The sequence below is a fragment of the Salmo salar genome, chromosome 12 (genome assembly GCF_965601325.2).
Source record: "Salmo salar chromosome 12, fSalSal1, whole genome shotgun sequence".
NCBI lineage: Eukaryota > Metazoa > Chordata > Actinopteri > Salmoniformes > Salmonidae > Salmo > Salmo salar.
The window spans coordinates 41,716,990-41,789,078 of NC_138302.1; the positions used below are offsets into that span (position 1 = coordinate 41,716,990).

General features: G+C 42.0%; 2 protein-coding genes and 1 long non-coding RNA gene across 3 annotated transcripts; 1 reads left to right on the plus strand and 2 right to left on the minus strand.

The window, feature by feature from the left end:
• Positions 1-4,360: 4,360 nt before the first annotated feature.
• LOC106565030 (RNA-binding protein 12) lies at positions 4,361-17,766 on the minus strand. Its single transcript, XM_014131608.3, has 2 exons — positions 16,981-17,766; positions 4,361-8,624 (listed from the first exon to the last, which is right to left on the minus strand). Exon 2 carries the CDS (start codon positions 8,597-8,599, stop codon positions 5,255-5,257), a length of 3,345 nt encoding a protein of 1,114 aa, XP_013987083.3. The 5' UTR covers positions 8,600-8,624; positions 16,981-17,766; the 3' UTR covers positions 4,361-5,254.
• A 2,599-nt stretch (positions 17,767-20,365) lies between these two features.
• LOC145859501 (uncharacterized) lies at positions 20,366-22,092 on the plus strand. The gene is made up of 2 exons (XR_014379699.1): positions 20,366-21,111; positions 21,189-22,092. It is a non-coding gene; the product is annotated as an uncharacterized LOC145859501 (long non-coding RNA).
• Positions 22,093-24,048: 1,956 nt separating this feature from the next.
• LOC106565031 (RNA-binding protein 12) lies at positions 24,049-56,236 on the minus strand. Its single transcript, XM_014131609.3, has 2 exons — positions 56,068-56,236; positions 24,049-27,529 (listed from the first exon to the last, which is right to left on the minus strand). The coding sequence occupies exon 2, from the start codon at positions 27,502-27,504 to the stop codon at positions 24,949-24,951; it is 2,556 nt and encodes an 851-aa protein (XP_013987084.3). The 5' UTR covers positions 27,505-27,529; positions 56,068-56,236; the 3' UTR covers positions 24,049-24,948.
• Between the last annotated feature and the right edge of the window lie 15,853 nt (positions 56,237-72,089).

Here is a 72,089-nt window from a genome sequence, read left to right on the forward strand (position 1 = left end):
ATAAGGCGATGGTAAATTGACGAAGGTGTATCTTTTATTAGTTTGAAACGTAGCCCAGATCTCTCGTGCCTTGCGAATTTGCAAATTAATAGGTTACTATGTCCTGATCAAAAATATTCTTACAGAGAGCAGAGCTTGTGAAACGGGTGCATTTTTGCCAAGCACCTAATTTAAAATATGGACGTCTGCAGTAAAATTCAACACCAAAATATACATGTTTTCATTCAAATCAGTTTTTTTTTTTTTTTTTTTTTAAATAATCCACTTATGCTTTGTACTGGTTTAAAAGGTGTGCAACTTATTTCTGCACAACTACTCATCTAAATGTAAACAATTAAGTAAAATTAACACCACTAACTGAAGTTATTTGTATATTAGGCTACCACACACAGAGAGCACACAACCCTTTCTGTATACAGCAAATACCAAGGCTCTATTTCCTATGTAGGCTATCTAATATTTTCACTTTGAGCTGTAATTTTTGTTCTCAAATTCTGGCTATCCATTTCTCCACACCTATACATTTTATAGCTATACATGCATTTCTACCCATATCCTTGGACAGAACGCCTATTCAGCTCATTTTTTTTACATTTACATTTTAGTCATTTAGCAGACGCTCTTATCCAGAGCGACTTACAGTAGTGAATGCATACATTTCATACATTTATTTATTTTTATTTTTTTTTCCTTTGTACTGGTCCCCCGTGGGAATCGAACCCACAACCCTGGTGTTGCAAACACCATGCTCTACCAACTGAGCCACACAATTAACATCCCATCATGCTTAGGGTCATGGAAAAAATGCTAGGCAGGCCATTATTTTGGCTACCAAAGCTATGGCCCCATTGGATGACAATGCTCCCATCCACAGGGCAGGAGTGGTCACTAAAAGGTTTGATGAGCATGACAACGAGGTAAACCATATGCCATGGCCTCTCAGTCACCAGATCTCAACCCAATTGAACACTTATGGGAGATTCTGGAGCGCCGCCTGGGACAGTGTTTTCCACCACCATCAACAAAACACAAAATGATGGAATTTGTTGTGTAAGAATGTTGTCCCATCCCTCCAATAGAGTTCCAGACACTTGTAGAATCTATGCCAAGGTGCATTGAAGCTGTTCTGGCTCGTGGTGGCCCAACGCCCTATTCAGACAATTTATGTTGGTATTTTCTTTATTTTGTCAGTCACCTGGAAGTCTGGAGTTATATAACTTTTAGCATACTCTAAATCCGGGGTATTCAACTCTTACCCTACAAGGTTCAGAGCCTGCTGGTTTTCTGTTCTACCGCATAGTTAATTGCACATACCTGGTGTTCCAGGTCTAAATCAGTCCCTGAATAAAGAGGAACAATGAAAAAAATGCAGTGGAAATGGCTTTGAGGTCCAGCATTGAGTTTGAGGGCTCTAAACGGCCATCGTCATCTTTTTAATGTCTTTGTTTCATTCAACATGCACCATGAGGTGTCTTCCCTTTGTTCTCTCCCTCCTTCCCCCCTTGCTGACCGGTGACTCCCCCCAGCCCCTTTCACAATCTCCAGTGCTGTTTTCCCTCCTGTGTGTGTGTGTTTTGCCCTCCTGTACGACTATATGCTGAGGAATTGGCTTTGGGGGTGACCAGTGAGATATACCTGCTGGAGCGCATGCTACGAGTGGGTGCTGCTATGTTATATTCTTCCAAGAATCAATGGTATAAACAGTATCATTATTTAAACTTCTAAAAAATGTTGCCCTCCTGTACGACTATATGCTGCTGATTCAGTCTCTTCTCACTCCATTAACTCGACAATCAGTAACTACACTTCCCCTCAGCTCAAATGATAATACAATCCTGTAGAACAGACACTTCAGCTCACTCTGAAGTTCAGCACATCAATTAATACAAAAATAAGTAAAGCAATTAAGTTAGTTAATAGCCAGCAACACTGAAGTCTTAGCTGTTCACTGCATCACTGAATGATTTTTCTGTATGATAATGTAGCCATTTACAACCCAATACATTCGATCTTCCAGTGTTGTTGGCCTATCAACTGCGCTCAATAAATAGCCATTTGTAGAGTTGAGACTAATTGGGAACGACACAAATTAGGCAAATCAATCGGAAACACTTTTTACTGAACAAAATATCCATCACAATGTTGTCCCCATTTGAAATCCAGTGTCAATTGGAAGTGATGAAACTGTGGCTTATTCTGCACAAGGCTGTGCTTGCGTCCCATGTCAGATTCACTCCGGATTTGGGATTGTGTCTATTATATCAACAAAGACCAGCTATATGGCAATTTCTGATATAGCCTACTGCTTTAGATTACAATCCGGTTAACGGCTTGATTTCAAAAGTGTGAGATCAGATGGGAAAAGAAGGAATATCGTGAAGTCCAACCATAATAAATCATGTCCAGCAAAACTTTGCCTTGATATTGGAAGCACAATTCCACAAATACTTAATCTACTATACACCATGTCACCTCGCACAATTCATAAACATAACTAGTACTTACCTTTGCATGCAAATCCAACAGTAAACCAATTGGCTCTGCAAGTGACTCTCATTGCCTTATACCTGACAGTTTGGTACCCAAAAAGTAGTGTAATGCATAATATAAAGTAAAATCCAGAAGCACACTCAGTGACTTTTAAAGGAAGCAAACCAAAATAGACATGTATGAATACTGAATGAAAGGTAAGTCCGAACTTGCTTTGCATTGCAACTTAGCAGCTTTTTCCATGGGCTCTAACAGTGAAAAAGGCATCTTCCAGGCCATATCAGTTTCTAAATATGCTTTACGTTCATCAGCATGTTCAAAGCAAGCCCTAGGTTGTCATGTATGTCCACAAAACAACCTACCATTTCACCACAGTGCCGTATACTAGGCCTTTCACAATCTGTGGGCTCATTAGGACAAAGTGAGAAATGCAGATATCCCAAATATCAAAGAACACCCAGCATTTCACTCTTTAAAACATTTTGAAATAAACAACTTAATTGATGAGTGCCAAAAAAAGGCTGTATACGTTTTACACCACTTCAAAATAAAATTCATGTTCAGAGAACTCATATGAATCAGTCAAAAATGTTCCATTAAACCGCATGATAAAAACAAGGTACATTTAGGTTTAGCACCAGGCTAGCTTGTAAGACACAAGAAACAGATGTTATCTTAGACTTCTAGTAGGCATGTTTGCCACTAGCATCTATAGTGGAATTGAAAGTGGGCCTTGTGACAGTGGAATAAATGTGTACTCTATTAAAACCCACACACACACAATTTATGAACATAATTATATACAGTGCTCCATCTGTAAACTGTTTGTGCTGAAATAAAAAATGTGAGACCATATCAACAGTGGACTACTGAACAAAATACAAAAACATTGAGTAAAGTGAACCTTAAAGGGAAATTAAAAAAAAGTCAACTTCATATTCATCTCCAGCACCACACCAATATCAACATGTGAAAATGGCACATTTCTATGTTTTGTAGTAAAAAAGATAAAAAAATAAGCGTTTTGCAAAGACAACCAATTAGTAGGGAATTAGTAGGCAACGCCTACACATAACTGGTTAAAATTACACAAAGAACTCCAATGATGTAATTTGAAACACTTATCCTCTATCTTTTTTACTGGTGCTGGAGATGATGAATATGAAGTTGAAAAAAGTTTTACATTTCCATTTTAAAAGGCAGGGGTTTGCAATTAAGATCTAGACAACCAAGTAAGGGGGAGTTTTAGCTAATCAATTACCTTAATTGATCAATCAAGTACAAGGGAGGAGTGAAAACCCACAGAACTTGGCCCTCAAGGACTGGCGTTTGAGTTGCTTTAAAGGCTGGTTTCCTAGACACAGATTAAGCCTGGTCCTGTTCTAAAAATAATTCTTAACAGAGAATTGCCATTGAAAGGGCATTTTAGTCCAGGACTAGGCTAAATCTGGGTCTGGAAAACCAGCCTACTGTATGGGTTTCTTGGCAAACCCTATCAAATTTCCCATTCAATGATAATTTCCCTGAAAATGATAATGCCCTTTTCCCCGTAAGAGCGGTTTGAAAAGGCTGCCAGAAATTTCAACCTGTTTTGGTGGGATGGGGTTTTGGCCTGCCGTTTTGCCCCCCCAAGACAGAGAAGTTGCTCTTCGCAGCTATTTTGTTTATTTTTCACCATTTCAATTGAAAACAATCACAGTAAGGTACTTAATTGTTACCCAGAAATTATTTGAAAACTGCTACATTGGGCCTTAAAAATGATTTCATACCTGGAACGTTTGGTAAAATCTGGGTGCCTTCCCAAAACCATTTTATTGTTCATATAGAAAATCAGCAAGCAAGTGAAAAATGATGAGAAAAATAGAATGGCTTGTAAATCTGTCAGAAATGTCATTTTATTGACAAAAGTGTACGCTAAACAGTATACACACACTTGTGAAATAAGCTGGAACGTCCCCAAAAATATAAAACTTAAGTGTCTCTTGTTAGACAACACTACAAAACTAAAACATTCCAAATAGTATTTACATCTTTGCAAAACAGCTCAAATTCAAAAAGAGTATATCGCAGGGGGACGTTGGCAGATACAAAAAGTTCTAAAGAGCTCTGCAGACCATTAAACCAAATGCAATGTTCAACATCTTTTTCTCAGAAACAAGCAGTACAATTTATCATATAACATAGCTAGCAACAACATTGAGATTTGCATTTACTAACAGTGAAAAACAGCATAGAGCAAATAAGCAAATGCTTTAACCATGACACAATGAGTGTTCTCTGTACTAACACCATGCATGGCAGCATTTGGCAAGTACCCCCTTTAGAAAATCATCACAAAGAGAATGTTAAATCTATGGAAGAAATACAAGAACACAAAACGTGTCGGGAATTTGAAAATAATACATGCTTCCAAGTGAAAGTGACATCGCAGCACAGCAATAAGACTATCCTCTTAATCCAACCATATCATTCAAGGCTCTTACTCTAAATATGATTGGACTCAAGCTACATCAACATGGCAACAGTTGGCTTTTTGCCATTTGGAAAATCCAAACATCCCACTTTAGTTATCATATTATACATCAAATCAATATAGCAGCGTGCCATTTTATTCTTACGCTACTAACAACTTGATAACTTTGGTAAAGGAGCTAAAGATAGTTGGGAGCTTAAATGCTAAATCCTAAATGCAAGTTCTTACTTTTGCATTAATGAAACCTGATGTGTCACTTAATCATTATTGGTAGAGGGGAACATTGGAGTCTTATCCTATGGTTATCTTCAATTTACTAGCCCCAATAGGCCTATCATTTAAATCCATGACAGCAGATGATGCCTCCTCGTGTGACTCAAAGGCAACCATTGCTTCACCAGTGGGCAGGCCCTTTTCACTGAACTGCTGACAGACTGAACCAGGCAGCACTTGATACCCATGAAAGAAATCTAGGATCTCATCGACTGTTACGGTGAAAGGCATGTTTTGGATCTTTACAATGGTTGGTCCACGAGGGTTACCAGGGCCTCCGGTTGACTGCTCTCTCAGAGGGTCAGAGCCAGGGCCACTGACCAAGGCAGACTGAGGGCGCACTTCTGAACGCCCTTGGCCACTTCCTCGGTTATGGCCTCTGCTCTTTCTAGAGCCGTTGTCAAAAGGTGGCCTGCCCCTCAAGCCCTCTGGTCCAAAGCCAGGTGGGCCATTGTTGATACCTGGTCGGAAGCTTGGGGGTGCCAGAACTGCTCCAGGCAAGTGACCGGCAACCATGGGTGGAGGAATGCTAAGGGAAACATTCTCTAGACTTGCTGCAAATGGGGGTGGAGGAGGGCCCACTAGTCCATTACCTGGGACAGTAAATTGAGGTCGGAAGCTTGGGGGTGCCAGAACTGCTCCAGGCAAGTGACCGGCAACCATGGGTGGGGGAATGCTAAGGGCAACATTCTCTAGACTTGCTGAAAATGGGGGTGGAGGAGGGCCCACTAGTCCATTACCTGGGACAGTAAATTGAGGTCGGAAGCTTGGGGGTGCCAGAACTGCTCCAGGCAAGTGACCGGCAACCATGGGTGGGGGAATGCTAAGGGCTACATTCTCTAGACTTGCTGCAAATGGGGGTGGAGGAGGGCCCACTAATCCATTACCTGGGACAGTAAATTGAGGAAAAGGACCATTGCCTAAATTGCCAACAGTGTTTCTGAGGAAGTTGAACTCTTCTCCTGTTATACCGGCAAAGGGGTGAGCTTGGGCTTGAATAGGATTCTGTGCCTGAGCATGGCCGTGTGCCTGGCCTTGAGAGTTCCCTTCAAATTTCTGGCATCTCTCAATTCTCTTATCCTGTGGTGGTGGGTTTCTCTCGATTTCCTTCATCTCCTCAAAGGTGACCAAATGCACAAAGGCATCTCTGCCATTTAACTTCTGCCTGTGTAGTTTCTCAGCATTTAGCGCATCCTCCTCTACCTTGAACTGCACAACAGCCTGACCTAGACCGTTACCACTGCTGTCAACCAGAACTTTAAGACTTTCTTCAACTACCGCAATGCCTTCCAGAAACAGATGGACATCTTCCTTTGACACATTATATGGAATATTTGAGATGTGTGCACAGTTTCTAGGGCTCTTGCCTGATTCAGAGTTTTTCTTATCAACACCCTGCATCCTTTGACGAACGGAATCAATCTTTTCAAACATAGCTTTCTTACTGATGGTTTGAACTTGTATGAATTGGCTTCCCATATACTGTGCCTGGCCTTGAGAGTTCCCTTCAAATTTCTGGCTTCTCTTAACTCTCTTAACCTGTGGTGGTGGGTTTCTCTCAATTTCCTTCATCTCCTCAAAGGTGACCAAATGCACAAAGGCATTTCTGCCATTTAACTTCTGCCTGTGTAGTCTCTCAGCATTTAGCACATCCTCCTCTACCCTGAGCTGCACAACAGCCTGACCTAGACCTTTACCACTGCTGTCAACCAGAACTTTAAGACTTTCTTCAACTATCGCAATGCCTTTCAGAAACAGATGAACATCTTCCTTTGACACATTATATGGCATATTTGAGATGTGTGCACAGTTTCTAGGGCTCTTGTCTGATTCAGAGTTTTTCTTATCAACACCCTGCATCCTTTGACGAATGGAATCAATCTTTTCAAACATAGCTTTCTTACTGATGGTTTGAACTTGTATGAATCGGTTTCCCATATACATCCTGTGATAGCTGAGGGCAGCCTTGTAATCAATTTCATTTCTCAACTGGACAAAGCCCTCACCTGTAGCTTGGCCAGTGGGTCCATAAGCAATGTAAATGCGGTCTTCCATAACGTCCAGGTTTTTGAAGAACTCACAGATCTGTTTATTTACTACTCCGTAGGGCAGGCCTTTTAGGTAGAGATAGAACTCCTTCTTGTGAGGGGAGCGAGACCTTGCATGATCTCTGGTTGAAGGAGACGCTGAACTCATGTTGCTGCGGCAGTGCTGGTCTTGGGGCATATTACTGGATTTTGAGTGGGCTTGCACTCCTACCCCATTGCCATCACTGCTGACACTCATCCACTGGCTCTCTGTGGCCGGAGAGATGTCCACGTACCTCTGCCTTAACATTCCGCTGCTTCTTTTGAGCGCCTCAAAAGTGTCCTGAGGGGAAAAGAACTTGGCCAGGGCCCTTCCGCAACTCCGGCCAAAGTTGTCCCTGACCAGTCGGATGGAGTCCACCCCTAACCCACAGAAAATCTCCCTAATATCCCTTTCACTAGCTGAGAAGGGCAGGCCTTGAAGGTGGACATATAACTCGTCTGAATTACCTATTGCTGCCTTCATCTGTGCCTGGAGATTTAACAGAGGGTTCATATGGCCAACAAACATGTGACTTGGGGCCAGTACACTAGGGGGTGGGACACATGGGTTGAATGGTGGCATTGAGCCCATGTGGGACAGACTCATGGGAAGGACAGGGGGGCCTTGGGTTAAAGGTGACACAGTGGGAACAGGAGGCACAGAGGACACTGGTGGTGGAAGTGGTATGGAAGGCATGGGTGGCATGGTTGTCAAAGGGTGGATAGGTGGTGGCACAGAGTTGAGGGAGGACATGGCTGTTCTCATACTGGATTCCATGGTGAGGTTTGGGCTGCTGAAGTTGTTGCTGAAACTGGGGGGCATGTTTCCCATGCTAGTGGTGGCAAACGTGGACACATTTCTGTTGCTTATGGTTTCATGTGCAGAGGCAGCTGTGGTGATGGTGGCTGGTCTGGTGTTGCTGAACCTTTGTAAAGTGTTGGGTAAACTGCCCCTCCCACATGTGTTGACGGTGGGACCTGGCCTGCTACCATTTTCTGCTGCTCCCCCTACTTTGCCAGTTTTAAAACGCCTGCGCCTGAGCTCAAGTATATTCTGCATCTCGGTCTTGCTGCTCAGCAAAAGTGACACTTTTGAACCTTTGATTGCTCCCCTTGTACGCATCATGCCAAGCCTGGCATCTTCATCTGTGGCGAAAACAATAAAAGCCTCACCACGTTTACCCCCTACAATATGCACCTCACCATCCGGGATGGTCAATCCAGAGAAGAAATGGCGTATGTCCATGGTCCCCGCCACTATCGGGAGACCCTGCAAGCGGATGACCACAGCCATGCTGCTGAGGCGAAACAACACACACCTGCAGGTAAAAAAAAGGCAACCACCGTAAGACTAGAGGAAAGAGCAATGAACACACAAGAAACAAAGAGCAGGAGAGAAACCATGATTTACAAGACAGCTTACGTTTGTGTGTGTGTGATATATATATATATATATATATATATTCGATGAGAGCCCAATGCATCAGAGAAATTCAAAATAAATGTGCAAGTATTAGGCGGTTTGTCCACTCATCACCACTCTTACACAGCCATCCACACATTGCTTCATTCAGCACATACATCAGCCTTGGCTCAAGGACATTATGTAGACCCTAGGTCTAACAAGCAAATCTTGAATGTAGAAATGTTACTCGTAGGCCTAAATCTTGCTCATAATTATAGTACCACACATTTCAATGAAATTTAGGCTTGGACGGTATACTGAACAGCGGGGTGTTTGGAAATAGCCGTCAAAACAATTTCTTTGACTTTTTTTTAAATGAATTGGAATATTTGTAGCTAGTTTACCTGCAGTCAACTTGTGTAATACGTTAGGAGATGAAGATTGCGAACCCTCATTTCACCCGTCACATAATCTTTTATTATGAAGCTTGTTGGTAGTCCCAAGTCACGTGTTTGTTTACAAGCACAACGATGAGAGACCAGAGCCTTGAGTCACTCACTGTTGCTAAGCACGCACCAGGTGATCTAGTTACTGTATGGAATTCACATCTAAATGTTTGCAAGCTAGATATCGTATAAATATTAAGTTAACTGTCTAAAATGTTGTAAATGCTCTGCAGTTGTGCATTTGGTGTGCTAATTTAGTAGCTAGTTAGCCATCTCACTAAGTGGTTAGCTTCTTCCAAAATCAAGCTTTGCTTGTTAACAGCAGACAATTCCCTACTGGATCAAAAGCCTTGCTGTCTAATATTTGTTTTGTGTGTGCAGCAAACTCTGTAGCATTTTTTTGTTACTTGAATAACTGAGTTGGGATGTCTGTCTTGCAAATACTTTAGGTCAGAGACTTTATAAAATGTTAGCATTTAGATGCGATTTTACTATTACTTGTTAGCATTGCTAACTGTCGGATTACAAAGGCTCAGTGGGGTATGAAAATAGCGCCCCTTGTGTTCAGTATGACCTTGTACCACACTGGGATATTAAGTAAATCTGGATACAGCCCAAGCCTAATGCAATAAATTGTATAACCCTACAGTGCATTCAAAAACTATTCAGACTCGTTCCCTTTTCACACATTTTGTTACATTACAGCCTTATAAATGATAAATGTAATAAATTGGATTAAATAAATGTTTCCCCTCATCAATTTGCAGACCCTTTGTGATGCGACTCAAATGATGAGCTCAGGTACATCCTGTTTCAATTGATCATCCTTGATGTTTCTACTACTTGGAGTCCACCTGTGGTAAATTCAATTGATTGGACATTATTTGGAAAGGCACACCTTTCTAGATACAGTTGCAGTCGGAAGTTTACATACACCTTATCCAAATGCATTTAAACTCAGTTTTTCACAATTCCTGACATTTAATCCTAGTAAAAATTCCCTGTCTTGGGTCAGTTAGGATCACCACTTTATTTTAAGAATGTGAAATGTTAGAATAATAGTAGAGAGAATGATTTATTTCTCATCACATTCCCAGTGGGTCAGAAGTTTACATACTCAATTAGTATTTGATAGCATTGCCTTTAAATTGTTTAACTTGGGTCAAACGTTTTGGGTAGCCTTCCACAAGCTTCCCACAATAAGTTGGGTGAATTCTGGTCCATTCCTCCTTATAGAGCTGGTGTAACAGTTAGGTTTGGAGGCATCCTTGCTCGTACACACTTTTTCAGTTCTGCCCACAAATTTTCTATGGGATCAAGGTCAGGGCTTTGTGATGGCCACTCCAATACCTTGACTATGTTGTCCTGAAGCCATTTTGCCACAACTTTGGAAGTAGGTTTGGGGTTATTGTCCATTTGGAAGACCCATTTGTGATGAAGCTTTAACTTCCTGACTGATGTCTTGAGATGTTGCTAAAATATATCCACATAATTCTCCTCCCTCATGATGCCATCTATTTTGTGAAGTGCACCAGTCGCTCCTGCAGCAAACACCCCCACAACATGATGCTGCCACCCTCGTGCTTCACGGTTGGGATGGTGTTCTTCGGCTTGCAAGCCTCCCCCTTTTCCCTCCAAACATAACGATGGTCATTATGGCCAAACGGTTGTATTTTTGTTTCATCGGACCAGAGGACATTTCTCCAAAATGTACAATCTTTGTCCCCATGTGCAGTTGCAAACCGTAGTCTGGCATTTTTATGGCGGTTTTGGAGCAGTGGCTTCTTCCTTGCTGAGTGGCATTTCAGGTAATGTCGATATAGGACACGTTTTACTGTGGATATAGATACTTTTGTACCCATTTCCTCCAGCAACTTCACAAGGTCCTTTGCTGTTGTTCTGGGATTGATTTACACTTTTCCCACCAAAGTAGGTTCATCTCTAAGACAGAACACGTCTCCTTCCTGAGCGGTATGACTGCTGCGTGGTCCCATGGTGTCTATACTTGCGTACTATTGTTTGTACAGATGAACGTGGTACCTTCAGGCATTTGGAAATTGCTCCCAAGGATGTACCAGATTTGTGGAGGTCTAAAACATTTTTTTTTTTTTTCCTGAGGTCTTGCCTGATTTCTTTTGATTTTCCCATGATGTCAAGCAAAGAGGCACGGCGTTTGAAGGTGGGCCTTGAAATACAGCCACAGGTACACCTCCAATTAACTCAAATGATGTCAATTAGCCTATCAGAAGCTTCTAAAGCCATGACATAATTTTCTGGAATTCTCCAAGCTGTTTAAAGGCACAGTCAACTTAGTGTACACTGCGTGCACAATTAGTAGGCAAGTGAGTATTCTGATCTTATCATTGTTTCTATTCACATTTTTGAACTCCAAACCATGTAAACTTGAATGCTTATTGGATTTAATCATTTTCAGGTGATATGTATTTTTCTAATGAGGGAGGGTGTGGCGAAAGTGAATAACACCTTATATCAAGGTGTGTATAATTATTAGGCAGCCTCATTACCTCAGGTAAAATGGGCCAAAAAATTAATTTAACTGACACTGAAAAGCCAAAAAATGTAAAATGCCTTTCAGACGGATGCGACACTCTTTAAATAGCTAAACTATTGAGGCGTGACGCCCGGACATTCAAACGTTTTGTTGCGAATAGTCAACTGGGGTGCAAAAAACGCATGGGGGAAGAAAAGGCACAAATTAACTGCAAAAGACTTGAGAAGAATTAAACGTCAAACTACCAGGAACCCATTATCCTCCAGTGTCACCATATTCCAGAACTGCAACCTACCTGGAGTGTTCAGAAGTACAAGGTGTCAAGTGCTCAGAGACATGGCCAAGGTCAAGAAGACTGAAACAAGACCACCACTGAATAAGATTCACAAGTTGAAACGTCAATATTGGGCAAAGAAATACCTGAAGACAGATTTTTCAAAGGTTTTATGGACAGATGAAATGAAAGTGACTCTTGATGGACCAAATGGATGGGCCCGTGGCTGGATCAGTAATGGACACAGGGCACCACTTTGAGTCAGGTGACAGCAAGGTGAAGGAGGGGTACTGGTATGGGCTGCTATCATTGAGGATGAGGTAGTTGGACCTTTTCGGGTTGAAGATGGACTGAAACTCAACTCCCAAACCTACTGCCAGTTTCTGGAAGATTCTTTCATCAAACAGTGGTACAGGAAGAAGTCCTCAGCATTCTAGAAGGCCATGATCTTTATGCAGGACAATGCTCCATCACATGCATCCAAGTACTCCACTGCTTGGCTAGCCAGCAAGGGCCTCAAAGATGCCTGAATAACGACCTGGCCCCCTTCCTCACCTGACTTAAATCCTATTGAGAACTTGTGGGCCCTTCTCAAATGTGAGATTTACAGTGATGGAAGACAACAGATCTTTTTGAACAGCATTTGGGAGGCTGTGGTTGCTGCTTCAGTGAAAATTGATCGTGAACAGATCAAGAAACTGACAGACTCCATGGATGGAAGGCTCATAGCAGTTCTTGAAAATAAGGGTGGCTATATTGGTCACTGAATATTTTTGAAAGGCCAAAAATATTATAGAATTGTCATTTTGTGTTACTTATCTGTTACACTTACTCAAAAAATTGATAACAAACAAGTGAGTTGAGAGAAATTATTTTTGTAATTTAGTTGCCTAATAATTGTGCACACATATATTTCCCTGAGAAAGACAACTAACTTTTCCTTTGTTAAACATTCAGGTTTGAGGTTCAATAACATTTTGGATTGACTGAGAGCATTGTGTTTGATCAACAATATACTGAATGCCGAAGAATACAAGTTTGCCTAATAATTGTGCACGCAGTGTATGTAAACTTCTGACCCTTGGCATTAGAAGCTTCTGATAGGCTAATTGACATCATTTGAGTTAATTGGCGGTGTACCTGTGAATGTATTTCAAGGCCCACCTTCAAACTCCGTGCCTCTTTGCTTGACATCATGGAAAAATCAAAAGAAATCAGCCATAACTTCAGAAAACAAAGAATCTAGACCTCCACAAGTCTGGTTCTTCCTTGGGAGTAATTTCCAAATGCCTGAAGGTACCACGTTCATCTGTACAAACAACAGTACGCAAGTATAAACACCATGGGACCACGCAGACGGCATACCGCTCAGGAAGGAGACACTTTCTGTCTCCTAGAGACGGACGTACTTCGCTGTTGTTCTGGGATTGATTTACACTTTTCGCACCAAAGGACCTTGTGAAAATGCTGGCGGAAATGGGTACAAAAGTATCTATATCCTCAGTAAAACTAATCTTATATCGACATAACCTGAAAGGCCGCTCAGTAAGGAAGAAGCCACTGCTCCAAAACCGCCATCAAAAATCCAGACTACCGCACATGGAGAAAAGTCCTCTGGTCTGATGAAACAAAAATAGAACTGTTTGGCCATAATGACCATCGTTATGTTTGGAGGGAAAAGGGGGAAGCTTGCAAGCCGAAGAACACCATCCCAAACGTGAAGTATGGGGGTGGCAGCATCATGTTGTGGGGGTGCTTTGCTTCAGAAGGGACTCGTGCACTTCACAAAATAGATGGCTTCATGAGGAAGGAAAATTTGGTGGATATATTGAAGCAACATCTCAAGACATCATCAGGAAGTTAAAGATATCCCTCTAGTGGTGTGGGGGCTGTGCTTTGGCAAAGTGGGTGGGGTTATATCCTGCCTGTTTGGCCCTGTCTGGGGGTATCATCGGATGGGGCCACAGTGTCTCCTGACCCCTCCGTTCTCAGCCTCCAGTATTTATGCTGCAATAGTTTGACCCTAGCCCCTTGACACAGTCTCTTATATCTGGAGTATTTCTCCTGTCTTATCCGGTGTCCTGTGTGAATTTAAGAATGCTCTCTCTAATTCTCTTTCTTTCGGAGGAGGAGAACCTGAGCCCTAGGACCATGCCTCAGGACTACCTGGCATGATGACCACTTGCTGTCCCCAGTCCACCTGGCTGTGCTGCTGCTCCAGTTTCAACTGTTCTGCCTGCGGCTATGGAACCCTGACCTGTTCACCGGACGTGCTACCTGTCCCAGACCTGCTGTTTTCAACTCTCTAGAGACAGCAGTAGCGGTAGAGATACTCAATGATCGGCTATGAAAAGCCAACTGACATTTACCCCGGAGGTGCTGCCCTGTTGCACCCTCGACAACTACTGTGATTATTATTATTTGACCATGCTGGTAATTTATGAACATTTGTACATCTTTGACATGTTCAGTTATAATCTCCACCCGTCACAGCCAGAAGAGGACTGGCCACCCCTCATAGCCTGGTTCCTCTCTAGATTTCTTCCGAGGTTTTGGCCTTTCTAGGGAGTTTTTCCTAGTCACCGTGCTTCTACACCAGCATTGCTTGCTGTTTGGGGTTTTAGGCTGGGTTTCTGTACAGTACTTTGAGATATCAGCTGATCTAAGAAGGGCTATATAAATGAATTTGATTTGAAAGCTTGGTCGCAAATGGGTCTTCCAAATGGACAATGACCCCAAGCATACTTCCAAAGTTGTGGCAAAAAGGCTTAAGGACAACAAAGCCAAGGTATTAGAGTGGCCATCACAAAGCTCTGACCTCAATCCCATAGAACATTTGTGGGCAGAACTGAAAAAGTGTGTGCGAGCAAGGAGGCCTAAAAACCCGACTCAGTTACACCAAGTCTGTCAGGAGGAATGGGCCAAAATTCACCCAACTTATTGTGGGAAGCTTGTGGAAGGCTACCTGAAACGTTTGACCGAAGTTAATACTTTTGACCGAAGCAATACTGCCAAATACTAATTGTGTATGCAAACTTCTGAGCCACTGGGAATGTGAAGAAAGAAATAAAAGCTGAAATAAAATCACTCTACTATTATTCTGACATTTCACATTCTTAAAATAAAGTGCTGATCCTAACTGACCTAAGACAGGGCATTTTTACTAGGATTTAATGTCAGGAATTGTGAAAGTGAGTTTAAATGTATTTGGCTGAGGTGTATGTAAACTTCCGACTTCAACTGTAAGGTCCCACAGTTGACAGTGCATGTCGGAGCAGTGGCCTCCATCGTTCTTAAATGGAAGAAGTTTGGAGCAACCAAGACTCTTCCTACAGCTGGCCATCCGGCCAAACTGCGCAAATCGGGGGAGAAGGCCTTGGTCAGGGAGGTGACCAAGAACCCGATGGTCACTCTGACAGATCTCCAGAGTTCCTCTTTGGAGATGGGAGAACCTTCCAGAAAAACAACCATCTCTGCAGCACTCCACCAATCAGACCTTTGTGGTAGAATGGCCAGACGGAAACCACTCCTTAGTAAATGCCACCCCGCTTGGAGTTTTCCAAAAGGCACCTAAAGGACTCAGATCATGGGAAACAAGATACTCTGGTCTGATGAAACCAAGATTGAACTCTTTGGCCTAAATGCCAAGCGTCAAGTCTGGAGGAAACCTGGCACCATCCTTATGGTGAAGCGTGGTGGCAGCATCATACTGTGGGGATGTTTTTCAGTGACAGGGACTGGGAGACTAGTCAGGATTGAGGGAAAGATGAACGGAGCAAAGTACAGAGAGTCTTGATGAAAACCTGCTCCAGAGCGCTCAGGACCTCAGACTGGGTTGAAGATTCACCTTCCAACAGGACAACGACCATAAGCACACAGCCAAGACAAAGCAGGAGTGGCTTTGGGACAATGCGCTGAATATCCTTGGGTGGCCCAGCCAGAGCCCGGACTTGAACCCGATCGCTACCTTCTTGGGTAGCGTCATACGCAAGAAGACTCGAGGCTGTAATCGCTACCAAAGGTGCTTCAACAAAGTACAGAGTTAAGGATCTGAATACTTATGTATATGTGATAAGTATTTTATGTATTATACTTTTGCTAAAATTGCTAAAAAAACTGTTTTTGCTTCGTTATGAGGTTGCAGAGGCAGTTGCAGGGCATTCGGTGTGTTGCATTGTTATCGAACGTATGCGTCAAACTGTATGCGCACGGCTTGACAGAAACGGTAACAGAAGGTGAATGTTTTACTTTTGTTGCATACATCAGCATACATACATACATATCCAGATGATGCTGCACACTATTTTGCGCAACCATATTATCGGTGTTCTTGAAGCGTTAGCTGAGGTGTATTGGCAACATACCACACCCACTTGTGCCTTTTTGCATAATCATAAGTCAAACGAGTTAATTTTCCATCAATGGATGTGGATTTATCTTGGGAGTTTAATACTAGCGAATTATCTTCTCTTGTGACATATTCAAATTCCTTTATAGCTCGCAATAATTATTATTTAGAGTTAAACCGAATTTTGCATCTAATTTTGTTACAAATTACTATGATATTTATTCTTAATTCCCTCAAACGTTATGGTGGGGGAAAAAAGGGTTTATTGTATAAATATGTTAACTCTCTTACTGTGAAAAAAAATGTTGGGCTAGTTTTCAGGCCTTTTGGGCAGGTTGTGAGTAGTCCTGCTAAAAACCCTGGCTCACGCTAATGTTGTTCACAACACACTGGTACTGTATATTTACAATAAACTACATACTTCCTAGTTAACAGCAAAAGTTCAGCTGTGAATCAGACACCCTGAAAACTACCAGACGCTTATTTTATAGTAGAGACTCGACATGGAGAGAGAACTTTCTATGAAGTTAACTCAACAATTATTTAAAAAATAAAATAAAATAAAAAAATAAAAGACTGACAAGAACCCCAAGGCCCATTACGCCCACAAAATAACAATACACGGATTTGCCTCGATCTCTAAACTAACAGAGGCTTACCTTATAAAATTAAGTAGCCTACAAATATTACCTTGTCGCACGAAACGGAATATCAGGTCTCTTATGAAACAATTGTACTTGTCTTACAACTGAACAGCACCATGCCGTAACACGAAATGAATATGGAGTCGAGGAAATGTTTCCTAAAAAAGGTGTGGCAGATGATCAAGTGAGCTCAACATTGGATGATCAGCCACCATAAAAAACGTTCCTATTGGACAAGAGGGAATGTCACTCACCCGGTGCCCGCAGAGCAGGGGGAAGAGTCCGTGCTATCCGGAATACTTGGGACGTCCCTACCCCATGCAAGTCGTTGAAGTTTAACATGGTTAAGGCAAATATTTGTATATTTGTGGTTAAGGTAAGGGTTAAGGTTAGGTAGGGGACGTCCTAAGAATCCCGGATAGTACTGACCGTGCAGGAAGTGACTACACACATATCCCGGTTGTCACTAGTTACCACAGCCACAAATTGCCTGTATAGTAAAAATGTATGAAAACCAAAATGTGCTTTTTGGTCTTAATCTTAAATTAAGGTTAGTCATAATGTTACAGTGTGCCTAGGGTTAAGTTTAGGGTTAGGTTTAGAAATGGTAGAAATAGGCGTGGTTTAGCCATTTGTGGCTGTGGTAATTAGTGACGACTGCATATCCTTGTTGAAACTACACCCAGTGCGACAGGGTGAATTTTTTTCTTCTTCTATAGATATAAAAGATGTAGCCATTTACGATTAGCCTATCCATCCGATGTACAATGTTAACGTATAAACTCCGTTCAATAAACAGCCATTAACCACTTCTGATAACGTTTCATGACGTCTGACGAGTATACACTTGCGGGGCGAGGAAGGAAGGAACGATTTTTAAAGGGACCGCCCTTGCCCGGAAATTCGTCACACGTTCATCCCGCGATGACTGTGTTTTCATCCACCGGAAGCTTGTTGGTGGTTTATATGCGCTAGTCAATTATGATTGCATGTCTACTTACATGAACTATGTAAGTAGACAATTATGATTGCATGACATTATTAACGCCTACTGTATAATAGCTAATTAATTAGCTAACTAACGTTAGCCTGCCTAGCTGTAACTTCTGAAGAAGGAAAATGTTTTATTTCTACAATTTCCAAAAACAAAAACATCATTACTTTTACTAGACGTGTTTGTGAATTTAATTTATAACTTATGTACATTTGTTTTTACTTACACTTGTATGTTGACATCTCCATATTGATGTTGAGGTTTTAAGTTTTGGCAGACTTTTCTTAGCAGATGTACAATCATCGCGAATTGAATTATGGGGCGTTTCACGCCCGACGTGAACATAAAATTGTACATTCGCAAACGCCATTAAAAACGAGGGCTGAGGGTCTTACGTTGCTAACTTCCCTTGCGTCGTCATTTGAACCAACGACAAGATTGGGGGCGGCAATTCCCCTAAGGGCATAAGGCGATGGTAAATTGACGAAGGTGTATCTTTTATTAGTTTGAAACGTAGCCCAGATCTCTCGTACCTTGCGAATTTGCAAATTAATAGGTTACTATGTCCTGATCAAAAATATTCTTACAGAGAGCAGAGCTTGTGAAACTGGTGCATTTTTGCCAAGCACCTAATTTAAAATATGGACGTCTGCAGTAAAATTCAACACCAAAATATACATGTTTTCATTCAAATCAGTTTTTTTTTTTATAATCCACTTATGCTTTGTACTGGTTTAAAAGGTGTGCAACTTATTTCTGCACTACTACTCATCTAAATGTAAACAATTAAGTAAAATTAACACCACTAACTGAAGTTATTTGTATATTAGGCTACCACACACAGAGAGCACACAACCCTTTCTGTATACAGCAAATACCAAGGCTCTATTTCCTATGTAGGCTATCTAATATTTTCACTTTGAGCTGTAATTTTTGTTCTCAAATTCTGGCTATCCATTTCTCCACACCTATACATTTTATAGCTATACATGCATTTCTACCCATATCCTTGGACAGAACGCCTATTCAGCTCAAATGATAATACAATCCTGTAGAACAGACACTTCAGCTCACTCTGAAGTTCAGCACATCAATTAATACAAAAATAAGTAAAGCAATTAAGTTAGTTAATAGCCAGCAACACTGTAGTCTTAGCTGTTCACTGCATCACTGAATGATTTTTCTGTATAATAATGTAGCCATTTACAACCCAATACATTCGATCTTCTAGTGTTGTTGGCCTATCAACTGCGCTCAATAAATAGCCATTTGTAGAGTTGAGACTAATTGGGAACGACACAAATTAGGCAAATCAATTGGAAACACTTTTTACTGAACAAAAATATCCATCACAATGTTGTCCCCATTTGAAATCCAGTGTCAATTGGAAGTGATGAAACTGTGGCTTATTCTGCACAAGGCTGTGCTTGCGTCCCATGTCAGATTCACTCCGGATTTGGGATTGTGTCTATTATATCAACAAAGACCAGCTATATGGCAATTTCTGATATAGCCTACTGCTTTAGATTACAATCCGGTTAACGGCTTGATTTCAAAAGTGTGAGATCAGATGGGAAAAGAAGGAATATCGTGAAGTCCAACCATAATAAATCATGTCCAGCAAAACTTTGCCTTGATATTGGAAGCACAATTCCACAAATACTTAATCTACTATACACCATGTCACCTCGCACAATTCATAAATATAATCCAACAGTAAACCAATTGGCTCTGCAAGTGGCTCTCATTGCCTTATACCTGACAGTTTGGTACCCAAAAAGTAGTGTAATGCATAATATAAAGTAAAATCCAGAAGCACACTCAGTGACTTTTAAAAGGAAGCAAACCAAAATAGGCATGTATGAATACTGAATGAAAGGTAAGTCCGAACTTGCTTTGCATTGCAACTTAGCAGCTTTTTCCATCGGCTCTAACAGTGAAAAAGGCATCTTCCAGGCCATATCAGTTTCTAAATATGCTTTACGTTCATCAGCATGTTCAAAGCAAGCCCTAGGTTGTCATGTATGTCCACAAAACAACCTACCATTTCACCACAGTGCCGTATACTAGGCCTTTCACAATCTGTGGGCTCATTAGGACAAAGTGAGAAATGCAGATATCCCAAATATCAAAGAACACCCAGCATTTTACTCTTTAAAACAGGGGTCACCAACACGGTGCCCACGGGCACCAGGTCGCCCCCAGGGACCACATGAGTCGCCTGCAGGCCTGGTCTAAAAATAGCACAACTCACTAGTGAGCCGCGTCTGAAATTTAATTATATTCTTTTGCCATTCTTTTTAATCACATTTGCATTTATATATATGTAAAAATGACAATATCTTAAAAATATTTTCATTATACATGAGTTTAGATTAGGTCAGAGTTCACCTAAACTTCTCTAGTTCATAGGTCAGTATTGTGCGCTCGAAAAAACCAGTGCTCGTGGAGAGTAAGCTAGCGGGCACTGCGAAGATGTTAGCTGAATGCAGTTTCTGGCAAAGTGCAGCTGGTTTAGCATCCAGTGCGACGAGTCCGTGGACAGCGGCAGTATAGCTCAGCTGTTAGTTTTTATCCGGATGGTGTTTGAAGATTTCTCCACAAGAGAAGAACTCCTGGCACTACTGCCCTTAAAGACAACTACGAGGGGAGTTGACATTTATAACACGGTGAAGGAGTTTTTCGTGCAGAAAAAGGTACCATTGGAAAAGCTGGTAGCGGTGACTACAGACGGGGCTCCTGCTATGATCGGCCGACATACAGGTTTCATCACTCACTGTAAAAGTGACCCAGAATTCCCAAAATTTCTGCATTACCACTGCATCATTCACCAGCAGGCGTTATGTGCAAAAGTGATCGGCTTTGAGCACGTGATGACTCCCGTTGTAAAAATCATAAACAACATCCGCTCCAAAGCAAAACAGCACAGGATTTTCAAGGTGCTATTGGAGGAGATGTCAGCTGAATATGGTGACCTGCTGCTACACACAGAAATCCGATGGCTCAGCAGAGGACGAGTTTTACTTCGTTTTTTGTCACTTTTGGGTGAAATCAAAGAGTTCAAGCAGTCCAAAGGCGAAGACGTCTCACTGCTAGAGGTCACAGAGTGGACACTTGACCTTGCATTTTTGACGGACATTACTGGGAAACTAAACGACTTGAACTGCAAGCTGCAAGGCAAAGGTAAGACTGTTGTTGATCTGATAAGTGCTTCAAATGCATTTAAAGCCAAGATTAACATTTTCTCTGTGGATTTACAGAAAAAAAAGTTGCTGCACTTTCCCTCTGTGCAGTCGGTGCTGAAAGACAATGCTTCTGCATCTGAGACATTTGACAAAGTTGCAGAAAAGTACTGTGAAGTCATAAACAGACTTGGGCAAGAGTTTGAGAATAGGTTTTGTAACCTTCATCAGCTTGAGCCATGTGTGTCGTTCATTTCCAATCCTTTCATGAATATGGACACAACATTCTTTGCTGAGCAACTAAGTGCAACGTTCAACTTCGATGCTGGACAGGTGGAGATTGAAATCATAACATTGCAAAATGACCTCCACCTACCTCAAAGCCTACACCAAACTTTTGGTGCCTTGTTGACACAGAGAAGTACAGTGGAGTATGCACAGCAGCTATGAAGGTTACTAGCCTGTTTGGTTCAACCTATCTCTGTGAATCAGCGTTTTCTGACATGAACTTCATCAAGAACAAACACAGAACACGCCTCACTGATGTACATCTGAAAGACTCACTCACAATTGCAGTGTCAAGTTACACACCAGATTACAATGCACTGGTGAACAGCATGCAATGCCAGTCTTCCCACTAACAAAGAAACAGATACCAGATGTTGTCAGTGGCAACATGGCAGTGCCATGGCGAAGTTGAATTAAAATATTGAAGAATTGTGTTCAATTTAAAAGTGTGTTAAAAAATGCAGCAGATTTGGTCATTAGTTCAAAATGTGACAAGATTTATTTAAAAATAAGTTGATTTTTCTAACATTACATAATTGATAACTTTTTGAAACATAGTGCAACATAGCTCATGATTTGTTAAAAGGGTTTGTCAGTGGCTAGTGAAAATGGGACATTTTTCCTATGAAATGTAGTGATGTAAGTGATCATCTGAAAATGTAACAATTACTGAGATTAAAGTGCTGAATATTGATATCTGTTTCCCACCTTATTGTCATTGTTGATAATTATTGTGAGAAATTATTAACGTGATCAGTGTCTTCACATAGATGAGTATCATTAATCATTATTAATAACGTATAACTAAAGGCAAACTGAGCAAATTTGTTATTTCAGAAGAGCGTATCAAACTGGTAGCCCTTCGTATAACTCAGTACCCATGAAGTAGCTCTGTTTCAAAAAGGTTGGTGACCCCTGCTTTAAAAAATTGAAATAAACAACTTAATTGATGAGTAGCCTATATAAAAAAGGCTGCATACGTTTTACACCACTTCAAAATAAAATTCATGTTCAGAGAACTCATATGAATCAGTCAAAAATGTTCCATTAAACTGCATGATAAAAACAAGGTACATTTAGGTTTAGCGCTAGGCTAGCTTGTAAGACACAAGAAACAGATGTTATCTTAGCCTTATAGTAGGCATGTTTGCCACTAGCATCTATAGTGGAATTGAAAGTGGGCCTTGTGACAGTGGAATAAATGTGTACTCTCTTAACACACACACACACACACACACACACTATATGAACATAATTATATACAGTGCTCCATCTGTAAACTGCTGAAATAAAAAATGTGAGACCATATCAACAGTGGACTACTGAACAAAATACAAAAACATTGAGTAAAAGTTCTATTTACGTTCATTCAAACATGTCAAACGTTGTATAGCATCAATCTTTAGGGCCTTTTTAACTTACAACATCAATAATATTCCAACCGGACGATTCCAATGTCTTGAAAAACATTTTGGAACACAGCTACCTCTCAAGTGAATGCGCGCCTATGAACTCATGTGCATTCCTGAGTCAACAACTTCCAACTTCCTTTATTCGCTCTCTGTTCACCATAGACGCCTCAACAACTTTCTAAAGACTGTTGACATCTAGTGGAAGCCTTAGGAAGTGCAAAATGAACCCTAAGTCACTGTGTTAGATTGGCAATGACTTGAAAAGACTACAAGAACCAGATTTCCCACTTCCTGGTTTGATTTTTCTCAGGTTTTTGCCTGCCATATGAGTTCTGTTACACTCACAGACATCATTCAAACAGTTTTAGACATTTCATAGTGTTTTCTATCCAAATCTACTAATAATATGCATATTCTAGTTCCTGGGCCCGAGAGTAGTAGGCTGTGTAATTTGGGTACGTTTTTCATCCGGCCGTGAAAATACTGCCCCCTACCCAAGAGGTACACCCCTGCCTTTTAACAACTCAGTTCCTGGAGGGCCATGTGTCTGCTTGGTTTTGTCTTTTCCTTTCAATTTGTTTGCAATTAAGATCTAGACAACCAGGTAAGGGGGAGTTTTAGCTAATCAATTACCTTAATTGATCAATCAAGTACAAGGGAGGAGTGAAAACCCACAGAACTTGGCCCTCAAGGACTGGCGTTTGAGTTGCTTTAAAGGCTGGTTTCCTAGACCCAGATTAAACCTGGTCCTGTTCTAAAAATAATTCTTAACAGAGAATTGCCATTGAAAGGGCATTTTAGTCCAGGACTAGGCTAAATCTGGGTCTGGAAAACCAGCCTACTGTATGGGTTTCTTGGCAAACCCTATCAAATTTCCCATTCAATGATAATTTCCCTGAAAATGATAATGCCCTTTTCCCCGTAAGAGCGGTTTGAAAAGGCTGCCAGAAATTTCAACCTGTTTTGGTGGGATGGGGTTTTGGCCTGCCGTTTTGACCCCCCAAGACAGAGAAGTTGCTCTTCGCAGCTATTTTGTTTATTTTTCACCATTTCAATTGAAAACAATCACAGTAAGGTACTTAATTGTTACCCAGAAATTATTTGAAAACTGCTACATTGGGCCTTAAAAATGATTTCATACCTGGAACGTTTGGTAAAATCTGGGTGCCTTCCCAAAACCATTTTATTGTTCATATAGAAAATCAGCAAGCAAGTGAAAAATAATGAGAAAAATAGAATGGCTTGTAAATCTGTCAGGAATGTCATTTTATTGACAAAAGTGTACGCTAAACAGTATATACACACTTGTGAAATAAGCTGGAACGTCCCCAAAAATATAAAACTTAAGTGTCTCTTGTTAGACAACACTACAAAACTAAAACATTCCAAATAGTATTTACATCTTTGCAAAACAGCTCAAATTCAAAAAGAGTATATCGCAGGGGGACGTTGGCAGATACAAAAAGTTCTAAAGAGCTCTGCAGACCATTAAACCAAATGCAATGTTCAACATCTTTTTTCTCAGGAACAAGCAGTACAATTTATCATATAACATAGCTAGCAACAACATTGAGATTTGCATTTACTAACAGTGAAAAACAGCAAAGAGCAAATAAGCAAATGCTTTAACCATGACACAATGAGTGTTCTCTGTACTAACACCATGCATTGCAGCATTTGGCAAGTACCCCCTTTAGAAAATCATCACAAAGAGAATGTTAAATCTATGGAAGAAATACAAGAACACAAAACGTGTCAGGGAATTTGAAAATAATACATGCTTCCAAGTGAAAGTGACATCTCAGCACAGCAATAAGACTATCCTCTTAATCCAACCATATCATTCAAGGCTCTTACTCTAAATATGATTGGACTCAAGCTACATCAACATGGCAACAGTTGGCTTTTTGCCATTTTGAAAATCCAAACATCCCACTTTAGTTATCATATTATACATCAAATCAATATAGCAGCGTGCCATTTTATTCTTACGCTACTAACAACTTGATAACTTTGGTAAAGGAGCTAAAGATAGTTGGGAGCTTAAATGCTAAATCCTAAATGCAAGTTCTTACTTTTGCATTAATGAAACCAGATGTGTCACTTAATCATTATTGGTAGAGGGGAACATTGGAGTCTTATCCTAGGGTTATTTTCACTTTCCTAGCCTCAATAGGCCTATCATTTAAATCCATGACAGCAGATGATGCCTCCTCGTGTGACTCAAAGGCAACCATTGCCTCACCAGTGGACAGGCCCTTTTCACTGAACTGCTGACAGACTGAACCAGGCAGCACTTGATACCCATGAAAGAAATCTAGGATCTCATCGACTGTTACGGTGAAAGGCATGTTTTGGATCTTTACAATGGTTGGTCCACGATGGTTACCAGGGCCTCTGGTTGACTGAGGGCGCACTTCTGAACGCCCTTGGCCACTTCCTCGGTTGTTATGGCCTCCGCTCTTTCGAGAGCCGTTGTCAAAAGGTGGCCTGCCCCTCAAGCCCTCTGGTCCAAAGCCAGGTGGGCCATTGTTGCTACCTGGTCGGAAGCTTGGGGGTGTCGGAACTGCTCCAGGCAAGTGACCGGCAACCATGGGTGGGGGAATGCTAAGGGCTACATTCTCTGGACTTGCTGCAAATGGGGGTGGAGGAGGGCCCACTAGTCCATTACCTGGGACAGTAAATTGAGGAAAAGGACCATTGCCTAAATTGCCAACAGTGTTTCTGATGAAGTTCAACTCTTCTCCTGTTATACCGGCAAAGGGGTGAGCTTGGGCTTGAATAGGATTCTGTGCCTGAGCATGGCCGTGTGCCTGGCCTTGAGAGTTCCCTTCAAATTTCTGGCCTCTCTTAACCTGTGGTGGGTTTCTCTCGATTTCCTTCATCTGCTCAAAGGTGACCAAATGCACAAAGGCATTTCTGCCATTTAACTTCTGCCTGTGTAGTCTCTCAGCATTTAGCGCATCCTCCTCTACCCTGAGCTGCACAACAGCCTGACCTAGACCTTTACCACTGCTGTCAACCAGAACTTTAAGACTTTCTTCAACTATCGCAATGCCTTCCAGAAACAGATGGACATCTTCCTTTGACACATTATATGGAATATTTGAGATGTGTGCACAGTTTCTAGGGCTCTTGCCTGATTCAGAGTTTTTCTTATCAACACCCTGCATCCTTTGACGAATGGAATCAATCTTTTCAAACATAGCTTTCTTACTGATGGGGTGAACTTGTATGAATCGGCTTCCCATATACTGCATGTGACAGCTGAGGGCAACCTTGTAATCAATTTCATTTTTTAACTGGACAAAGCCCTCACCTATAGCTCGGCCAGTGGGTCCATAAGCAATGTAAATGCGGTCTTCCTTAATGTCCAGGTTTTTGAAGAACTCACAGATCTGTTTATTTACTGCTTCGTAGGGCAGGCCTTTTAGGTAAACACAGAACTCCTTGTTGTGAGGGGAGCGAGACCTTGCATGATCTCTGGTTGAAGGAGACGCTGAACTCATGTTGCTGCGGCGGTGGTGGTCTTGGGGAACATTACTGGATTTTGAGTGGGCTTGCCCTCCAACCCCGTTGCCATCACTGCTGACGCTCATCCACTGGCTCTCTGTGGCCGGAGAGATGTCCACGTACCTCTGCCTTAACATTCCGCTGCTTCTTTTGAGCGCGTCAAAAGTGTCCTGAGGGGAAAAGAACTTGGCCAGTGCCCTGCCGCAACTCCGGCCAAAGTTGTCCCTGACCAGTCGGATGGAGTCCACCCCTAACCCACAGAAAAACTCCCTAATATCCATTTCACTAGCTGAGAAGGGCAGCCCTTGAAGGTGGACATATAACTCATCTGAATTACCTATTGCTGCCTTCATCTGTGCCTGGAGATTTAACAGAGGGTTCATATGGTCAACAAACATGTGATTTGGGGCCAGTCCACTAGGGGGTGGGACACCTGGGTTGAATGGTGGCATTGAGCCCATGTGGGACAGACTCATGGGAAGGACAGGGGGGCCTTGGGTTAAAGGTGAAACAGTGGGAACAGGAGGCACAGAGGACACTGGTGGTGGAAGTGGCATGGGGGGTATGGAAGGCATGGGTGGCAGGGATGGCATGGTTTTCAAAGGGTGGATAGGTGGTGGTACAGAGTTGAGGGAGGACATGGCTGTTCTCATACTGGATTCCATGGTGAGATTTGGGCTGCTGAAGTTGTTGCTGAAACTGGGGGGCATGTTTCCCATGCTAGTGGTGGCAAACGTGGACACATTTTTGTTGCTTATGGTTTCATGTGCAGAGGCAGCTGTGGTGACGGTGGCTGGTCTGGTGTTGCTGAACCCTTTTAAAGTGTTGGGTAAACTGCCCCTCCCACATGTGTTGACGGGGGGACCTGGCCTGCTACCATTTCCTGCTCCTCCCCCTACATTGCCAGTTTCAAAACGCCTGCGGCTAAGCTCAATCATATTCTGCATCTCGGTCTTGCTGCTCAGCAAAAGTGACACTTTTGAACCTTTGATTGCTCCCCCTGTACGCATCATGCCAAGCCTGGCATCTTCATCTGTGGCGGAAACAATAAAAGCCTCACCATGTTCACCCCCTACAATATGCACCCCACCATCCGGGATGGTCAATCCAGAGAAGAAATGGCGTATGTCCATGGTCCCCGCCACTATCGGGAGACCCTGCAAGCGGATGACCACAGCCATGCTGCTGAGGCGAAACAACACACACCTGCAGGTAAAAAAAGGCAACCACCGTAAGACTAGAGGAAAGAGCAATGAACACACAAGAAACAAAGAGCAGGAGAGAAACCATGATTTACAAGACGGCTTACGTTTGTATATATTCGATGAGAGCCCACTGCATCAGAGAAATTCAAAATAAATGTGCAAGTATTAGGCGGTTTGTCCACTCATCACCACTCTTACACAGCCATCCACACATTGCTTCATTCAGCACATACATCAGCCTTGGCTCAAGGACATTATGTAGACCCTAGGTCTAACAAGCAAATCTTGAATGTAGAAATGTTACTTGTAGGCCTAAATCTTGCTCATAATTATAGTACCACACATTTCAATGAAATTTAGGCTTGGACGGTACACTGAACAGCGGGGTGTTTGGAAATAGCCACAGGATGGTTTTTCATTACCGTCAAAACAATTTCTTTCACTTTTTTTAATGAATTGGAATATTTGTAGCTAGTTTACCTGCAGTCAACTTGTGTAATACGTTAGGAGATGAAGATTGTGAAACCTCATTTCACCCGTCACATAATCTTTCATTATGAAGCTTGTTGGTAGTCCCAAGTCACGTGTTTGTTTACAAGCACAACGATGAGAGACCAGAGCCTTGAGTCACTCACTGTTGCTAAGCACGCACCAGGTGATCTAGTTACTGTATGGAATTCACATCTAAATGTTTGCAAGCTAGATATCGTATAAATATTAAGTTAACTGTCTAAAATGTTGTAAATGCTCTGCAGTTGTGCATTTGGTTTGCTAATTTAGTAGCTAGTTAGCCATCTCACTAAGTGGTTAGCTTCTTCCAAAATCAAGCTTTGCTTGTTAACCTGTTGGGGATAGGGGGCAGTATTTGCACGGCCGGATAAAAAAACATACCCGATTTAATCTGGTTCCTACTCCTGCCCAGTAACTAGAATATGCATATAATTAGTAGATTTGGATAGAAAACACTCTAAAGTTTCTAAAACTGTTTGAATGGTGTCTGTGAGTATAACAGAACTCATTTGGCAGGCAAAACCCTGAGACATTTTCTGACAGGAAGTGGATACCTGATGTGTTGTATTGACTTTAAACCTATCCCATTGAAAAACACAGGGGCTGAGGAATATTTTGGCACTTCCTATTGCTTCCACTAGATGTCACCAGCCTTTACAAAGTGTTTTGAGTCTTCTGGAGGGAGATCTGACCGAACAAGAGCCATGGAACGATGATGTCCCATTAGACACCTGGCGCGCGAGTTCATGTTGGGTACCCTCGTTCCAATACGTTATAAAAGAGTATGCATTCGTCCACCTTGAATATTATTCATGTTCTGGTTAAAAAAGGCCCTAATGATTTATGCTATACAACGTTTGACATGTTTGAACGAACGTAAATATATTTTTTCCCCTCGTTCATGACGAGAAGTCCGGCTGGCTTAGATCATGTGCTAACAAGACGGAGATTTTTGGACATAAATGATGAGCTTTTTTGAACAAAACTACATTCGTTATGGACCTGTGATACCTGGAAGTGACATCTGATGAAGAGAATCAAAGGTAATGGATTATTTACATAGTATTTTCGATTTTAGATCTCCCCAACATGACGTCTAGTCTGTATCGCAACGCGTATTTTTCTGGGCGCAGTGCTCAGATTATTGCAAAGTGTGATTTCCCAGTAAGGTTATTTTTAAATCTGGCAAGTTGATTGCGTTCAAGAGATGTAAATCTATAATTCTTTAAATGACAATATAATATTTTACCAATGTTTTCTAATTTTAATTATTTAATTTGTGACGCTGACTTGACTGCCGGTTATTGGAGGGAAACGATTTCCTCAACATCAATGCCATAGTAAAACGCTGTTTTTGGATATAAATATGAACTTGATAGAACTAAAAATGCATGCATTGTCTAACATAATGTCCTAGGAGTGTCATCTGATGGAGATTGTAAAAGGTTAGTGCATCATTTTAGCTGGTTTTATGGTTTTGGTGACCCTGTCTTTGGCTTGACAAAACATTACACACAACTCTTGTAAATGTACTGTCCTAACATACTCTAAATTTATGCTTTCGCCGTAAAACCTTTTTGAAATCGTAAAACGTGGTTAGATTAAGGAGATGTTTATCTTTCAAAGGGTGTAAAATAGTTGTATGTTTGAAAAATTTGAATTTTGACATTTATTTGGATTCAAATTTGCCGCTCTTGAAATGCACCTGCTGTTGATGGAGTGCACCACGGGTGGCACGCTAGCGTCCCACCTAGCCCATAGAGGTTAATCATTTAGCACTTCCTAAGGCTTCCACTAGATGTCAACAGTCTTTACAAAGTGGTTTGAGTCTTCTATGGTAGAAACTGACCCAAAGAGAGGCTTGGGAAGTTGGTCACAGTGGGAGGGCCATTACTACTATGACGCGGGCGCCCATGGGAACCCTTTTGTTCCGAAACGTTTGTAAGACAATGCAATCATCCGCCTTGAATATTATTGAAGCTCTGGTTCAAAAAGGCCCTAAAGATTTATGTTATACAACGTTTGACATGTTTGAACGAACGTAAATATATATTTTTTGCACATTCGTGACGACAAGTCCAGCGCGCTTCAGTACATTATCAGTAGCCTTCGGAACGCGCTAACAAGAAGGAACTATTGGGACATAAATTATTAACTTTTTCGAACAAAACTACATTTGTTGTGGACCTGGGATCCCTGAAAGTGCCTTCTGATGAAGATAATCAAAGGTAAGGGAATATTTACAATAGTATATTTGATTTTAGATGGTTCCAAGATGGCGCTAACATGTATCGCCTAGCCTATTTTTCTGAGCATACCACGTCGTTTATTGCAAAGTGTGATTTCACAGTAAAGTTATTTTTAAATCTGGCAATGCGGTTGCATTCACGAGATGTTAATCTATAATTCTTTGAATGACAATATTACATTTTAACAATGTTTTTGACTAGTAATTTTGTAAATTGTAGCGCTGATTCACCGGAAGCATTTGAGGGAAAATATTTTCTGAACGTCACGCGCCGATGTAAAATGCTGTTTTTATATATAAATATGAACTTTATCGAACAAAAAGGAGTCCTAGGAGTGTCATCTGATGCAGATTGTCAAAAGGTTAGTGCTGCATTTAGCTGTGTTTTGGGTATTTGTGATGCATGCTAGTTGCTTTGAAAATGGCAGTGTGATTTGTTTTGGCAGGGTACTCTCCTAACATAATCTAATGTTTTGCTTTTGCTGTAAAGCCTTTTTGAAATCGGACAACGTGGTTCGATTCAGGAGAGGTGTATCTATAAAATGGTGTAAAATAGTCATATGTTTGAGAAATTGAAGTTATAGCATATATTTGTATTTCGCGCGACGCGATTCCACTGGCTGTTGACTAGGGTGCAAGCGTCCCATGTTCCCAGACAGGTTAACAGCAGACAATTCCCTACTGGATCAAAAGCCTTGCTGTCTAATATTTGTTTTGTGTGTGCAGCAAACTCTGTAGCATTTTTTTGTTACTTGAATAACTGAGTTGGGATGTCTGTCTTGCAAATACTTTAGGTCAGAGACTTTATAAAATGTTAGCATTTAGATGCGATTTTACTATTACTTGTTAGCATTGCTAACTGTCGGATTACAAAGGCTCAGTGGGGTATGAAAATAGCGCCCCTTGTGTTCAGTATGACCTTGTACCACACTGGGATATTAAGTAAATCTGGATACAGCCCAAGCCTAATGCAATAAATTGTATAAACCTACAGTGCATTCAGAAACTATTCAGACTCGTTCCCTTTTTACACATTTTGTTACAGTAAAGCCTTATGAATGCTAAATTACGTAAATGTAAATATAATAAATTGCATTAAATAAATGTTTCCCCTCATCAATTTGCAGACCCTTTGTGATGCGACTCAAATGATGAGCTCAGGTACATCCTGTTTCAATTGACCATCCTTGATGTTTCTACTACTTGGAGTCCACCTGTGGTAAATTCAATTGATTGGACATGATTTGGAAAGGCACACCTTTCTAGATACAGTTGCAGTCGGAAGTTTACATACACCTTATCCAAATGCATTTAAACTCAGTTTTTCACAATTCCTGACATTTAATCCTAGTAAAAATTCCCTGTCTTGGGTCAGTTAGGATCACCACTTTATTTTAAGAATGTAAAATGTTAGAATAATAGTAGAGAGAATGATTTATTTCTTTCATCACATTCCCAGTGGTTCAGAAGTTTACATACTCAATTAGTATTTGATAGCATTGCCTTTAAATTGTTTAACTTGGGTCAAACGTTTTGGGTAGCCTTCCACAAGCTTCCCACAATAAGTTGGGTGAATTTTGGTCCATTCCTCCTTACAGAGCTGGTGTAACTGAGTTAGGTTTGTAGGCATCCTTGCTCGTTAGTTTTAATGACTCCAACCTAAGTGTATGTAAACTTCCGACTTCAACTGTACACTTAGGTTGGAGCCATTAAAACTAGTTTTTCAACCACTCCACAAATTTCTTGTTAACAAACTATAGTTTTGGCAAGTCGGTTAGGACTACTTTGTGCATGACAAGTAATTCTTGCAACAATTGTTTACAGACGGATTATTTCACTTATAATTCACTGCATCACAATTCCAGTGGGCCAGAAGTTTACATACACTAAGTTGACTGTGCCTTTAACCTGTTATGGATAGGGGGCAGTATTTTCACGGCCGGATAAAAATCGTACCCGATTTAATCTGGTTATTACTCCTGCCCAGAAACTAGAATATGCATATAATTAGTAGCTTTGGATAGAAAACACTCCAAAGTTTCTAAAACTGTTTGAATGGTGTCTGTGAGTATAACAGAACTCAAATGGCAGGCCAAAACCTGAGAAGATTCTGTACAGGAAGTACGCTGTCTGACCATTTCTTGGCCTTCTTTGTCATCTCTATCCCAAACAGAGGATCTCTGCTGTAACGTGACACTTTCTAAGGCTCCCATAGGCTCTCAGAAGGCGCCAGAACGTTGAATGATGACTCTGCAGTCTCTGGCTGAAAAACAGTAGCGCATTTGGTAAGTGGTCGATCTGAGAACAATGAGACGGGCGCGCGCTTGGACGTGAAAAGGCCATTTTACATTTTCAGTCTTTGAACGAAAACAACGACTCCCGGTCGGAGTATTATCGCTATTTTACGAGGAAAATCGCATAAAAATTGATTGTAAACAGCGTTTGACATGCTTCGAAGTACGGTAATGGAATATTTTGAATTTTCTTGTCACGATATGCGTCCGCGCGTCACCCTTCGGATAGTGTCTTGAACGCACGAACAAAACACCGCTATTTGGATATAACTATGGATTATTTGGAACCAAACCAACATTTGTTGTTGAAGTAGAAGTCCTGGGAGTGCATTCTGACGAAGAACAGCAAAGGTAATCCAATTTTTCTTATAGTAAATCTGAGTTTGGTGAGTGCCAAACTTGGTGGGTGTCAAAATAGCTAGCCTGTGATGGCCGGGCTATCTACTCAGAATATTGCAAAATGTGCTTTCACCAAAAAGCTATTTTAAAATCAGACACCGCGATTGCATAAAGGAGTTCTGTATCTATAATTCTTAAAATAATTGTTATGTTTTTTGTGAACGTTTATCGTGAGTAATTTAGTAAATTCACCGGAAGTGTTCGGTGGGAATGCTAGTTCTGAACGTCACATGCTAATGTAAAAAGCTGGGTTTTGATATAAATATGTACTTGATTGAACAAAACATGCATGTATTGTATAACATAATGTCCTAGGAGTGTCATCTGATGAAGATCAAAGGTTAGTGCTGCATTTAGCTGTGGTTTTGGTTTTTGTGACATTATATGCTAGCTTGAAAAATGGGTGTCTGATTATTTCTGTCTGGGTACTCTCCTGACATAATCTCATGTTTTGCTTTCGTTGTAAAGCCTTTTTGAAATCGGACAGTGTGGTTAGATAAAGGAGAGTCTTGTCTTTAAAATGGTGTAAAATAGTCATATGTTTGAAAAATTGAAGTTTTCGGATTTTCGAGGAGTTTGTATTTTGCGCCACGCCCTATCATTGGATATTGGAGTGGTGTTCCGCTAGTGGAACATCTAGATGTAAGAGGTTTTAAACAGCTTGGAAAATTCCAGAAAAATACGTCATGGCTTTAGAAGCTTCTGATAACTCAAATGATGTCAATTAGCCTAATTGGAGGTGTACCTGTGGATGTATTTCAAGGCCTACCTTCAAACTCCGTGCCTCTTTGCTTGACATCATGGGAAAATCAAGAGAAATCAGGCAACACCTCAGAAAAAAATATTTTTTAGACCTCCACAAGTCTGGTACATCCTTGGAAGCAATTTCCAAATGCCTTAAGGTAACACGTTCATCTGTACAAACAATATTACGCAAGTATAAACACCATGGGACCACGCAGCCGTCATACCGCTCAGGAAGGAGACGCTTTCTGTCTCCTTGAGATGAACGTACTTCGCTGTTGTTCTGGGATTGATTTACACTTTTCGCACCAAAGGATCTTGTGAAGATGCTGGCAGAAACGGGAACAAAAGTATCTATATCCACAGTAAAACGAGTCCTATATCGACATAACCTGGAAGGCCGCTCAGCAAGGAAGAAGCCACTGCTCCAAAACCGCCATAAAAAAAAAATCAAGACTACGGTTTGCAACTGCACATGGAGAAAAGTCCTCTGGTCTGATGAAACAAAAATAGAACTGTTTGGCCATAATGACCATCGTTATGTTTGGAGGGAAAAGGGGGAGGCTTGCAAGCCGAAGAACACCATCCCAAACGTGAAGTACGGGGGTGGCAGCATCATGTTGTGGGGGTGCTTTGCTTCAGAAGGGACTGGTGCACTTCATAAAATAGATGGCTTCATGAGGAAGGAAAATTTGGTGGATATACTGAAGCAACAGCTCAAGACATCATCAGGAAGTTAAAGATATCCCTCTAGTGGTGTGGGGGCTGTGCTTTGGCAAAGTGGGTGGGGTTATATCCTGCCTGTTTGGCCCTGTTCGGGGGTATCATCGGATGGGGCCACAGTGTCTCCTGTCTCAGCCTCCAGTATTTATGCTGCAGTAGTTTGACCCTAGCCCCCTGACACAGGCTGTTATATCTGGAGTATATATCCTGTCTTATCCGGTGTCCTGTGTGAATTTAAGTATGCCCTCTCTAATTCTCTTTCTTTCAGAGGACCTGATCCCTAGGACCATGCTCAGGACTACCTGGCATGATGACTCCTTGCTGTCCCCAGTCCACCTGGCTGTGCTGCTGCTCCAGTTTCAACTGTTCTGCCTGTGGCTATGGAACCCTGACCTCTTCACCGGACGTGCTACCTGTCCCAGACCTGCTGTTTTCAACTCTCTAGAGACAGCAGGAGCAGTAGAGATACTCTCAATGATTGGCTATGAAAAGCCAACTGACATTTACCACGGAGGTGCTGACCTTTTGCACCCTCGACAACTACTGTGATTATTATTTCACCATGCTGGTCATTTATGAACATTTGAACATCTTGACCATGTTCTGTTATAATCTCCACCCGGCACAGCCAGAAGAGGACTGGTCACCCCTCATAGCCTGGTTCCTCTCTAGGTTTCTTCCGAGGTTTTGGCCTTTCTAGGGAGTTTTTCCTAGCCACCGTGCTTCTACACCTGCATTGCTTGCTGTTTGGGGTTTTAGGCTGGGTTTCTGTACAGTACTTTGAGATATCAGCTGATCTAAGAAGGGCTATAAAATAAATTTGATTTGAAAGCTTGGTAGCAAATGGGTCTCCGAATGGACAATGACCCCAAGCATACTTCCAAAGTTGTGGCAAAATGGCTTAAGGACAACAAAGTCAAGGTATTAGAGTGGCACTCACAAAGCTCTGACCTCAATCCGAAAGAACATTTGTGGGCAGAACTGAAAAAGCGTGTGCGAGCAAGGAGGCCTACAAACCCGACTCAGTTACACCACATCTGTCAGGAGGAATGGGCCAAAATTCACCCAACTTATTGTGGGAAGCTTGTGGAAGGCTACCTGAAACGTTTGACCGAAGTTAAACAATTTAAAGGCAATGCTGCCAAATACTAATTGTGTATGCAAACTTCTGACCCACTGGGAATGTGAAGAACAAAATAAAAGCTGAAATAAAATCACTCTACTATTATTCTGACATTTCACATTCTTAAAATAAAGTGCTGATCCTAACTGACCTAAGACAGGGCATTTTTACTAGGATTTAATGTCAGGAATTGTGAAACTGAGTTTAAATGTATTTGGCTGAGGTGTATGTAAACTTCCGACTTCAACTGTAAGGTCCCACAGTTGACAGTGCATGTCGGAGCAGTGGCCTCCATCGTTCTTAAATGGAAGAAGTTTGGAGCAACCAAGACTCTTCCTACAGCTGGCCATCCGGCCAAACTGCGCAAATCAGGGGAGAAGGCCTTGGTCAGGGAGGTGACCAAGAACCCGATGGTCACTCTGACAAATCTCCAGAGTTCCTCTGTGGAGATGGGAGAACCTTCCAGAAAAACAACCATCTCTGCAGCACTCCACCAATCAGACCTTTGTGGTAGAATGGCCAGACGGAAACCACTCCTTGGTAAATGCCACCCCGCTTGGAGTTTTCCAAAAGGCACCTAAAGGACTCAGACCATGGGAAACAAGATTCTCTGGTCTGATGAAACCAAGATTGAACTCTTTGGCCTAAATGCCAAGCGTCAAGTCTGGAGGAAACTTGGCACCATCCTTATGGTGAAGCGTGGTGGCAGCATCATACTTTGGGATTGTTTTTCAGTGACAGGGACTGGGAGACTAGTCAGGATTGAGGGAAAGATGAACGGAGCAAAGTACAGAGAGAGCCTTGATGAAAACCTGCTCCAGAGCGCTCAGGACCTGACTGGGTTGAAGGTTCACCTTCCAACAGGACAACGACCCTAAGCACACAGCCAAGACAAAGCAGGAGTGGAAGTCTCTGAATGTCCTTGAGTGGCCCAGCCAGAGCCCGGACTTGAACCCGATCGAACACCTCTGGAAAGACCTGAAAATAGCTGTGCAGTGACGCTCCCCATCCAACCTGACAGAGCTTGAGAGGATCTGCAGAGAATGGGAGAAACTCCCCAAATACAGGTGTGCCAAGCTTGTAGCGTCATACCCAAGAAGACTCAAGGCTGTAATCGCTACCAAAGGTGCTTCAACAAATACAGAGTTAAGGGTCTGAATACTTATGTACATGTGATAAGTATTTTATGTATTATACTTTTGCTAAAATTGCTAAAAAACAGTTTTTGCTTCGTTATGAGGTATTGTGTGCAGATTGAGGAGGAAAAAATAAAACGTAATACATTTTAGAATAAGGCCGTAACGTAACTTTTTGGGGAAAAAGTCAAGTGTTCTAAATACTTCCCGAATGCACTGTATAGCTCAACTTCCAATTGATCAATCTGATACATAATTAGGCCCATGTCCAATACATTTCAGGTGGAAGGGGCATGAATTTAAAAGGTTGAGTAAGTCGTTTTAGAAGCTTACAGGGTGCATTACTTACCAACAACAGATGCAAATCCTAATAAAACTAAACCACATTTTGAAGTCGACTTTCATTGTTTTATCTGACTACACCATCTTGAATCTAGCAATTAAGTTGTAGTTTAGAGTTATTTATTAAGGGTTAGGGGAGGGGTTGCCAAGTGAAGTCACGGAGGGTTGGGAGACAATGTCAGCATAGCGTTACAATTTCGCATGGTTCTATGCTAGATTGGGAACAAACAAACATTTAGCACGACAACTAAAATGGCTTTGAGAAAATCTGATCTCAGCTAATAAGGAGAAGTATCTAACAAAATAACTACATTCTGGCATTCACTAATTATAAACTATTTACAATATAAATGTGGGTACATTTGTGGATGAAAATCTTACTTACTCAACCTTTAAAATATAGACGTGCCAATTTGATATAATTGCAATGCAGTATCCCTAAGCCATTGGATGACACTCATCTCAGTAGCAACTGGTAAACACAAACAAATGCATTTATCTCATGATAAGCTGCAGACCATACTATTTACCAAGAGAGTTTTCATCTATATTTTTCATAGCTGTATATTTACCACCACAAACCACTAAGTCCGCATTCAATGAACTGTATACGGCCACAAGCAAACAGGCGGCGCTCCAAGTGGCCGGGGACTTGAATGCAAGGAAACTTAAATCCGTTTGACCTCATTTCTACCAGCATGTTAAATGTGCAACCAGAGGAAAAGAACTCTAGACCACCTTTACTTCACACACAGAGATGCGTACAAAGCTCTCTCGCCCTCCATTTTGCAAATCTGACTATAATTCTATCCTCCTGATTCCTGCTTACAAGCTACATCTTAAGCAGGAAGCACCAGTGACTCGGTCAAAAAAAAGTGGTCAGATGAAGCAGATGCTAAACTACAGGACTGTTTTGCTAGCACACTGGAATATATTCCGGGATTCTTCCGATGACATTGAGGAGTACACCACACTGGCTTCATCAATAAGTGTATCGATAACATCGTTCCCACAGTGACCGTACGTACATACAAAAACCAGAAGCCATGGATTACAGGCAACATCCGCATTGTGCTAAAGGGTAGAGTGTCTACACAGGACTATGATTGAATCATACTACACCGGCTCAGACGCTCTTCGGATGTTGCAAGGCTTGCAAACTATTAGACTACAAAGGGAAGCACAGCCGCGAGCTGCCCAGTGACACAAGCTTACCAGACAAGCTAAATTACTTCTATGCTCGCTTCGAGGAAAGCAACACTGAAGAATGCATGAGAGCATCAGCTGTTCAGGCCGCGGGTCCAGACGGATTACCAGGACGTGTACTCCGAGCATGCACTGACCAGCTGGCAAGTGTCTTCAATGACACTTTCAACCTGTCCCTGACTGAGTCTGTAATACCAACATGTTAAGCAGACCACCATAGTCTCTGTGCCCAAGAACCTGCCTAAATGAATACCGACCCATAGCACTCACGTCTGTAGCCATGAAGTGCTTTAAAAGGCTGGTCATAGCTCACATCAACACTATTATCCCAGAAACACTAGACCCACTCCAATTTGCATACCGCAACTACAGATGCAATCTCTATTGCACTCCACACTGCCCTTTCCCACCTGGACAAAAGGAACACCTACGTGAGAATGCTATTCATTGACTACAGCTCAGCATTCAACACCATAGTGCCCTCAAAGCTCACCACTAAGCTAAGGACCCTGGGACTAAACACCTCCCTCTGCAACTGGATCCTGGACTTCCTGACCCCAGGTGGTAAGGGTAGGTAAAAACACATCTGCCCTGCTGATCCCCCTCAGGGGTGCGTGCTCAGTCCCCTCCAGTACTCCCTGTTCACCCATGACTGCATGGCCAGGCACGACTCCAACACCATCATTAAGTTTGCCAACGATACAACAGTGGTAGGCCTGATCACCGACAACGATGAGACAGCCTATAGGGAGGAGGTCAGAGATCTGGCCATATGGTGCCAGGATATCAACCTCTCCCTTAACGTGATCAAGACAAATGAGATGATTGTGGACTACAAGAAAAGGAGGACCGAGTACGCCCCCATTCTCATCGACGGGGCTGTAGTGGAGCAGGTTGAGAGCTTCAAGGTCCTTGGTGTCCACATCACCAACAAACTATCATGGTCCAAACACACCAAGACAGTCGTGAACAGGACACGATAAAGCCTATTCCCGACTGAAAAGATTTGGCATGGGTCCTCAGATCCTCAAAAGGTTCTACAGCTGCACCATCGAGAGCATCACTGCATGGTATGGCAACTGCTCCGCCACCGACAGCAAGGCACTAAAGAGGGTGTGTACGGCACAGTACATCACTAGGGCCAAGCTTCCTGCCATCCAGGACCTCTATACCAGCGGTGTCAGAGGAAGGCCCTATGACTTCCATGATGTGGAAAACACGGACGGAATCGCAGAATTTGGTAATAAAAACATGTAAAATGTGGAATATTGAAATGAAATAAAATCTAAATTAGGCCTAATTGTAGTAACCAAAAGGATTTAATAATTGTAAAGTTAGACGAGTAGGCCTAGAGAAATAAATCAGTTTTCGATTGGGGTGTTTTGAGAGGGGGGCATGGGACCCTTACGTCACCACAACTTACTATCACTTTGAGAAACATGTCGAAGAGGCCATCTGAGAGTCATCAAAAACACAACAAAAATTCGACCCCAACCCCTAAATTCAGAGCAGAGCAATACCCAAAGGACTATGAGTCAGGCGATGAGAGAATTTGCAAAACAGCTTAATTTACTATTTATTGGACACGTAAAAATACGTGTTATGACCACTTAGTCTAAAGCCCATGTGAAAAACAAGGAAAAGCAGTGTTAGCCAGAGCATGCCTCTTCAAATGACCATTACTAGTGCAAGCGCATAAGCAGATTCAAGACAATCTATTCAGGACTTTGTGGCTGTGTGCGCCGAGTCTGACATCCCCTTAGAAAAGCTAAAGAAAGCTACAGCCGTTTTTAGTGAAGCGTTGCCTGAAAATAAGTGCAGCCTCTGTCAAACTCACCTGCCCCATGTGTTCAACCAACATATGAGTTGGCGGTGGTTGTTGACGAGACAGATGCAAGGGATTGAAGCGTTCTAAACATCGTCATAGGTGAGTTAACAGCCTATTAATATACCGTTGCAATTTACATTCTGCAATGTGAATTGTCCGCATGCAAATTGTGATATTCCAAACCACGAGCTATCGTGGTGAAATATAGCGATGCATAATGTCAGCAGCTGTCTGCCTCGCCATCTAGCTAACTGTCACTGTATCTATATTGTGTTTACACTTGACATTTAAATAACACTTATGTCACAATATTATTTTAGGTTAAAACATAATTGAACTTTTTCCTTATGTTTCATTGCAGGTGTTGAAAACCAGTACTTTCTGGTGGATGTCATTTTCATGGACAGATGCAACTACTCAACGTTTTCCCAATCTATACTAGCCTCCCTCCACAGCAACGATCTGAACCTGAATGATGCCTGGGCAGTGGTCACAGATAATGCCTCCTACTGCCTGAAGGCATGCAAGGAGGTTCTGAAAGGAGTGATGCCCAACAGTGTTCATGTAACCTGTCTCTGCCATGTCATCAATTTGGTGGGTGAGACCTGGCAGCACTTCAAATACTTCTCTGAAGTTGCATCACTTGTGACATGGATGAGATCGGTCTTCTTCAAGAAGCCTGCCAGAAACAGAAGATGGGTAAGCTTCCTCATTATGAAGGAGTTTGTGTAGGCCAAGGCTCCTCCTGAAACATTGAGCTCCAGATGGAATAGCTGGTTTGAGGCAGTGAAGTACCATGCAGAGCATGTTCATCTGTACAGAGTTTTTGTTGGCAGAAAAGTCATCATCCCAGGCAGTCAAACATCCTCAGCAAGCTGGAAACAGAGAAGGTGCAGGCCCTCACTGTTAAGATAACCATCTCAGAGGGCTGCTCCAAACTGATGACAGCTCTGTCAATCCTGGAAGGAACCCACCGTCCCACAGCCGTGTCTGCATACAATGTCATGGAGGATCTAGGCTCTTATCTAGTGAATGGAATGGCAAAAACATGTTGGAATGGTGCCAAGACAGATGAACTATTGAGAAAGATAGGGATTGGAGAGAGGAGGGAGGTACTTGACCATCTCCATGATGCATTCCACTTGGCCTTCACAAAGTTCTCAGCACTGGGACACACATCCAGCCAGAGGACTACCGGCTGGCTAGGGTGTTCGATCCTAGGCAGGCTCCAGCCATGGAAAAGCAGATTGACGCTTACAAACAACTGAAACCCATCACAAGCCCATCAACAGAGCTCAGTGAAGAATGGATTGCCTATCAGCTTTGTGTGTACAGGGAGCCCTCACCTGCTTTGGAGCTTTCTGATTACTGGAGGGGCCTGAGTGCGAGATTCCCAAGAGTTTCAGAAGTGGCAGTGCCCTACATTACTTCCCAGTCAGCTCAGTCGACTGTGAGAGGAGTTTCAGAAAATACAAGACTCTACTCACAGACAAGCGAGAGGCACTCACTGAGCTCAACACAAATAGGCTGACAATCATGTACTTCAATGGAGATGTCTGTGATAGATGGAAAACTTACAATGGACAGACATAGGAGCTCATAAGGTAGTTCCATAGGTTTTGCCTATTGCTGCATCATTGCCTGAATCTTTTTTTTCTTCTTTCCATTTACAATGAAACACTTTCTTTGACAAAAAAACAATGAATGCAATGTGTTTTTTTTGTACATAAGTATAACTCTAGGTTTTGACTATCGCATGCTGCATTGTTGCCTAGATTCCTGCATGACTTTTTTTCGTTTATAATTAAACACTTAGAACTGTATTGAAGCACTTGCCTTGATAAAAAAAATTGTGCAATGTTGTATTGCATCATCACAAATATACTGTTATCTTATTAAATTGTTGACGTTTTATTCATTCACATTATTAGACACTCTTTTTGATGATAAAATAAGCATAAATTGTAAAACACACAATTCAGACAAAAATAGAAAAAAATGGAATTTGGGAAAAAATAAGCGGATTTCATAGGGCCCTAAAAATAGTCAGACTACAACCACCCTAGTCATAGACTGTTCTCTCTGCTACCGCACGGCAAGTGGTACCGGAGCGCCAAGTCTAGGTCCAAAAGACTTCTTAACCCCCAAGACATAAGACTCCTGAACAGCTAATCAAATGGCTACCCAGACTATTTGTATTGTCCCCCCACCCCCTCTTTTATGCTGCTGGTACTCTGGTTATTATCTATGCATAGTCACTAACTCTACCTACATGTACATATTACCTCAATTAACCTATGCCCCCGCACACTGACTCTGTACCGGTACCCCCTGTATATAGCCTCGCTACTGTTATTTTACTGCTGCTCTTTAACTATGTTATTTACATTTTTTACTTAACACTTATTTTTCTTAACTGCATTGTTGGTTAAGGGCTTGTACAGTGGGGGAAAAAAGTATTTGATCCCCTGCTGATTTTGTACGTTTGCCCACTGACAAAGAAAGGATCAGTCTAGAATTTTAATGGTAGGTTTATTTTAACAGTGAGAGACAGAATAACAAAAATATCCAGAAAAACGCATGTCAGAAATGTTATAAATTGATTTGCATTTTAACCTGTTAGGGCTAGGGGGCAGTATTTGCACGGCTGGATAAAAAAAATGTACCCGATTTAATCTGGTTACTAATCCTACCCAGTAACTAGAATATGCATATACTTATTATATATGGATAGAAAACACTCTAAAGTTTCTAAAACTGTTTGAATGGTGTCTGTGAGTATAACAGAACTCATTTGGCAGGCAAAACCCTGAGACATTTTCTGACAGGAAGTGGATACCTGATGTGTTGTATTACCTTTAAACCTATGCCATTGAAAAACACAGGGGCTGAGGAATATTTTGGCACTTCCTATTGCTTCCACTAGATGTCACCAGCCTTTACAAAGTGTTTTGAGTCTTCTGGAGGGAGATCTGACCGAACAAGAGCCATGGAACGATGATGTCCCATTAGACACCTGGCGCGCGAGTTCATGTTGGGTACCCTCGTTCCAATACGTTATAAAAGAGTATGCATTCGTCCACCTTGAATATTATTCATGTTCTGGTTAAAAAAGGCCCTAATGATTTATGCTATACAACGTTTGACATGTTTGAACGAACGTAAATATATTTTTTCCCCTCGTTCATGAAGTGAAGTCCGGCGGGCTTAGATCATGTGCTAACAAGACGGAGATTTTTGGACATAAATGATGAGCTTTTTTGAACAAAACTACATTCGTTATGGACCTGTGATACCTGGAAGTGACATCTGATGAAGAGAATCAAAGGTAATGGATTATTTACATAGTATTTTCGATTTTAGATCTCCCCAACATGACGACTAGTCTGTATCGCAACGCGTATTTTTCTGGGCGCAGTGCTCAGATTATTGCAAAGTGTGATTTCCCAGTAAGGTTATTTTTAAATCTGGCAAGTTGATTGCGTTCAAGAGATGTAAATCTATAATTCTTTAAATGACAATATAATATTTTACCAATGTTTTCTAATTTTAATTATTTAATTTGTGACGCTGACTTGACTGCCGGTTATTGGAGGGAAACGATTTCCTCAACATCAATGCCATAGTAAAACGCTGTTTTTGGATATAAATATGAACTTGATAGAACTAAAAAGGCATGCATTGTCTAACATAATGTCCTAGGAGTGTCATCTGATGGAGATTGTAAAAGGTTAGTGCATCATTTTAGCTGGTTTTATGGTTTTGGTGACCCTGTCTTTGAATTGACAAAACATTACACACAACTCTTGTAAATGTACTGTCCTAACATACTCTAAATTTATGCTTTCGCCGTAAAACCTTTTTGAAATCGTAAAACGTGGTTAGATTAAGGAGATGTTTATCTTTCAAAGGGTGTAAAATAGTTGTATGTTTGAAAAATTTGAATTTTGACATTTATTTGGATTCAAATTTGCCGCTCTTGAAATGCACCTGCTGTTGATGGAGTGCACCACGGGGGGGACGCCTGCGTCCCACCTAGCCCATAGAGGTTAATGAGGGAAATAAGTATTTGACCCCCTCTCAATCAGAAAGATTTCTGGCTCCCAGGTGTCTTTTATACAGGTAACGAGCTGAGATTAGAATCACACTCTTAAAGGGAGTGCTCCTAACCACAGCTTGTTACCTGTAAAAAAGAAACCTGTCCACAGAAGCAATCAATCAATCAGATTCCAAACTCTCCACCATGGCCAAGACCAAAGCGCTCTCCAAGGATGTCAGGGACAAGACTGTAGACCTAAACAAGGCTGGAATGGGCTACAAGACCATCGCCAAGCAGCTTGGTGAGAAGGTGACAACATTTGGTGCGATTATTGGCAAATGGAAGAAACACAAAAGAACTGTCAATATCCCTCGGCCTGGGGCTCCATGCAAGATCACACCTCGTGGAGTTGCAATGATCATGAGAACGGTGAGGAATCAACCCAGAACTACACGGGAGGATCTTGTCAATGATCTCAAGGCAGCTGAGACCATAGTCACCAAGAAAACAATTGGTAACACACTACGCCGTGAAGGACTGAAATCCTGCAGCGCCCGCAAGGTCCCCCTGCTCAAGAATACATATACATTCCCGTCTGAAGTTTGCCAATGAACATCTGAATGACTCAGAGGACAACTGGTGAAAGTGTTGTGGTCAGATGAGACCAAAATGGAGCTCTTTGACATCAACTCAACTCGCCGTGTTTGGAGGAGGAGGAATGCTGCCTATGACCCCAAGACCACCATCTCCACCGTCAAACATGGAGGTGGAAACATCATGCTTTGGGGGTGTTTTTCTGCTAAGGGGACATGACAACTTCACCGCATCAAAGGGACGATGGACGGAGCCATGTACCGTCAAATCTTGGGTGAGAACCTCCTTCCCTCAGCCAGGGCATTGAAAATGGGTCGTGGATGGGTATTCCAGCATGACAATGACCCAAAACACAGGGCCAAGGCAACAAAAGGAGTGGCTCAAGAAGAAGCACATTAAGGTCCTGGAGTGGCCGAGCCAGTCTCCAGACCTTAATCCCATAGAAAATCTGTGGAGGGAGCTGAAGGTTCAAGTTGCCAAACGTCAGCCTCGAAACCTTAATGACTTGGAGAAGATCTGCAAAGAGGAGTGGGACAAAATCCCTCCTGAGATGTGTGAAAACCTGGTGGCCAACTACAAGAAACATCTGACCTCTGATTGCCAACAAGGGTTTTGCCACCAAGTACTAAGTCATGTTTTGCAGAGGGGTCAAATACGTATTTCCCTCATTAAATGCAAATCATTTTATAACATTTTTGACATGCGTTTTTCTGGATTTTTTTGTTATTCTGTCTCTCACTGTTCAAATAAACCTACCATTAAAATTATAGACTGATCATGTCTTTGTAAGTGGGCAAACGTACAAAATCAGCAGGGGATCAAATACTTTTTTCCCCCACTGTAAGTAATCATTTCACTAAGGTCTACCTACACCTGTTGTATTCGGCGAATACAAATTGAATTAATTGTTTAAAATTCTGAGAGGATCAGAAAAATTAGGCCATGTGTTATCGCATAAATGCATAACATTAAAACACTAAAGGTGAAAGACAACCTATTAAAAAGCAAGTAGAAAATGTGGTCAACAGAAGGAGATCAGGTCATGAAGTGGAGACATTTACTTGGGGCTTTTGGATAATGTGGTATCTTGTCAAAGAAAGCCACCAACATACCATGCTCTTCCTCTATACCACTCATACCTTGGTAGGTCATTCTTAGCTCTGCTCACCTTCAGAGGTTTCCACAATACACTATCCCAAAAGGGACACTAGCCCAAAAGGGAATCAATAAGGCCAATGAATATAGCCTAACAAAGCTAATAATTACTGGTAAAAACCATGAAGAGCAGACAAAGTTGTGGGGGTTGGACTGGAAGTCAGTTGAATTAGCCTGTTCAGGACATATTCACAAGCTTACCTGTAATAATGGTGCTTCGTTAAAACTGTGGCACGGGATATACAAGCCAATCCTGACAGCAAGCAATTTAATTAAATTCTTGACTAACAAAACAATAGGAAATGGAAGCAAAAACATGAGCAAAAAGCAGGCAAATGTAGGCATCCTTAGTGAACAACATGTACAAAACACTCTTGATTCAACCCCATATCAGCTTTTGTTTTGCATCAGGAGAAATGCAGTAAATTGGCTTCAACAATTAGAGCACAAACTCTTTCAAATGGCTGCCTCGTCAAAAAGCCATTCACTAATATATTCCACAAAGATTATGCATCTCATAATTTCTCATGTTGACATCAAGCATGAAAATACATTTCATTCATCACCGAAATCCATAAGAGTGAAATAAACAAACATCCATGCCATTGAAAACTTGTATTTCATTGCTCAAGTTTCCCACGATAGCTTATCCTTACTCATTTCTAAAGTGTTTTATGTAAAATGATGTCAACTATATGGCCTACATATGCAAATAAGGTATAGTAATATGGTAATGAACCGGTCAGTTGGAAGACTGATTCTCATCTCCCACCAAACACACCAAACTGGGAGTTACCTTGTACTATAAGAAAATAATTGTCAAATCTGATTTCAGGTCTTTTTCCTCTGCGTATTCCCTTCATTGGTTGGCAGAACACAATATATTTTTAATCTTTTTGCATTTGTTTTTTCTTCCTGTTGTGATGGTGTCAACGGGTTTCTATTTTTAAAATGTTTTGCCTCCCAATATTTTTGTATATAGATCATGACTATCAAGAGACTCTGAAGCCTAATTCCTGAACATACTACGGACAAACCTAAAATCAGGTCTGCTGCGTCATCAGTCTCGCACTGAGGATTGTATTCAGACCCTGCCCCATGAAAAACGTAAGCCTGGGCCTACACTAAAATGTAGCCTCGCATATTCCTTATTTTGTATGCAAAATGCTAGAGAAAAAACAACCACCTGCATATGTGTGAACTCAAAGCTTCAGCACACTACAATATCTCAATTGTGTGGGAATCTTTCCACAAAACATACAGGGGACAATGGTCACTCCTGTGAAAGCACCTGACAACATGGTCCACATCAGCAACAATGGACAATAAGTGAGGTCAACTGTGGTTGTCCCACCTAGCCATCTTAACATGGCAATCCGCAGTTGAAACAAAAACAAAGCGGCACCTCGCCTCTATTTTGGGTAAAAACTGAGGAAAAGGCCTGGAGAAATATAACCACTTTCAAATTCATAGATGGCTATTGATGCAATGACTGGCCATCCAAGATATCAAAATCATAGTTTTAAGCATAATTTGAGGCCAAACAATGCCAGTATCATTTACTCAAAATAGTCAATCTAAGATTAAATAAATTACAGATTTCTTGAGTTGACGTTTTTGCAGAGGAAGTTTTAGTCGTGCAATTTTACTTCAAGCCAAGGTGTGACATGTCTTATGTAAACAAACTCTGATCCGTTGCACTGCTGGGCAGGTCTGTCTCACTGTATGTGTGTTCTGCGGTAGGATTGGATAGTGCGCAGCAGTGTGTATCCCGTGTTAGTGGGCAAGTTAGCCTTGTTGAAATCAAAACCAAACCCTCAAGTCATGACAAACTCACTTAAAAAAAAATGTTTTGGACGAGACTGACTTTATGAGCAAAATTATCCTATTTACACTTTAGTCGGTTTTGAAACTAGAATAAATGTTTGACTTGGGCCGTTTTCTATCAGATAAGTGGCATCGATATAAGTTGTTTATTGCCTTCAGTTGCGCTTTAAACACGTGGTAGGCCCCCATCATTAAGTTTGCAGACGACACAACAGTGGTAGGCCTGATCACCGACGAGACAGCCTATTAGGGAGGAGGTCAGAGACCTGTCCGGGTGGTGCCAGAATAACAACCTATCCCTCAGCGTAACCAAAACTAAAGGACATGATTGTGGACTAAGGAAAAGGAGGGCCGAGCACGCCCCCATTCTCATCAACGGGGCTGTAGATGAGCAGGTTGAGAGCTTCAAGTTCCTTGGTGTCCACATCACCAACAAACTAGAATGGCCAAAAACAAACCAAGACGGTCGTGAAGAGGGCACAACAAAGCCTATTCCCCCTCAGGAAACTAAAAAGATTTGGCATGGGTCCTGAGGTCCTGAAAAGGTTCTACAGCTGCAACATCAAGAGCATCCTGACTGGTTGCATCACTGCCTGGTCCGGCAATTACTCGGCCCCCGACCGCAAGACACTACAGAGGGTAGTGCGTACGGCCCAGTACATCACTGGGGCTAAGCTGCCTGCCATCCAGGACCTCTACACCAGGCGGTGTCAGAGGAAGGCCCTAAAAATTGTCAAAGACCCCAGCCACCCCAGTCATAGACTGTTCTCTCTACTACCGCATGGCAAGCAGTACCGGAGTGCCAAGTCTAGGACAAAAGGGCTTCAACAGTTTTTACCCCCAAGCCATAAGACTCCTGAACAGGTAAACAAATGGCAAGCTGGACTATTTGCATTGTGTACCCCCCAACCCCTCTTTTACGCTGATGCTACTCTCTGTTTATCATATATGCATTGTCACTTTAACTATACATTCATGTACAGTGGGGGGGAAAAGTATTTGATCCCCTGCTGATTTTGTACGTTTGCCCACTTACAAAGAAATGATCAGTCTATAATTTTAATGGTAGGTTTATTTGAACAGTGAGAGACAGAAAAACAACAAAAAAATACAGAAAAACGCATGTCAAAAATGTTATAAAATGATTTGCATTTTAATGAGGGAAATAAGTATTTGACCCCTCTGCAAAACATGACTTAGTACTTGGTGGCAAAACCCTTGTTGGCAATCAGAGGTCAGACGTTTCTTGTAGTTGGCCACCGGGTTTGCACACATCTCAGGAGGGATTTTGTCCCACTCCTCTTTGCAGATCTTCTCCAAGTCATTATGGTTTCGAGGCTGACGTTTGGCAACTCGAACCTTCAGCTCCCTCCACAGATTTTCTATGGGATTAAGGTCTGGAGACTGGCTAGGCCACTCCAGGACCTTAATGTGCTTCTTCTTGAGCCACTCCTTTGTTGCCTTGGCCCTGTGTTTTGGGTCATTGTCATGCTGGAATACCCATCCACGACCCATTTTCAATGCCCTGGCTGAGGGAAGGAGGTTCTCACCCAAGATTTGACGGTACATGGCCCAGTCCATCGTCCCTTTGATGCGGTGAAGTTGTCCTGTCCCCTTAGCAAAAAAAACACCCCCAAAACATAATGTTTCTACCTCCATGTTTGACGGTGGAGATGGGATTCTTGGGGTCATAGGCGGCATTCCTCCTCCTCCAAACACGGCGAGTTTAGTTGATGCCAAAGAGCTCCATTTTGGTCTCATCTGACCACAACACTTTCACCAGTTTGCCAATGAACATCTGAATGATTCAGAGGACAACTTCAGATGGGCACATATATGTATTTTTGAGCAGGGGGACCTTGCGGGTGCTGCAGGATTTCATTCCTTCACGGCGTAGTGTGTTACCAATTGTTTTCTTGGTGACTATGGTCCCAGCTGCCTTGAGATCATTGACAAGATCCTCCCGTGTAGTTCTGGGCTGATTCCTCACCGTTCTCATGATCATTGCCACTCCACGAGGTGAGATCTTGCATGGAGCCCCAGGCCGAGGGATATTGACAGTTCTTTTGTGTTTCTTCCATTTGCCAATAATCGCACCAAATGTTGTCACCTTCTCACCAAGCTGCTTGGCGATGGTCTTGTAGCCCATTCCAGCCTTGTGTATGGTCTACAATCTTGTCCCTGACATCCTTGGAGAGCTCTTTGGTCTTGGCCATGGTGGAGAGTTTGGAATCTGATTGACTGATTGCTTCTGTGGACAGGTGTCTTTTATACATGTAACAAACAGATTAGGAGCCCTCCCTTTAAGAGTGTGCTCCTAATCTCAGCTCGTTACCTGTATAAAAGACACCTGGGAGCCATAAATCTTTCTGATTGAGAGGGGGTCAAATACTTATTTCCCTCATTAAAATGCAAATCAATATAACATTTCTGACATGCGTTTTTCTGGATATTTTTGTTGTTATTCTGTCTCTCACTGTTAAAATAAACCTACCATTAAAATTATAGACTGATCCTCTCTTTGTCAGTGGGCAAACGTACAAAATCAGCAGGGGATCAAATACTTTTTTCCCTCACTGTACATGTACATACTACCTCAATCAGCCTGACTAACCGGTGTCTGTATGTAGCCTCGCTACTGTAATTTTTCACTGTCGTTTTATTTCTTTACTTACCTATTGTTCACCTAATACCTTTTTTGCACTATTGGTTAGAGCCTGTAAGTGAGCATTTCACTGTAAGGTCTACACCTGTTGTATTCGGCGCATGTGACAAATAAACTTTGATTTGGTGGACCATTTCAGATTGTCAGCGATGTGTACACAGAGGAACTTGAAGCTTTTCACCTTCACTGCGGTCCCGTCGATGTGGATAGAGGCATGCTCCCTCTGCTGTTCCCTGAAATACACGGTCAGCTCCTTTGTTTTGTTGACGTTGAGGTTATTTTCCTGGCACCACTCCGCCAGGGCCTCACCTCCTCCCTGTAGGCTGTCTCGTCATTTTTGTATTGTTGGTAATCAGGCCTACTACTGTTGTGTTGTCTGCAAACTCGATGATTGAGTTGGAGGCGTGCATGGGTGAACAGGGAGTACAGGAGGGGGCTGAGCACTCATCCTTGTGGGGCCCCTGTTTTGAGGATCAGCCGTGGTGGTGTTGTTTCCTACCTTCACCACCTGGGGTCAGTCCATCAGGAGGTCCAGGACCCAGTTGCACAGGGCAGGGTTCAGACCCAGGGCCCCGAGGTAATGATGCGCTTGGAGGGTACTATTGTGTTGAAGTCTTAGCTATAGTCCTTTAGTTCAGTTACCGTTGCTTTCTTGGGTACAGGAACAATAGTGGACATCTTGAAGCAAGTAGGAACAGCAGACTGGGATAGGGAGAGATTGAAAATGTCGGTAAACACTCCTGCCAGCTGGTCTGCGCATGCTCTGAGGACTTGGCTAGGGGTGCCGTCTGGGCCGGCAGCCTTGCGGGGGGTTAACACGCTTAAATGTCTTACTCACATTGGCCACGGAGAACGAGAGCCCCCAGTCCTTGGGAGTGGGCCGTGTCGTTGGCACTGTGTTATCCTCAAAGTGGGCAAAGGTGTTTAGCTTGTCCGGGAGCAAGACGCCGGTGTCCGTGTCTTGGCTGATTTTCCATTAGTAAATCTGCCATATAAGTATCGTGTCTGAGCCATTGAATTGCTACTCCACTGTCTCTGTACCGACATTTTGCCTGTTTGCTTGCCTTACGGAGGGCATAACTACAGTTTGTATTCAACCATATTCCCAGTCACCTTGCTGTGGTTAAATGTGGTGGTTTGCGCTTTAGGTTTTGCGCGAATGCCGTCACCTATCCACCGTTTTTGGTTTGCGTAGATTTTAATAGTCACAGTGGGAACCACATCCCCTATACACTTCCTGGTGAACTCAGTCACTGTATACGCCAATGTTATTCTGGTTTCCAGTTTGCACAAAGTCCAGTGTAATTCCTTGAGGGCCATCGTGGTATCGGCTTGAGGGGGAATAAACACGGCTGTGACTATAACCAAAGAGAATTCTCGAGAGGTAATATGGTCGGCATTTGATTGTGAGGTATTCTAGGTTGAGGGAACAAAAGGACTTGAGTTCCTGTACATTATCACAATCACATTATGAGTAGTTAATCATGAAACATACACAACCTTCCTTCTTCCTGGAGAGTTCTTTATTCCTGTCTGAGCGATGTACTGAGAACCCAGCTGGCTGTATGAATGGGGACTGTATATCTGGAGAGCGCCATGATTTTATGAAACAGTATGTTGCAGTCCTGATGTCTCTCTGGAAGGAGATCCTCGCCCTGAGCTCGTCTACTTTATTGTCCAGGGACCGAACATTAGCGAATAATATACTCGGAAGTGGTGGATGGTGTGCACGCCTCCTGAGTCGGACTACAAGTCCACTCAGAATACCTCTTCTCCACCAGCAGCGTCTTGGAGCAGCCTCTGGGATAAGTTCAGTTGCCCTGGGGGGTACGAACAAAGGATCCAATTTGGGAAAGTCATATTTCTGGTTGTAATGCTGGCGAGTTACCGCCGCTCTGATATCCAAAAGTTATTGCTGTCTGTATGTAATAACACAAAACCCGTTCTGGGCTAATAATGGAAGAAATCACACCAACAAAAAAAACTGGAAAGTTGCTTAGGAGCTAGAAGCATGTCTGTCAGCGCCATCTTCATATACAATGGTGCCACTGGACTCAGATCTACAGTTGCGCTCAGCTCAACCACTGGAGTCGCTATGGAGTGAGTTTGGGGGGGTGAATGTAGCAGATGGGGATTTGTGAAACTCACTCATCAGCCTGAAGTGTCACCCCTTGCACAATTGAAGGACCTTTTCAACAGTGCGGGGGGTTGGAACTCTTCAAGAGGGCAGTATCATGTGTTTGCGAGGCAGAGGTCCTGAGTTCGAGTCTCGATATGAGCTGAATCGGGGGGAAACAATACTCAATAAGAAAGCAGCGCGTCGTCCTTTACATTAACTTCCTGAACTTGTCCCTATAGGCTTTAGCCAAGTGGGCCAACACAGTCTTGTGACATGCAGGAGACCTGGTTCGAACCCAGTCAGTCACAAGATTAAATATGGAGTGAAAAGTTTTTTTTTTTGTGCCACTCCCTTCTATAATATCCTTGCAAGGCCTGTGGTCATCATGCCACATTGGCTTCAGAAACCACCAGAAGCTGTTGTTTACCATAGACAGTTTGATCCGATACGTGCTCCTTTACCTATCCTGGCTGGCAAAGTACGAGGGTGTTGTCTCTGGTTTTGAATTTGAAATTATGAAACTTTGATCAACTTAAATGATTGTCTTTATCAAGTTTACAAACTATGAATGCAATCTACCATATATATGGTATATAAATATTCAAAATACACTGCTCAAAAAAATAAAGGGAACACCTAAACAACACAATGTAACTCCAAGTCAATCAAACTTCTGTGAAATCAAACTGTCCACTTAGGAAGCAACACTGATTGACAATAAATTTCACATGCTGTTGTGCAAATGGAATAGACAACAGGTGGAAATGATAGGCAATTCGCAAGACACCCCCAATAAAGGAGTGGTTCTGCAGGTGGGGACCACAGACCGCTTCTCAGTTCCTATGCTTCCTGGCTGATGTTTTGGTCACTTTTGAATGCTGGCGGTGCTTTCACTCTAGTGGTAGCATGAGACGGAGTCTACAACCCACACAAGAGGCTCAGGTAGTGCAGCTCATCCAGGATGGCACATCAATGCCAGCTGTGGCAAGAAGGTTTGCTGTGTCTGTCAGCGTAGTGTCCAGAGCATGGAGGCGCTACCAGGAGACAGGCCAGTACATCAGGAGACGTGGAGGAGGCCGTAGGAGGGCAACAACCCAGCAGCAGGACCGCTACTCCGCCTTTGTGCAAGGAGGAGCAGGAGGAGCACTGCCAAAGCCCTGCAAAATGACCTCCAGCAGGCCATAAATGTACATGTGTCTGCTCAAACGGTCAGAAACAGACTCCATGAGGGTGGTATGAGGGCCCGACGTCCACAGGTGGGGGTTGTGCTTACAGCCCAACACCGTGCAGGACGTTTGGCATTTGCCAGAGAACACCAAGATTGGCAAATTCGCCACTGGCGCCCTGTGCTCTTCACAGATGAAAGCAGGTTCACACTGAGCACGTGACAGAGTTCTGCTGCCCGCAACATCCTCCAGCATGACCGGTTTGGCGGTGGGTCAGTCATGGTGTGGGGTGGCATTTCTTTGGGGGGCCGCACAGCCCTCCATGTGCTCGCCAGAGGTAGCCTGACTGCCATTAGGTACCGAGATGAGATCCTCAGACCCCTTGTGAGACCATATGCTGGTGCGGTTGGCCCTGGGTTCCTCCTAATGCAAGACAATGCTAGACCTCATGTGGCTGGAGTGTGTCAGCAGTTCCTGCAAGAGGAAGGCATTGATGCTATGGACTGGCCCGCCCGTTCCCCAGACCTGAATCCAATTGAGCACATCTGGGACATCATGTCTCGCTCCATCCACCAACGCCACGTTGCACCACAGACTGTCCAGGAGTTGGCGGATGCTTTAGTCCACGTCTGGGAGGAGATCCCTCAGGAGACCATCCGCCACCTCATCAGGAGCATGCCCAGGCGTTGTAGGGAGGGTATACAGGCACGTGGAGGCCACACACACTACTGAGACACATTTTGACTTGTTTTAAGGACATTACATCAAAGTTGGATCAGCCTGTAGTGTGGTTTTCCACTTTAATTTTGAGTGTGACTCCAAATCCAGACCTCCATGGGTTGATAAATTGGATTTACATTGATTATTTTTGTGTGATTTTGTTGTCAGCACATTCAACTATGTAAAGAAAAAAGTATTTAATAAGATTATTTATTTCATTCAGATCTAGGATGTGTTGTTTAAGTGTTCCCTTTATTTTTTTGAGCAGTATATATAAATATTCAATTTGAAATCACATTTTAAACCTGAATGCAATATTCATTCAATTCAGTTTCAAATCATGAAATATAAATTCAATTTATGCATTACAACCATGTTTGGACTAATGGTTATACCCCTGCTGGGTATACCGTTGTAAAACTTTTGCAACAGAAATCGTTCACTCCAAACAGAAACCGTTTCCAACGAAAACGAGTTTCTATTGGACAAATTCAGGTAGGTCCCTCCCCGTTTCGTTTGATTCTTAAAAGGTTAACGGTTTCCGCTGCAAAACGTAATGAATACACCCCTGGACTACCCAATCCATGGTTGTTGTCCCCCATTCTCTGGTCACGACAAATAGATAGATGAAATAGCAATGGAATTGCATGGGCACGAAAACGCTGTCAACATGAACGAGACTTCATTGTAAAACGCATTTGCCAATAACGTAGCTAAAAGCTTAGTCTGTCACAGTACTAAAGCGGTTTCCAAATGTGAAGGGCTGCAGAAAGACAGCAAATTCTGCAAGGCTACAGGAAGAGACCACAGACAAATTATATCCAGCCATTTCAACATGTTTGCCACTATCCATTTGGATGTGTACCACATTACTCGAGCAAGGGCGTCGTGCTTGCTAGCTAACGTTAGATTGGTATTAAGAGCAGACAGCCAATATGGCGTTGGTCCTGCAATGAAAACCCCTTATCCGAGACTTCAACGTAAAACACATTTGCCAATAACGTAGCTAAAAGCTCAGTATGTCACAGTACAAGAGGTTTCCAAATCTGAAGGGCTGTACAAAGACAGCAAATTCTGCAAGGCTATAGGAAGAGACCACAGACAAATTATATCCAGCCATTTCAACATCTTTGCCACTATCCATTTGGATGTGCACCACATTACTCTAGCAAGGGCGTCGTGCTAGCTAGCTAACGTTAGTTGGATTGATATTAAGAGCAGACAGCCAATATGGCGTTGGTCCTGCAATGAAAACCCCTTCTCCGACCTAGAAGCTAGCTAGTTAATTAGCAAGATGGGTAGCTAGCTAGCATCATTGGCTAAAGACAGAAAAATTGCCCTTCAACGTAGTTATTCAGACTAGTAGCTACCTAGCAAAACACGAGAATAGCAAACCCAAATGTTTAGCTAGCTAGCTAGTTCCCACATTTCTAAAGCTCACGAAAAGCATAACGTAATACATGAGTGATATAGCCTGTTGTTCGCTAAACACATGGTTAGCTAACGTTACCACATTTGGGCAGGCCGAACATCTCAAATGCCCCCCCCAAATAAATATATAGCTAGCTAGCCCTTCTAGCTAACGCTATAGTCACCCAATGTCTAACTGCAGGTTTGTATTTTCACTAATCTGTAACAACCATTTCATTATTACGGTCTCTGTAATTGCATTTGTCTGCTGTGTTTTTATTTGGTCCTTACCGAAATATCTGTTAACAAACAGATCTTTATTATATGGCGCGTCCTCCTCTCTTGCGCTTCTCTCTCTGCTTGTGTAGCTTTTCTTTTTTGTAACAATAAATAGACAATACAATATTCAATTCAGGCAAAAACATATCAAAAACCACCGTACACAATTTTAAATAAAATAAAAAAGACATCACATCATACATAAAATGTTGCATTATAATGTTCAACAGTACAGATCCTTCAAATTGCATAGTAACAGAAGTAATTTAAAAGCTACAAATTCATAGGGGAAGGCTTGAAATCTGGGTTCTTGGGAAATGTACATATCTTGAATTTACTCAGTATTGAAATTAACAATAAAATCTAGCTTATCAATGTTAAACATTTTTTTGTTTGTTGCTCAAGGTAAGGTTTAAACAGACTTATTTAAAATATATATATATATATTTTACCTTTATTTAACTAGGCAAATTTTATTTTCAATGAAGGCCTAGGAACAGTGGGTTAACTGCCTTGTTCAGGGGCAGAACAAGACTTGTACCTTGTCAGCTCGGGGATTTGATCTTGCAACCTTTGAGTTACTAGTCCAACGCTCTAACCACTAGACTACGCTGCGTATTTGAGAAATATACAACAAGATCCAAGAATTTGGATATTACATTGATAAAAAAAAAAAAATATAAACTTCTAAATAGAGGCGTTTGTTGGATATACACTGAGTGTACACAACATTAAGAACAATTTCCTAATATTGAGTTACACCCCTTTTGCCCTCAAACACCTCAATTCATCAGGCATGGACTAAAACAAGGTGTCGAAAGCATTCCAAAGGGATGCGGGCCCATGTTGACTCCAATGCTTCCCACAGTTGTGTGAAGTTGGCTGGATGTCCTTTGGGTGGTAGACCATTCTTGATACACACAGTAAACTGTTGAGCGTGAAACATCTAGCAAACCGGTGTGCCTGGCACCTACCACCATACCCCATTCAAAGACACTTAAATATTTTGTCTTGCCCATTCACCCTCTGAATTGCACACATACACAATCCATGTCTTCTTCTAGATTGGGTTGGCGGACCGCATCCAACTTTTAAAGTGCATACACTACCAACTACTGTACTGGATTGTGAGGCCAGTCACGGCCTACCTACATTCAATTGTCTTCATTAGTCCGGTTCCTCTAAGAAAGTAAAATAGAGCCCTGGACAACACTTCCCTGCCCCCACTACACCACCCAAACCCCATCCAGCCTCTCTAACCCTGTCACACAATCTCTCCCTTCCTCCACTAAACACTCACACAGACCTGTTTCATGTCTCTCTATTATCAACAACGTGACATTCAAACCTGTGTGCCCAAACTGTAGTCTACTCGACACAGCTTCCTCTCCTACATCCCATACTCCCCACCTCTTCCTTAACTGACCGGTGGATGCGATAAAATTGTCTCCCCTTACTACTACCACCATCCTACTCCCTTTGCCAAAGATCGAGCCCTTTTGCCCAGATCAAGGACTTGACTTCCCTGCGGCCCAACGGGACCTGAATATCTAACCCCTCTCCTCATGCACTCTTAGCCACCACATCAGCCTTCTCATTACCCTCCACACCCACATGGGCAGGAACCCAGCAAAAGCTTACCACCACTCTCATCCTCTCCAATCCCTTTAACAGCACCATCATCTCCACAAACATGTCTCCCCTATCTGACCAGCCCGTCTTCACACTACTCAACACTGCAGCCGAATCAGAGCAAATCACCACTCGGAGGGGTTTCACCTCCTCCACCCATCTCAAACCTATAATCACGGCCATCAACTCGGCCGCATACACTGACACAATCAGTTAAAATCAGTTGACCACTTACATACTCTGACATTTAAATCTGGGATATACACCCTTGCCCCTACCATATCACTGACTGCATCCTTTGAACTACCTGTATATTTCCTGATCTATATATCAATCCATTAAGGCTTAAAAATCCTTCTTTAACCTGTCTCCTCCCCCTTCATCTATACTGATAAAAGTGGATTTAACAGGTGACATCAATAAGGGATCATAGCTTTCACCTGGATTCACCTGGTCAGTCTACGCCATGGAAAGAGTAGGTGTTCCTAATGTTTTGTACACAGTGTAAATAATGTAGCACCTTCTAATGGACCTCTCTAGCCTTGTTTGGTATACAAAACATGCAAGGCATTAACCATGCTTTTTTCCAATCTGGGTCTTGAATACTGAGTTCCAATAAAACTTTCTCTTGGGGTAACTCTCTTTTGACAATGAAACATCTCTTAATTGTTTTACCACATCTTGGATCATTATTTATCATAAATATCCATTCATCCAACTAAACATTTATGGTTAAGTCACTGAATCTCAGATCCTATATGACCTCATTAGGTGAATAAAGCCATTGGGGATTGCATTGATCACAGCACCAAATTATGTATGTATGTTTTTTATTATAATGAAGTAACTCATTATTCAAGATTTTGGTTTGATAAAGGGAAAAGTTGTGTACGAAGCTCAACTTCCACACCAATAGATGTTGTTTATGACGTTTTGATAGTTTTATGGGCAATTTAGATGTAGTCACATGTTAACAAATTCTAACCAACAATCTTCTCAAAGATATTGTGGAACGAAGTACCAAATGGAGTCAGGTGCAACGATACACCTCTGCATCCAGTTAACTTTAAAAGTTATTATTTCCATCAAAAAAGTCTAACATATCAAACCCTCCTGCTTTCTTCCAAGCTTTAACTGCTTCCTTAAGATTTTTATGCTTATTCTTCCAGAAGAAATCCACAAAGGCTTTGTTAATGTCTTTGCAAGTAGTTTCATGGACAAATAATGAAAGTGCAGGGTATATGAAACAAGACAACCCTTCTGCTTTCACCAAAATAACTCTGCCTAGTATAGACAGGTCTCTTTGTAATCAATTATTGAAAAGGAGAGTCGCTATCTTCAGTCTGGATGAGAAATTAATCTGCTGTCTGACAATGTGGTTTTTGGTAATATGAATACCCAGATACCAACACTGTCTAACAGGAATGTTACCTATTGTAGTTTCTACATTATCACAGAGATCACACTTTGAGACGTTCCAACTTTAACCCTATAACAAAAAACAAATCAATAGGTGTCAAGTGCTTTGGCAATCTGACAATAGTCAGCCAACTGTGAGATCCTAACCTCTCCCAAATATTGATAGACCTTTGATATATGGGTCAATAAGGATACTTACAGATAATAATTCCAAAGTCAAAACCGGAAAAGTTGAAATTCCGCATAACTGGCGAACCCCACGTTTGATAAATAGTGTTTGATTGTAAAATTACTGAACTTAATGTCCTTATGTCCTCATTGACAGTTTAAAACATTTCCAACAAACAACATTTTTCCAAAGTAAGAAAAAGGAATTGATGTTCAATGGTATCAAACGCCATGTAGAAATCTAGAAAGAAAATAACAGCTTCTGCTTGTGTGGCTAGCTAGAAATGTCAGTATTTCTCTCCCTAATAAAAAAAAAAATGATATACAAATATTGCTCCACAAAGTTGGGATTCAAATTCACACGAGGCAAAAACAAATTCTCAATTTTCTCCTTTACTGTGACATGAAACCAGTATTACTGTCAACCTCATTAGCATGCTGCATGTTGTCAACGTATAGTGAATAATGATCCATTAACTCAATGGAATGTAACACATACAGTTGCAGTCGGAAGTTTACATACACCTTAGCCAAATACATTTAAACTCCGTTCACAATTCCTGACATTTAATCCAAGTAAAAATTCCCTGTCTTAGGTCAGTTAGGATCACCACTTTATTTTAAGAATGTGAAATGTCAGAATAATAGAAGAGAGAATGATTATTTCAGCTTTTATTTCTTCCATCACATTCCGAGTGGGTCAGAAGTTTACATACACTCAATTAGTATTTCGTAGCATGGACTTTAAATTGTTTAACTTGGTTAAACGTTTTTGGCTAGCCTTCCACAAGCTTCCCACAATAAGTTGGGTGAATTTTGTCCCATTCCTCCTGACAGAGCTGGTGTAACTGAGTCAGATTTGTAGGTCTCCTTGCTCGCACACACATTTGCACAAATCTTTTATGGGACTGAGGTCAGGGCTTTGTGATGGCCACTCCAATACCTTGACTTTGTTGTCCTTAAGCCATTTTGCCACAATTTTGGAAGTATTCTTGGGGTCATTGTCCATTTGGAAGACCCATTTGTGACGAAGCTTTAACTTCCTGACTAATGTCTTGAGATGTTGCTAAAATATATCCACATAATTCTCCTCCTCATGATGCCATCTATTTTGTGAAGTGCACCAGTCCCTCCTGCAGCAAAGCACCCCACAACATGATGCTGCCACCCCTGTGCTTCACGGTTGGGATGGTGTTCTTCGGCTTGCAAGCCCCCCCTTTTCCTCCAAACATAACGATGATCATTATGGCCAAACAGTTGTATTTTTGTTTCATGAGACCAGAGGACATTTCTCCAAAAAGTACAATCTTTGTCCCCGTGTGCAGTTGCAAACCGTAGTCTGGCTTTTTTATGGCGGTTTTGGAGCAGTGGATTCTTCCTTGCTTAGCGGCCTTTCAGGTAATGCCGATATAGGACTCGTTTTACTGTGGATATAGATCCTTTTGTACCCATTTCCTCCAGCATCTTCACAAGGTCCTTTGGTGCGAAAAGTGTAAATCAGTCCCAGAACAACAGCAAAGTACGTTCATCTCTAGGAGACAGAAAGCGTCTCCTTCCTAAGCGGTATGACGGCTGTGTGGTCCCATGGTGTTTATACTTGCGTACTATTGTTTGTACAGATAAACATGGTACCTTCAGGCGTTTGGAAATTGCTCCCAAGGATGAACCAGACGTGGAGGTCTACAATTTCTTTTCTGAGGTCTTGGCTGATTTCTTTTGATTTTCCGATGTCAAGCAAAGAGGCACCGAGTTTGAAGGTAGGTACACCTCCAATTGACTCAAATTATGTCAATTAGCCCATCAGAAGCTTCCAAAGTCATGACATAATTTTCTGGAATTTTCCAAGCTGTTTAAAGGCAGTCAACTTAGTGTATGTAAACTTTTGACCCACTGGAATTGTGATACAGTGAATTATAAGTGAAATAATCCGTCTGTAAACAATTGTTGGAAAAATTACTTGTGTCATGCACATAGTAGATGTCCTAACCGACTTGCCAAAACTATATTTTGTTAACAAGTAAATTGTGAAGTTGTTGAAAAACGAGTTTTAATGACTCCAACCTAAGTGTAAGTAACCTTCCGACTTCAACTGTACTACATAAATTAACCATTTTGTAACTTGCTGACAGTCATGAAATCCAATGGTCAATGCTGTTGAAATACTTAAAGTCAGGAATCTGCAACCACCCCACTGCTTGTGTTGTGTGCTCGGTTATTAGTATTACTGTCCGACCCAGCACTATGGTGAAACAAAAACAAAGTTGCTGGGGCGAACAGTAATACTAATAACCGTGCACACAACACAAGCAGGGTAGCGGATTCCTGCTTTAAGAGCACATAATTTCTGTATCAATAATAATACTTTGTCAAATACAAAAGGAACAAATTATTCAGGTCTGCCAATACAAAATATACTTACAGGTCTACACATACATAAGTCAGGAAGTTGTGCGTGTTTCTAAACGGTATAAATTATTTCCAGTCATCCCAGGAGTGGCATATTAGGCGGAAAACTAAACAAGTTCAGTATTCACAATGCTCTTAGGTATGTTTCCTGAAGGCTTTCTCTAGTGCTGCATCCACTTAATGCTCTTTATATTGATCCTTTCTTGCATAATCTCCCACAAGGGGCTGAAGAGAAAAAGAAGTTGGAGAACAATGAAGACATTGAGAACTGTTAGAGTGCATTGATAATGTTGCAAAATAAAAGGGTAATATATAGTATTCCATTCCTGCGATGGGCAACTTTGATGGGGGGTGTGGGCACAAAAAAAAAAATAAAAAAAATTAATTAAAAAATAAATAAATCGGAACTCATGAGGACCGCAATGGCTCGCGGGTCTGCGTACCCACATCCATACCGACACATGCCTTTTGGGGACCCTAAGTGAAATTTGAAGTTTAGAGTTAATTCCCTGCAATTCTACACATTTTGTCATGGGGCGTAGAGAGAATGTTTCCATTTTAAACAAGTTTGCTGCATATCTACATATTTTGCCATGGGGTGAAGAGAAGATTTTAGCAATTTTGTAACTCATTTCATGCAATTCTACTCATTGTGCCATGGGACGGAGAGAAAAAATGTGCAGATTTACAGCACATTTCCTGCAATTCTACACATTTTGCCCTAGGGTGGAGAGAAATGTTTGCAGTTTTTAATAATATCTGAGAGTGATCCACGGGCCTAGAAAGGGCCAGTTTCCTGGACACAGATTAAGCCTAGTCCTGAACTACAAAGCAAATTCAATGGAGATTCTCCATTGAGTTTGCTTTGTTGTCCAGGACTGGGCTTAATCTGTGTCTGGTAAAACTCTGTATGAGAATGTTCTACTCGTAATCTCTCACCTCATCTCTCTCAGGCGTTTGACCTGCTGAATGCACTTGTCCGCTGTATAGTCCACTTCTGCACTAAATCGGCCAATTCCAAATCGTCAGGCAATTTGGAGAAACAAAAACAGACTAGGTAAGACACCAAAATAATACCATTGAGCTGCAAAATGTTATTCTGGACCCTGCTCTTTTTCAATTAGGAATAATAAAAAGGAAAGTTTACATCTTTCAAATCCCATGACAATCAATGTGAGGTCCCCCGGTTTGTGTTTCTGTTACTCATCTGACAGAGGAGTGGGCCAGGTCCTCATCTGTTCCAATTGCTCTCAAGACACATTACATTTAAGTCATTTAGCAGACGCTCTTATCCAGAGCGACTTACAAATTGGTGCATTCACCTTATGATATCCAGTGGAACAACCACTTTACAATAGTGCATCTAAATCTTTTAGGGGGGGGGGGGGGGGGGGGGTTAGAAGGATTACTTTATCCTATCCTAGGTATTCCTTAAAGAGGTGGGGTTTCAGGTGTCTCCGGAAGGTGGTGATTGACATGAAGGCTCCAATGAAGCAGAGGTGCAGGCATTGCATGGAATCAATGTATGAACAGTGTTTCATAAAGTCAGCAACACCAAAAAAAAGTGTCCCCTTTTCAGGACCCTCTCTTTCAAAGATTCTTGGATTTTTACGAATTAACTTCACAGATCTTCATTGTAAAGGGTTTAAACACTGTTTCCCATGCTTGTTCAATGAACCATAAACAATTAATGAACATGCACCTGTGGAACGATCGTTCAGACACTAACAGCTTACAGACAGTAGGCAATTTAGGTCACAGTTATGAAAACTTAGAATACTAAAGAGGCCTTTCTACTGACTGAAAAACACCAAGAGAAAGATGCCCAGGGTCCATGCTCATCTGCGTGAACGTGCCTTAGGCATGCTGCAAGGAGGCATGAGGACTGCAGATGTGGCCAGGGAAATAAATTGCAATGTCCGTACTGTGAGACACCTAAGACAGCGCTACAGGGAGACAGGACAGACAGCTGATCGCCCTCGCAGTGGCAGACCACGTGTAACACCTTTACAGGATCGGTACATCCAAATATCACACCTGCAGGACAGGTACAGGATGGCAACAACTGCCCGAGTTACACTAGGAACGCACAAACCCCCCATCAGTGTTCAGACTGTCCGCAATAGGCTGAGAGAAGCTGGACTGAGGGCTTGTAGGCCTGTTGTAAGGCAGGTCCTCACCAGACATCACCGGCAACAACGTCGCCAATGGGCACAAACCCACCGTCGCTGGACCAGACAGGACTGGCAAAAAGTGCTCTTCACTGACGAGTCACGGTTTTGTCTCACCAGGAGTGATGGTAGGATTCGCGTTTATTGTCGAAGGAATGAGCGTTACACCGAGGCCTCTACTCTGGAGCGGGATCGATTTGGAGGTGGAGGTCCGTGATGGTGTGGGGCGGTGTGCCACAGCATCATCGGACTGAGCATGTTGTCATTGCAGGCAATCGCAACGCTGTGCGTTACAGGGAAGACATCCTCCTCCCTCATGTGGTACCCTTCCTGTAGGCTCATCCTGACATGACCCTCCAGCATGACAATGCCAGCAGCCATACTGCTCGTTCTGTGCGTGATTTCCTGCAAGACAGGAATGTCAGTGTTCTGCCATGGCCAGTGAAGAGCCCGGATCTCACCCTCTGACCTGTTGGATCGGAGGGTGAGGGCTAGGGCCATTCCCCCCAGAAATGTCCGGGAACTTGCAGGTGCCTTGGTGGAAGAGTGGGGTAACCTCTCACAGCAAGAACTGGCAAATCCGGTGCAGTCCATGAGGAGGAGATGCACTGCGGTACTTAATGCAGCTGGTGGCCACACCAGATGCTGACTGTTACTTTTGATTTTGACCCCCCCTTTGTTCAGGGACACATTATTCAATTTCTGTTAGTCAGATGTCTATGGAACTTGTTCTGTTTATGTCTCAGTTGTTGAATCTTGTTATGTTCATAGAAATATTTACACATGTTAAGTTTGCTGAAAATAAACGCAGTTGACATTGAGGACATTTCTTTTTTTGCTGAGTTTATATGGATCCAACTTAAAAGCCCTAAACAATCTAATCTAATCTAATCTTAATCTAAAATAATATACACCTTTTTTTTAAAGAATCTAATAGCTCTTAATTTGCCTCCAACCTGCTGGATGAAAGAGCAACATCCTTCAGGGCCATCAGACACCCTCCCTCCACGTAAGCATAAGACAAAACAATACATCCTGTGTCAGACCGAAAACATTCAAGTTAATAATAGCGGATCAACAAACATTTAAATAGCGGATCAACAAACATTTAAACACAAAGTGACTACAGAGTACAATCCACCAACTATTAGGTGCTACACTTAATCTGTAGGCATATGCAACATACTATTGCTCTAATGTGATTAACTCATACACCACTTAGAACATACATAACAGCTAAAAAGGAATAAAGGGACTCATTTCATGAACAGATTACCAGCCAATTACATATAGATGGTTCTTGTGGAAAATAGAATTCTACCCACACATCCCCTGCTCTGTGTTTCACCTGAGTATCTTTGCTCTGGATCACCATTCATCACAACATCAGCGATCTCTGACATGATCTTCTGTACAAGGCGGTTTGCCAACATGGACACCTGGCTGTGATCATACTGGAAAGGAGATCAATAAGTAACAAAAAAAAAAATCTACTACTAAACTTTTTATTTAACTAGGCAATTCAGTTAACAACAAATTCTTATTTACAATGACAGCCTATCAACAGTGGGTTAACTGCCTTGTTCAGGGGCAGAACGACCGATTTTTACCTTGTCAGCTCGGGGATTCGATCTGGGAACTTTTCAGTTACTGGCCCAATGCTCTAACCCAGTGGTCACCAACCTTTTCTGTGTCAAGATCACTTTGAGTCAAAATGCAATGCGAGATCTACCACTCAGATTTTTTTATTAACATGACTTAAAAAATGTAAGCCTATGCAACATTAACCCATTTAAAACAGTACTGTAGCAATGAGGTTTGTGCAGTAAGCTATAGGCCCAATACATTATCACCACATACTAACTTTGTTTGAATTTACCTGCCAATGCATTGTTGTTTGGAACATTTAAAAAATATATATTTCCAAATTTGAAGTAGGCTCTTTGATCACACCGATAAAAGATCCATTGTTGTATTACTTGTGAGGCACAGCTGAGTAAGAGGTGGGTATAATTTATGTGGAACGTTCCAACAGGAATCAGTTCCAAAAACTTCGTAAATATCAAGGTTGCCAACAAACAACGCATACGAAGTCGTATAACGGTAGAATGAGATACCGGGTAGGGAGTGAGCTATCTAATTACGTTTTTCACTCAGCACGTTTATTCGGAAAAATGTCTCTCTTCATTTTGGTACCCTCCACCATTCCTCGTTCATTGGTTTAGTTATTATTTCCGGTGTTCCTGCATTCGCCGGTGAACTCTGTTGCGCCTCAATTAGGGAATCGCTATGGTTGAAATGCAACTAATGACCGATAGCCCCTGTATTCTATTAGCTAGGTGGCTTGTACACAATTGTTACCGATGATACTGTATATACCAGCCTACTCATACTACAGAAACATACATTGTATTTTGCAAAGTTCTCTCTGTGTTAATCCTATTTCCCAATTATAGCAGGTAATTTGTGTCGATGTTGTTGAGTTCATTTTACCTAGTTAAATAAAGATTAGAACATTTCAAATATATGCTTTGACCTATTTCAGGTAACCTCAAGATGCTAGATTCACTACAGCTGCTTTTGAAGAACTTTCCAGTCGTTTGTGCTTTACATTCCGACTTTTGAACGTCTGTTTATTAGACATATGTATTAGTGTCTAATAAAAAAAGAGTATGTAAAGCATCCCATCTGGTTTAAGGTTATAGTGTGTGTGTAGTTCCTCTTGATGTCCACTAGGTGTCAGCACAATTTCAATAATGTCACACCAGGTTCACAACATGTTTTCATGTGTAACATATCAAATTGTATTTGTCACATGCGCCGAATACTACATGTGTAGACCTTACAGTGAAATTCTGACTTACAAGCCCTTAGCCAACAATTTAGTTGTAAGAAAAATATGTGTTAAGTAAAAAATAAGAAATAAAAGTAACAAATAATTTAAGAGCAGCAGTAAAATAAAAATAGGGAGGCTATGTACATGGAAGTAGGAGTGCTGAACTAGGATATGTTTATCATTTCTGAGTAGAAATAATAACATTACTTTGACGGGGAGGGGCTGATTCCAGTTCAGCATTCGTAGCCTGAGACATTTCATAAATGCGTACAGAGGAGTACTGTTCTACGATCAGCTTTGCCTAGATCATACTGAATCAGTTGTCTACGGAATAAGATTATGGATAATAAGCCTCGTTTGGAGATCAACCACCATAACCACTACTCTACCAGACAGACAGAGGTAAAATGTTAAGGGGAACGTGAAAATGCACACACCAAAGACAACATTTCAGAGGTTGGAGAATGGTGTGGGGGCTTGTTCTTCTTGGATCTATCAACCGTTCCTCAATCTTCTTCTGATGACTACAAGCATAGAATACGAACCTTCAAAACCTACACTATAGGATGGATGTGTCTAGGAATGGGGGACGAAATTCGAAAGGTACGTGTTTCACATTACCAGCAAATAAACGCTAGAAAACTTATACAATCATTTTTCTTATTGTACTTTTTCCCCTTCATTTGCCTACTACTGTTTCTAAGCTATCATAACATGTGTTTTTTTTTCTCAGGGGGACCAGGTATCGGAACGCATTTTAATGGTCTACAAAGCTTGCCCCCAGGTAAAAGTAGGCTTTTGCTGACAAGGATTGTATTGTTACTCCACAACATAATATATTATCACAACACTATTAAAAGGACATTCTATACAAGGTGTCACTTCATTCGTGCTATTTGATTGGAACTAGCCCCTATCCCCCTACAAACCTCAAGTTGGTCTTTCATGCCCAAAAAAGGCAATAACAAAAATGTCTCTCTATTAATTGCTCCTCTGGGATTTGAACTCTCAAACTCTCATTTGGGGAGCAACCACCTTAACCACCTTAACCACAACCACCTTAATACCCCCTTCTTCCATTTGCGATTATTCGCAAATGGAAGAAACACAAAAGAACTGTCAATCTCCCTCAGTCTGGGGCTCCATGCAAGATCTCACCTCGTGGAGTTGCAATGATCATGAGAACGGTGAGGAATCAGCCCAGAACTACAGGGGAGGATCTTGTCAATGATCTCAAGGCAGCTGGGACCATAGTCACCAAGAAAACAATTGGTAACACACTACGCCATGAAGGACTGAAATCCTGCAGCGCCCGCAAGGTCCCCCTGCTCAAGAAAGCACATATACATGCCCGTCTGAAGTTTGCCAATGAACATCTGAATGATTCAGAGGACAACTGGGTGAAAGTGTTGTGGTCAGGTGAGACCAAAATGGAGCTCTTTGGCATCAACTCAACTCGCCGTGTTTGGAGGAGGAGGAATGCTGCCTATGACCCCAAGAACACCATCCCCACCGTCAAACAGGGAGGTGGAAACATTATGCTTTGGGGGTGTTTTTCTGCTAAGGGGACAGGACAACTTCACCGCATCAAAGGGACGATGGACGGGGCCATGTACTGTCAAATCTTGGGTGAGAACCTCCTTCCCTCAGCCAGGGCATTGAAAACGGGTTGTGGATGGGTATTCCAGCATGACAATGACCCAAAACACAGGGCCAAGGCAACAAAGGAGTGGCTCAAGAAGAAGCACATTAAGGTCCTGGAGTGGCCTAGCCAGTCTCCAGACCTCAATCCCATAGAAAATCTGTGGAGGGAGCTGAAGGTTCGAGTTGCGAAACGTCAGCCTCGAAACCTTAATGACTTGGAGAAGATCTGCAAAGAGGAGTGGGACAAAATCCCTCTTGAGATGTGTGCAAACCTGGTGGCCAACTACAAGAAACGTCTGACCTCTGTGATTGTCAACGAGGATTTTGCCACCAAGTACTAAGTCATGTTTTGCAGTGGGGTCTAATACTTATTTCCCTCATTAAAATGCAAATCATTTAATAACATTTTTGACGTGTTTTTCTGGATTTCTTTGTTGTTATTCCATCTCTCACTGTTCAAATAAACCTACCATTAAAACGATAGACTGATCATTTCTTTGTCAGTGGGCAAACGTACAAAATCAGCAGGGGATCAAATACTTTTTTCCCTCACTGTACCATCCTGAGACAAGGCCGAGTATGGCCCACAAAGATCTCCGCCACGGCACAACCCAAGGGGGGGCACCAACCCAGACCGGAAGATCACGGCAGTGACTCAACCCACTGAAGTGGGTTGAGTCCCCTCCTAGGGATGGCATGGAAGAGCACCAGTAAGCCAGTGACTCAGCCCCTGTAATAGGGTTAGAGGAAGAGAATCCCAGTGGAGAGAGTGGAACTGGCCAGGCAGAGACAGCAAGGGCGAGTCGTTGCTCCAGTGCCTTTCTGTTCACCTTCACACTCCTGGGCCAGACTACACTCAATCATAGGACCTACTGAAGAGATGAGTCTTCAATAAAGACTTAAAGGTTGAGACCGAGTCTGTGTCTCTCACATGTGTAGGCAGACCATTCCATAAAAATGGAGCTCTATAGGAGAAAGCTCTGCCTCCAGCTCTTTGCTTAGAAATTCTAGGGACAGTTAGGAGGCCTGCGTCTTGTGACCGTAGCGTACGTGTAGGTATGTATGGCAGGACCAAATCGGAAAGATAGGTAGGAGCAAGCCCAAGTTACGCTTTGTAGGTTAGCAGTAAAACCTTGAAATCAGCCCTTGCTGAAGCCAGTGTAGAGAGACTAGCACTGGAGTAATATGATCACTTTTTGGGGTTCTAGTCAAGATTCTAGCAGCCATGTTTAGCACTAACTGAAGTGTATTTATTGCTTTATCCGGGTAAAGTAGAGCATTGCTGTAGTCTAACCTAGAAGTGACAAAAGAATGGATTCATTTTTCAGCATTATTTTTGGACAGAAAGTTTCTTATTTTTGCAATGTTACGTAGGAAAAAAGCTGGGCTTGAAACAGTCTTGATATGTTCGTCAAAAGAGAGATCAGGGTCCAGAGTAACGCCGAGGTCCTTCACAGTTTTATTTGAGACGACTGTACAACCATCAAGATTACTTGTGAGATTCAACAGAAGATCTCCTTGCTTCTTGGGACCTAGAACAAGTATCTCTGCTTTGTCCGAGTTTAAAAGTAGAACATTTGCAGCCCTCCACTTCCTTAAGTCTGAAACACAGGCTTCCAGCGAGGGTGATTTTGCGGCTTCACATGTTTCATCGAAATGTACAGCTGTGTGTCATCCGCATAGCCGTGAAAGTTAACATTATGTTTCCGAATGACATCGCCAAGAGGTAAAATATATAGTGAAAACAATAGTGGTCCTAAAACGGAACCTTGAGGAACACCGAAATGTACCGTTGGTTTGTCTCTGTGGACAAACCATCCACAGAGACAAACTGATATCTTTCCGACAGATAAGATCTAAACCAGGCCAGCTCCCAAGGATGAACCAGACTTGTGGAGGTGTACAATTGTTTTCTGAGGTCTTGGCTGATTTCTTTTGATTTTCCCATGATGTCAAGCAAAGAGGCACCAATTTTGAAGGTAGGCCAAGAAATACATCCACAGGTACACCCCCAATTGACTCAAATGATGTCAATTAGCATATCAGAAGCTTCTAAAGCTGTGACATCCTTTTCTGGATTTTTTTCAAGCTGTTTAAAGGCCCAGTCAACTTAGTGTACGTAAACTTCTGACCCACTGGAATTGTGATACAGTGAATTTTATAAGTGAAATAATGTCTGTAAACAATTGTTGGAAAAATTACTTGTGTCATGCACACAGTAGATGTCCTAACCGACTTGCCAAAACTATAGTTTGTTTAACAAGAAATTTGTGGAGTGGTTGAAAAACGAGTTTTAATGACTCCAACCTAAGTGTATGTAAACTTCCGACTTCAACTGTATGTTCAACATAGGAAGGCCAAGCACAGGAAGCAGCTCTTTCAGTAGTTAAGTTGGAATAGGGTCCAGTATGCAGCTTGAAGGTTTAGAGGCCATGATTATTTTCATCATTGTGTCAAGAGATATAGTACTAAAACACTTGAGTGTCTCCCTTGATCCCAGGTCCTGGCAGAGTTCTGCAGACTCAGGACAACTGAGCTTTGGAGGAATAAGCAGATTTAAAGAGGAGTCTGTAATTTGCTTTCTAATGATCATGATCTTTTCCTCAAAGAAGTTCATGAATTTATCACTGCTGAATAACACATAACACATTTGCCTACTGAATTATCCTTGGAACTAATAAGCATATGAAGTTACCAGCAGCACATAAACGCCACAATTGTAGCTGTCTCTTTGCTTGGTGTGTGGTATTGTTGTCTCCTGCCAGGGAACATTGCCGAACGCAGATTGTGTGCCGGTTCTGTGGGTTCGTTCCTCAAACCAGTATCTGTTTGGGTAGGAAAACATGAATGGTTTATACATAGGCTATGACATTCTCTCCTCACAACATTCATACACCTGCATAGCGTCGCATAACACATGAATGGCTAGTCAGGATTGAGACGGCATGCTTGAATGGAAATAAATAATGCTTCATAATTATCTCTTCAGAGCCTACCACATTTATAACATGAACACATAAGCTAATTAAGCCATGAATATGCAACTGGACAATAAAATTAACAATAGTGTCAACATCGACAGGTCAACTTAACATTATGAATAGTATGCCGGACATTGGAGAAATGGTTGAAGAATCTTTTTGCCAGACCATACAATAGATGTACCCAGTGATGGAAAAAGTACCCAATTGTCATGCTTGACTACAAGTAAAGATACCTTAATAGAAAATGACTGAAGTAAATGTGAAAGTCACCCAGTAAAATACTACTTGAGTCAAATTCTAAAAGTGTTTGGTTTTAAATATACTTAAGTAGCAAAAGCAAATGTAATAGGTAAAATATACTTAACCTCTCTAGGGAAGGTGGCACAAAATCGTCCCACCTACGTAACAGCCAGTGTAATCCCGTGGCGCGTTATTCAAAAACTTCAATTTTTCAAACATATGACTATTTTACAGCATTTTAAAGACAAGACTCTCGTTAATCTAACCACACTGTCCGATTTCAAAAAGACTTTACAACGAAAGCAAAACATTAGATTATGTCAGCAGAGTACCCAGCCAGAAATAATCAGACACCCATTTTTCAAGCTAGCATATAATGTCACATAAACCCAAACCACAGCTAAATGCAGCACTAACATTTGATGATCTTCATCAGATGACAACCCTAGGACATTATGTTATACAATACATGCATGTTTTGTTCAATCAAGTTCATATTTATATCAAAAACCAGCTTTTTACATTAGCATGTGA

Excerpts from the sequence above, each read along its gene's own strand:
- LOC106565031 (XM_014131609.3), bottom strand. The coding sequence starts at position 27,504 with ATGGCTGTGGTCATCCGCTTGCAGGGTCTCCCGATAGTGGCGGGGACC.
- LOC106565030 (XM_014131608.3), bottom strand. The coding sequence starts at position 8,599 with ATGGCTGTGGTCATCCGCTTGCAGGGTCTCCCGATAGTGGCGGGGACC.